The sequence below is a fragment of the Cupressus sempervirens genome, chromosome 7 (genome assembly GCF_028749045.1).
Source record: "Cupressus sempervirens isolate cs-2001-9-10 chromosome 7, ASM2874904v1, whole genome shotgun sequence".
Classification (NCBI taxonomy): domain Eukaryota; kingdom Viridiplantae; phylum Streptophyta; class Pinopsida; order Cupressales; family Cupressaceae; genus Cupressus; species Cupressus sempervirens.
Genome location: NC_143124.1, coordinates 791,071,823 through 791,143,911, shown reverse-complemented (window position 1 = coordinate 791,143,911; position 72,089 = coordinate 791,071,823). Strand labels below are relative to the sequence as shown.

General features: G+C 34.2%; 1 protein-coding gene across 11 annotated transcripts; it reads left to right on the top strand.

Annotated features, from left to right (window-relative positions):
* The first annotated feature begins 22,612 nt into the window (after nt 1–22,612).
* Nucleotides 22,613–58,686, top strand: LOC149549717 (S-type anion channel SLAH2-like). 11 transcript variants are annotated; one of them, XM_089793006.1, is made up of 7 exons: nt 22,613–22,817; nt 22,920–23,004; nt 54,025–54,262; nt 54,357–54,920; nt 57,068–57,838; nt 57,930–57,961; nt 58,067–58,686. In XM_089793006.1, exons 3-7 carry the CDS (start codon nt 54,074–54,076, stop codon nt 58,356–58,358), a joined length of 1,848 nt encoding a protein of 615 aa, XP_089649132.1. In that variant the 5' UTR covers nt 22,613–22,817; nt 22,920–23,004; nt 54,025–54,073; the 3' UTR covers nt 58,359–58,686. The 11 variants fall into 11 exon arrangements, with proteins under 11 accessions (XP_089649132.1, XP_089649133.1, XP_089649138.1 ...); XM_089793007.1 differs by having other exon boundaries at nt 22,615–22,817; nt 22,934–23,004; XM_089793012.1 differs by having other exon boundaries at nt 22,692–22,817; nt 22,950–23,004.
* The last annotated feature ends 13,403 nt before the right edge of the window (nt 58,687–72,089 follow it).

Below are 72,089 nucleotides of genomic sequence, written 5' to 3'. Positions count from 1 at the left end.
GAGGTACTTGGTTTTGATGGTTTGAAAAATTGGTATGAAACTAATCCTGATTTTGTAGAACCTTGGAAGGCTTGTAAGAATCACATGACAAGTAAACAAGATAAGTGGGCAGATTATTTCATCAAGGAAGATAGGATGTTTAAAGGAATTTAATTGTGCATACCTAAAGGATCTATGAGGGATAACATCATGAAAGAAAAATAAAATGGAGGACTAGCATGACATTTTGGAAGTGAAAAAATAACAAAGATGATCTCTGATAGATATTACTAGCCTCAGATATACAAAAATGTGTAGAAGATGGTTAAGAGTTGGTGAATTTGTCAAACAAAAAAGGGAACAAGTTAGAATTTGGGTTTGTATTCACCATTGCCTGTACCAAATAAACCTTGGGAAGATATCGGTATAGACTTTGTGCTTGGCCTACCTAGAATTTAGAGAGGTAATGTTTATATTCTGGTAGAGGTGGACAATTTTTTAAAAATGGCTCATTTCATACCTTGTAAGAAGACATCTGATGTAGTATATGTGGCTAAATTGTTCTTCAAAGAAGCGGTAAGATTGCATTGGTTGCTTAAGACTATTGTTTTAGATAGGGATACTAAGTTTACTGGTTATTTCTGGAGCATACTATGGAAGAAATTAGATAGTGAGCTTAAGTTTAGTTCTACATTTCGTTTGTAGATAAATGGAAAAAATTAAAGTTGTGAACAAGAGTTCAGGTAACTTGCTAAGATGCTTGGTTGGAAATAATCCTACTAATTGGGACTTGGTTTTGGCACAAGTTGAGTTTGTATATAATAATTTTGTAAATAGAAGTGCTAAGAAGACACCATTTGAGATAGTAAATGGAAGGCATTCTAAAGAAACTACTAAGTTGAGAGATTTAAGTACTGAGATGAAGAGGAGTGTTGAATCAGGGGAATTTGTGGATTTCATGAAAACTTTGCATGAAGAAGTAAAGAATAATCTGAAGACTAGTAATCAATAGTATAAATCTAGAGAGTAGATAAAGGAAGAAGACATAAATCTTTTGAAGTTGGAGATGAAGTTATGGCTCACTTGAAGAAGAACATATTTCTATTTGGCACTTATAGTAAGATGAAGATGAAGAAATTTGGTCCTTGTTAGGTCTAGAAGAAATTCGACAGTGGAAATGCTTTGAAGTTGAATTACCAGAAGATATGGATATTTCACCAATGTTAAATATTACAAGTATCTTTCAATATTTTGAAAAGATGAGGACTTAAAAGATAACCTAGATTATCCCAAGAAGAAGGCTAACAACATTGAAAAGGTTTTTGATAATAGAATAGTTAAGAACACCAGAGGAAAAGACTACGTGGAGTACCTTGTTCAATGGAAAGATAAACTAGTTGAAGATAGTTCATGGATAACACAAGATGAGTTGGATATTTATGATTTAGGTCAGAGTATCAGGGTTTCCTGATATGGACATCAGTTCTTTATTTACCCTAGATGTCTGATGTAGGAGCATCTTGGATCAATAAGCAATCTTACAACCAAAAAAATAAATTGCTTTGTTTTCTGTACCATTTTGTTGTTCGAGGAGTGTCCTTTATTGTTGTTGGTTTCAAGTTGTACATAGTTGGCATCTTATTGTGGATCCATTGGTGGTCCTTAACCGAAGTGCACAAAATCTAATGTTCCTTGTACTTGGAGTTTTGTGCATCTTTCTTTGCTTGCTTATTTCATCCCATGTACCATGAAATTTCTTTTAGTATAATTTTCTATGATGACATGCCATCTTGTGTAGTTGACAAACATCTCTTAGATTATGTGTGGAACTATCCTTAAGAATGAAAATTCTATTTTTATCATTAGATAGTTCTTTTTTTTTCTCCTCCAAGGCAAGGCCTATGTTGTAATTAAATGTTTGACAGGTTGACTTGTGGTCTTGTTGGTTATATAAGAACTAGGATTTGATGTAGGAAAGAAAGAAAAGAGTAACAAGAAATTATTGGGTAGAAGATCTCAAGATTACAAACTCTAAGCTTTGATGTTCCTTTGTACTAGCCTCAACTTAGAAGGCCTTATAGCCTAACATGTTAGATGCTGATAATATTTTTTTATCATGTATGTTATCTAATCAATTAGTACTTGATTCATACATAAGTTGGTTCATGTTGTTGAATATGTGTTTTCTTCTGTGTACTCTTGGTAGGTTGTTAGGAGATTGGAAGTGGCTTCCTTCCCCTATATGTCCCATGTTAATCATCTTCATTATCTTCAAGCTCAAAAGATGAAGGAGAAAATTCTTTGAGAAAGATGCAGATACAAAAGAAGAAAAGAAGACACTAGATGTCATCATTGCAGAAAAGAAACCAATGATAAAAGACATGGATCTAGATGAGATAAATAAGTATAAATAATTTTTGAAGAGGTGCAAGAAACTCAATAATGAGAGAAAAAAGTAGAAAAGGGCCAAAACACTATTAGTTACTAGTGATATAATTACAAAATTAGTCTAATGCAACATATGATCTCGATACAAATTTAATTAGTCAACTTATTATCTTAGTTGACAACATCAAAGATGAACTAGGCAATATTGAAGATCTAGTTGACAAAATGTTGGAAGCTAAAAGAATAGAGTAATTGGTAAATCTAGTAAAGTTCAAGAAGGCCACTCTATAGGAAGCAAATTATAATATGGTAGAGACATTGAAGGCCACCAGTCCTACACAAGGTTTTTTCTCCAAGTTCAGTAACATCAGACTCAGAGTAAAATTTACAACAAATCCAAAAGGAGCTCTAGTCATTGAAGAGTACATACAATACAATCACCGGCTCTGCGGTTGACTATATGCCCAAGACATAAGGGAAACTCCATCTTATTCATCAGATCAATGCATAATAGGAGAAAATAATCATACTACTAATGGAATTATAGTGTATATTGTCACCCCTAACATGTGTCATACAAGGACACATTACTGATATAGAAGCATTAATCAACAGAGCACCGGTCAATATATTTGACAAGATTGAAGAACTCTTGGAAAATATAAGAAGTGATACGATTACGCTCACAAAACTCAAGGCATCATTGGAAGCCCATCCTTCCAACATACAAAGTCAATACAAGGATGTATTTGACAACTTATCATTGATAACAAAAGGGGGAGATAAAAGTGAAACAAAAGAAAAAGGGGCAGATGAATTATAGAATCAAAGAAAGAGAGAGAGACAACCACCAAGAGAATAAGGGGGAGATAAAAGAAAAAGGGTGAGAATGAATATAATGATAAATAAGGGAGATGGAAGATGAAAAGAAGGTGATTCCACCAAAGAGGGAGAAAATGAGGAGAACAAAGAAGCAAGCCAAATTAGAACAATGTGAAGATAACCCGAGTAGAGGGAGAATAAAGTGGTAACACAAAGGCCAAAAACAAAAAGGGAAAAGTTTAAGGTTCAAGAGAAACAAACACAATACAAACAAGTCAACATACCTTTAGGGGGAGATAGAGAAGTAACAAGTCCAAATACCAAAGAAATGTCTTCTATCGATACAGATGGATGAATTTTGACATAATGCAATTTGATATAAAAAAAACAAGCATGTCTTACATGTTGATGGTATAGAAAACATTTTTCCATCAATGCCAAATGGAGAGATTGTTAACCCCATAAGTCTTAATAAATTAATATTTGTATAATTATGTTGTCATTGACTGAGAATTGATCAAAGGAAATAGATGTTACAAGGTAACATGGTGATCAATAGAAGAGTAAAATTGTATACATACATGTGAGTATTAAGACTAAGCTACCATTGGAAAATAGAAATAAAGGTTAGTTGATCATCGATCATCAACGAGGTGAGTCACCAAAAATTTGGCACGACATAAGAATATTTAGAATGGATGTGACAAAAGTAAGAGTAAAGTGGCATATACAAGAAAGGACTAGTAGGGCTACTAGTCTAGACCCTAGGAGTAGGGGTCACAATTTTTTTTTGAATGGGTTGAACATGTGAGGGAGATTCTTGTCATCAATAACCATGCCCAAATACTATAGAGTGCATAAAGGTGCTCAGATTTTATTTTAAAAATTTGGGAGAATAAAGAGATACTATTGTGAACATAGTTGTGTAAGATTAGTGATTACCAAAAGCGTAATAGTGGAGAGTTATTGAAGTGCAAGATAGAAAAAGAGTGTAGTTGTGGAGAGAGTGATACAATAGACAATTTTTTCTTTTAAAAAAGGCAAAAAGTGAGACTGAAGTTCTCACAAAGTAAATTGGGAGATTAGAGAATTTTCAAGGATATGAAATAGAGATCTATAAGTCAATACAATGCCATCTTTAGATCACACACTTAGATTTTTTTAAACCATTGTGTTTATTTTTAGCTCTTAACAGGGAAAGCTTCATTAGTATGCTTTTGTAAATCCTCTAACAAGGTATCTCTAAGAAGGAGATTTGTAAATCTCTTAACCAGGTTTCTCTCATAGGCTTTTGTAACCCTAATAGGCTATATACATTCTTGACAAGATGTGTTTCTAGAAGAAACACTTGTAGCTCTTAACCAGACAACCCTTTACATGCATTATAAGGGCTAATGGGTATATTATCCTCATCATAGTTTTCATCCTCTCATTGAGGGTTTCCACATACAAATATTTGTGTCACTTGATGAATGCTTTTGTGTTTCAATTTTCATGCTTTTATCTTACCATATTTATCATAGTGTTAGAAATTAAGTGGTTGTTATTTAGCTTGGTTAAAATGGTAATAATAAAACTAGTTTGATTGTTTGTACTGATTCACCCCCCTCTTTGTACTAGTTTGTACTAACATAAAATGTGTCATATTTGAAAATGTGTTAACCACCAAAAAAATTGAATCATTCCCTCACTAAGTTCTTGAAAAATCATTCCTCTTCTATGTTACTCCAATTGCATCTCTCACCACCAAATCTTCACATGACCCTTCAATTTGGCCTTTGCATACTTGACCTTATTAAGATCTTCGATATAATCATACTCAAAATATTATTCTAATTCATTGATATAGTCGATCAATTTACCTAGGTTAAGATTTCCCAAAAATGTGGTCGGGAATTCAATCTTTAGTCTCTTCCTAATCTTAGAAATGGCCCTGAAAAGCCTTTCTTCCTCATTTCGCCACATTCCCTTTAGGAGGCATTTTGTGTTTATCACTAAAACCCTAAACCACAGTTTTGGTACAAATTTCTTTAGTTAGCAATTTGTCTACACACTTAGGAACTCTCACTCTAATACCACTTGATGAAGGGTGCTCCCCATAATATGACAAATTCATAACAAAAATAGAGAACCAACATCAATTTGCAAGAACCAAAAATGGGTTTCTTATTATCTCCAAAAGTATGGAATTAGAAAATTTTAGAAATACATGTGAAGTCACATGGGTGTTTCCTTACAATATTTTGTTAGCCAGAGCCATGAACAACCACCCAGAACTACCCCAGAGAACTTATATATGAAAATTTCCATTACTCAATAAGGTTCTAGAATTTATCCCTAACCATTCAGGCTGACCAACCCTAAATTATTTTATTTTTCACATTTATTACATTAGAGTCAACTTAAAACTATTTCAAATTATAATTTCAGGTAGCCCAACTTTTGGATGCCATGACTTTTTAATCATAGCTCTATTTATGTATTATAACTACTTTAAAAAAATGGATGCTTCTAATCTACGTCTTGATTGCATATGTGGTGGTAGTTAGGGGTCAACCTCATTTTGAAGTCTCTAAGGCCTTCAAAATTGAGCTCAAAGATTTTGTATAGAAAATTCTCAATAAATTTTCCATTGTAAATGGCATGGCAATGAAGTTCAACTAGGAGGGTGATATAAATATGATGAACCTCAATGTATGAAATCATAACATTTTGAGCTTGTATGACCAACTTACTAAAAATAATAAGTTTTCATTACTAACAACTCTACACTAAAACATTTTTGTATGCTTTGAGTGTTTTTAAGATCCCTAGAAAGTTTGCCTTGGTAATTGAAAAAATTCAGATGCTTTTCTTATGGACGGGTATGGAAAAAAAAGAAAAGATTGGCCTTGATTGCAAGGGAGAAAGTTTGCATGCCTTTCAATATAGGGTGGCCTTGGTCTAAGAAGATTTGCCTCTATGAATGATTCTTTGCTTGCCAAGTTGATATGGAGATGGCATAAAGAGAAAGGAGAATGGTGAGATATTTGGAATGATAAGCATAATAGAGAGAATCAAGATCTTAAACTCTTCCTTAATAATGAGACTTTACAAGGGGGTTCAATGATTTGGAAACATGCACACAAATAAAGCAGTTTATTAATAAAGGGGTCAAATGGAAGGTGGGAAATGAGAGGACTATTCTTTTTTGGGATGATATTTGGATTCTTGATCACCCCCTCAGTTCTGATCAAAGGTGGAATGACTTTATGGAGTAGTGCAAGAATCTCTTTGGGATTTTTGTAGAAGACTATTGGAGGAGAATAATTGGTTTAACCTCAATAGAGTGGATAAAAACCTTAATGATCTCAACAAGATTCTGAATGCTATCTTCTTAAGCCAAGAGGAGGATGCTTTGATATGGAAATATAATCCTAATGGATTATTTTCTATATCTTTAGTGTATGCTAATGCTTTTGAAGAGTATCAAGTGCCTTGTTGGGCTAAAGCTTGGTTTAAAGGTATGACTCCCAAAGTTAACATATTTTTTTGGATTCTTCTGTAGGATAAAATTCTGACAAAAGATAATTTGTTGAAGAGAGAGTTTAACATTATAAACATATGTTATCTCTGTAAGGAAGCTGATGAATTGGTTAATCATATGATTATTCATTGTTCTTATGCTAGAAGATTATGGGAGAAGGTTTGTGGGTTGTTGAATATTACCTGGGTTTTTCCCTCTACAATTCAAGATTTTTTCAATTGTTGGAAGTCTCCCTTTACTAATGCTTTGGTTATGAGGTTGTGGGATTTTATACTCCCATTCCTTTGCTAGGGCATTTGGAAGGAACACAATGATAGGGTGTTTAGGGGTAAGGAAACTAATCCAGGTTAGCTGTTCTATAAGATTAAGAATATGGTGCCTAAGAATATTAGATCATGTGGAAAAGGGCACCAACCTCAGAATTCTTGGGAAGAATTAGTGTTTTAGAATTGGAATTTGAATGGTCTTAGTTTGGCGTAAAATGGTCCTAACCTTAGGGATCTAGCAAGATGGAATTGTCCTCCAAATGATTGGTATAAGATTATCTTTGGTGGTGCCTCAAAGGGCAACCCAAGAACAATTGACTATGGTATCATCATTAGGAATATGATGGGTATAGAATGGGTGGAATGGCCATTCCTATTGGGGTTCAAACTAACCATGTGGTAGAAGCAAGTGTGACCCTCTATGGTCTTAGCCATGCAAAAATTCCAAATTTGAAAAAGATATGGCTTAAGGGGGACTCCCTTAATATAATTAATTGTCTTAATATAAGTTACTAATCCTTCTTGGACTATTAATAATATTATAGGTAAGGCCATAAATCTTATCAATTCATTTGAAAATTGTGTTTTCACTCACAACTATAGAAAAACTAATCAAGTTGCTGACTAGGCAACTAATGTGGCATGCAAGAGTGATGAAAAGCTGATTTGGAATCAAAATGATATCATCCCTATCAAGGGGTTTTTATTGATCGAGAATGAAAAAGCTAGAAGTAAACAAAAAAGTTTCATTAATGATGAATATGCCAGCAAGGAGTAATAATGATATGGCTAGGATTGAGAAGCAGTGGGTTATTATGAGAAGCACAATGTATTATCATTCAATACCACACAAATTGTGGGTCTTTTCTCCCACAAAAATCCTGGCTGCAATTTTGACTCTGGTTTTCTTTTGCAACGAGTTTTTTTGAGATGTGAGAGTCATCATTTTAGTGATAAGAAGATGTGAGGAATGAGAAAGAGAATTGAATCAACAAGATGTAAAGAGTGGAAGAATAAAAGTGAGATTTGGGACATACTGGAGCAAGGGAATTTTATAGGTTATATGGAGAAATTGAGAGGCAATAACCCTACCATTACCCAAAAATTTATCAAAACATGGAAATACGAGACTATTTTGGTAGTGAATCAAAAGATGGAGGTTTCTAAAGATATCATTGTTAAAGTAATGGGGCTTAGTGCGGAGGGTATTAACTTCTACCGAGACAAGAAGCTCTCAGATCGGGTGGTTGAAGATTTTGCGGACTCGGCTAAGAAACACAATAGGCTGGTAAAAATAGGTAATTCTTACTTTTATCCCTAGCTCCATTTGTCACCCTTGGTGATTTTTTATGTTTGTGGTGATAAAGTATCTTAACTTAGATGGCCACTTCACTAAAATATATATGGTCACCATTTCATGTTGGTTAAACATTTTAGGCACAGGGTTAGGATAAATTTACCATTTTATCTCAGATAATCTTTGGATAATTCTATTTTAGCCATTCAAAATGATCTTGAGGGTGATCACACCTGTCATGAGGGGTTAATGGTTTTATAATGAACCTTTTGAAATCCAAAAAGGTGGATAGGCCCCCAACAGAGCAAGAAATCTTTAGATTGTGAGATGGAGGGTAGTGAAACTAAGGAGGAATTTGATGAGAATATAGAGGATGAAATGGTTGAGGTTGAAATAAAGAAGAGGAAGAAAGGTGATCCTAGGAGCTCTTCTAGGAAGAAAAGGAAGGAAAAGGAGATCGAATCAGAACAAGATAGTGATTTTGAGGAGGACCAAGAAAAGGGTATTGAGAAGAGAGGACCTTTGGGCAAGGTTTCGAGAAACAAGGGGAAGAATGCTAATAGAGATTTTGTCCCCTTTGATGATGAACTCTTAATTAAGAGGGTGGAAAGAAAAAGGAAAAAGGTGTTTTCTCAAGATCCAGATATTGAGAATGAACTTAAGGAGACATAACTAGATAGGAACAAACAGGGGAAGCATAAGGACTTCTCTGATTATAATAGGGAAGAGTATGACCAGGGGTTTCTAAAGGGAATCATTAGTAACTCGGGGATAATGATGAAGGATATTGGCACCCTAAAACAAAAAATGCAGGACATATCAAGGGATTTTGATAAGCTCAGCAAGATGAGAAGGGGGGAGAGAACACTGGGTCAACACATTGATAGACTCTCTAAGGTTATAGGCAACAGGGAAGAGGTAAAGAATTTGATGAAGCATGTGCAACCACTTGAAGCCAAGAATAGGAATTTAGATCAGCCAGGAAAAGATGTTCAAAAAAGGATGGATGGTCTAGATACTAGAGTGGGTAAGTTGGAGAGAACAATCAAGAAACTGGCAGATCAAAACTACACTATTTTGAAGACCATGGCTGACAACTTCAACACCCTATTGAAGAAGCTAGAATAGAGTAAAGGCCAAGACTCATATGCTATGAAAGAGGACTAGGGCTCGAGTAAGTGCACAAGGGATAATTTCAAGAAGATTAAAGGTGCGTAAGAAAAAAAGTTGGATGACATGAAAGCATCTGTAGAAAATATGAACATCCTGGCAGACCAAGTAGCGAACCTTTTGAAGACTCTGTAGTTGTTTGGGGTCTCTTCATGCATAGTTGTATTCTAGCCTCTCTCTCTTTTTTGGCTTCTTTTTTCTATTCTCTTTTGGCTTTGAGGCCTTCTGTTATCTGAGCTTATATGCTCTTGTTTCTATGATACTTTGTATTAGGTTTTGGGTCCTTTAAAACTTGTTTTTACGTAATTAAAACTCTACACTAAACAACCTTTTATTGAAAAAGATAGAAACATAAATATTTTTGGGTGATGCTAGATTGACCTTACACCCAAGATGCTCCTACATTAGTTATTATAAACATAAATGGAACCCAAGTTATCTATAAAACTAACTTTGTACACAACATCTGAAATGTCATAATGTTAAAACAAATGTGTAGACAATACACACTTTCTTCAATTCTTGTGGTTACCCCACTTACACAAACTAAAAGAAAGATGGAAAGTAAAAATAATCATACCTTTCAAACATACTAGATTAGAGAAAGAAAAGTAGTATTCGATACTTGAATTTAACATAATCACACATCAAAATTCTTGATATTCCCTTTACTACATTTGTGTAAAAAAGATAACTAAGGAAAACACCCTTTTCTCTAATCCTCTCATTTTTCATAGTTAATCAAATATTTAGCTATTAAGATCCACTTTGCATATAAAATTTCTCATTGGAAGTTATCTTCCATATCAAATATCCAAGCCATTAATTGAAGATCCCTCTATATGGGACCATGTATTTTTATATTCCCACCTCCCTACACAATTTGTTTCTTTTTGAAAATTCACGACTTATCAATTTATTTTTCCCCATAACTAATCATCCCTTAAAAATTATTATCAGTATTTTAATGTTTAGTCAAAAGCAATTAATTTCTATTTTAGTGATCTAAAAGAGATATTTTATTAATATTTTCCTATTGCATAATAAAATTATGAAATAATGATTTATATGAGAAATACCTTGTGTAACAGGCCCAAAGAATGTGAAACTATAAAATGAAAGAGCAAAAATATAAAATGTTGAAACTATTGATTCAGATCATTCGATACAAACAGAATTGAAACTAATAATGATATTGAATAATATACTGGAATGATATGAATTGATATTGAATCGATACTAAATAGTACACTGATGTCTGAGCATCTTTATATAGTTTTATTTTCCCTTACAACAAATACTTACATGATACTTAAATAACTCCCCAGAAACTATATATTGAACTGATTTTATTAATCTAATCTAAACACAAAAAATAACCTAATTAATGTAATAAATCTAACATTCCCCCCTTATTACATTAATTCAATAATCATTCTCGTTTATTAGAAACTAACCTAATTAATGTAATAAGTCCAACATTCCCCCCTTATTACATTAATCCAATAAAATTTAAAAGCCTTCACCAATATTATAAAATTTGATGAAGCTCCTTCACCAAAATTTGAAAGTAGTCTGCAACTTCAGATTGCAAATCCTAATCCTGAAGTTGAGCTCCTTCACCAATCTTTGAAAGTAGCCTGCAACTTCAGATTGCAAATCTTAATCATGAACTTGAGCTCTTTCACCAATCTTTGAAAATAGTCTGCAATTTCAGATTGCAAATCTTAATCCTGAAGTTGCCCTCATATCCCAACTTTAGATTGCAAATCCTGAAGTTGGCCTTATAAAACCATTGTTTCTACCTCTTTCACACAACAAGACATAGTTTCCTCCAAAATTTCACATCGTCATGGAGTGTGCCTGATGCCTCCTTTGGTGCTACACATGAGACACCTTTCCTCTGAAAGTCCACATCTCCTTCGAGTGTATCTAACGCCTCCTCAAGTGCCGTAGAAACAATCACCACTAATATGTCTGGATGTCTTTCCTTTGAAAGTCGACATCTCCTCTGAGTGTCTCAAATGCCATTGTTGAAATCATGCCCCCCCCCCCCCCCCCCCCCCCCCCCCCCTCCCCTCATTCAATAGAAGGACAATCATGTAGCTAAGCCCCCTCTTTTCTTTAGGGACACAAATCTATCAATTCCCCTCTTATCTTTAGGGAGGAATTGGCCAAGCCCCAACTTTATAGGGACACAAATAGTTGCTTCCCATGCAACAATCATCTCTGAGAAGAAGCTAGCTCGATATGATAAGAATCCTCCAACCTCCATTGCCTCCAGCCTCCAATTTACTTATTTGAAATTCTTTAATGTACAAATCTTGTATCAATTTCAAGTGGATTATCACAATCATTAGTATTTGAATGTATTGTGAAATCACAAAAGTTTGTCTCACCTTCAACTGCAACAAAGGTTGTATTTTTCTTCAACTTCCCATCAATAAGATCTTTGGCCCATTGAAAAAAATTCATTTGTACATGTCCACTTTTCTGACAATAAAAACATTTTATTTCTCTTCTGCCAGGAACACTAGATTTCTTTCTAGCAAATAAAACACAATCCTCAGTAAAATTATGACTCTTATGAGCTCTATCTCCTTCATCAATTAAAGAAGAAATAATAGTTTCTAGGCTAGGATTCATTTCGTTCAAAGTGAAAACAATATGATCAAAGCTTGAAGGCATGCTACTAAGTAGGATTGCTTTGGCATCATCATCATCATCAATTTTAGAGTTCACACCTGCAAGTTGATTAAGAAGTGAATGAAAAGTACTTATATGTTGAACAATGTTATCACCTTCATTCATCTTCAACCTAAACAACTTTTGTTTTATAAACATTTTTGCACTAGAAGCCTGTGAACCAAACAAGGTGTTAAGCCCATCCCATATTTCATTTGAAGTCTTTGAAAGATCAATATGGTGCAAATATGCATCTGATAGACCAAGTCCAATCAATGCAGAGGCTCTATGATCTTTGGCTGTCCGCTTTGTTATTTCATCTACATCTTGGGGTTTCTAAACAGTTCCATTAACAATGTCCCATAAATCTTTTTCAATCAAAAGTAATTGTATCTTTATTTCCCATGTGTGAAACTCAGGCCCTTCAAATTTAGGAATTGTAGATAATTTATCCATTGTTTAGAAAATAATATTGCAGAATAAATAATGTAATTGAAAAACTAAGAAGAATAATGATCACACCATATTCATGACAATATAAAATTGTAATATCTGCATAATATATCTCAAACCTCTCTCCAATAAATCCACAGAAGTTAGGGTCCTCTTGATCCAAAATCCATTTGCACTCTTCTTCCCATTGATCAAACCCACTCTGATACCACTATAACAGGCCCAAAGAATGTGAAACTATAAAATGAAAGAGCAAAAATATAAAATGTTGAAACTATTGATTCAGATCATTTGATACAAACAGAATTGAAACTAACAATGATATTGAATAATATACTGGAATGATATGAATTGATACTGGGATTATTCATTGCTTTTGTTTATGCAAATGAGTGTTGCCATAGGTAATAGCCTTGTAAGTATTTAGGCAAAACATTGGCATACACAAGGCATGAGAGATGCTTGACAAAATCCCTTAACTTTTGTTGAACATATAATTTATTAACTTTCAATCAAAGGTAAATAGAAGGTGTTAAGAAAGAAATCTTTGCGAGCATCCTTTCTATTTGTGACAAATTGGAGCTTTGGAACAAGCTAGAATATCTGTTGTAGGTTAAAGGAAGTGATTAGAAAATGTATAATGTGAGCTTTCTACATGCGTTCCCCAGTAGACATTTATCAATTAACAAGTATAATATCTACAAGTTCAATCTCAAAATAGTGAGTGTGCAAAATTCTATACAAATAACTTGTGTAAACTCGAAGTCATTTCTTTGAAATATCAATACACATTATAATTTTATAGTTTGTGTTGATGACAATTTTCTATACAAGTAAATTAATTTAACTTAATATTTGAGATTCTTTTGATAGTTATGGTTGTTAGGCATAAATGAGAACACAAATTATTTAGGTGGTGTTTATTATATGTAAATTTTTGGAGTCAAATTTTGTAGTGAAATTTAATTATTTAATTTAGTTTGTTAGTTTTGCTTATAAAATTATATTTTAGGTTTAAGTTTGCTCTTGTTTAGGGTGCATTTTTATTTCTTTATGTATATGATTATCTTTGTTCTACCTATTTTATGGATGATTCATATGTATTGTTTTAAGTAAAAGTTAGTTTTGCAAATAATAATTTTACATAAGATTATAAGTGAGTGCAAGTTCATGATGAAATAAATAATGATAACAACAATAAAAATGTGTGATATATAAAAGTATCGATAAAAAAACCTCACTTCTTCATCCTATTCTAACAATTTTTTAAAACCAAAATTAATTAAAAATAGTAGTTCATTCCAATGATTCTAAAATCTAATTTGTTGCTCTTCAATTTAAAAAAAATAAAAATTTTAAACTCATAACAATGATTCATTAAACTTAAATCTAATTTTTTTACTTTATAAGTTTTCATGAATATAAGGATGATTGAAATAATAATTTATAATATCTTTTACCAAATTTAAAATTGCTAAAGAACATTCATTTGTATGATTTTTTTAAAAAATGTGGTAAATTTGCTCACACATTATTCTTTTAATCTATTTCATATTATTTATTTAAGATCAAACAATATTTGAATTTTGCCACATCATTCTAAAATAAATCACTGTTTTATCATAAATTTGATTTACTATAATTTGTATTATTTCTTTTTGGATTTTGGAGACAAGTTCTTTAATTTCTTACAATTTTTTGCTTGATTATATTTTTCATATTTTAATGCTACTTAAAGGTGTTGTCCTATGTTGTCATGATTTCAACTAGCATAAAAGTGTATGTAAATTGTAAAATGAGTGTGCATCTCAAAGTATTAGCACTCCTATTATTTCTTTTTGAATTCTCGAGACAAGTTCTTTAATTTATTACAATTTTTTCCTTGATTATATTTTTAGTAGTTTAATGCTACTTAAAGGTGTTGTCCTATGTCGTCACGATTTTAAACTAGCATAAAAGTGTATTTGAATTCTGAAATGATTGTGCATCTCAAAGTATTAGCAATCCAAAATATAATTGCAAAGTAATTATTTAGAGTCCAAATTATACAAAGAGGGTTAATATATTTCCATGAAATGTTTGGGTTGCATAATTATTTAAATAGGCCCTATGGTTGACAAACTAGAGCTTCAATCCTCTAAAATGTGCAAGAAGAGGTTCATCATATTTAATCAAACTAGAAAAAAAATATTATCATTTTTCATCCAACTTATGTACTAGTTTTCTACTAATTTTCCCAACACTAGCAATACCAATGGTTTGAATGCTATGATAAGTAAAAAATAATTTATTTGGAAAATAGTATCTACATGTCTTTCAAATTAATGGGGAGCTAAATAGTTTTCATACAAAGAACTTGTGGCCTCAACCAATTCTCATTTGCAAAGATAATATAATTGGTTTAGATCCAATGATCCTCAATGAGGGTCAATTTGGATGTTCTATTGCAAAAGAAATTGAAATGGATGTTTTATTGTAAAAGAAATTGAAAGCCACATGAGTTGTATTGGATCAATTCAAGGTTTGTATAGCCATTTTCATGAATATAGTAGATTTTTATTATGATGACAAGGAGGAGGCTAGCATCCAAAACACTCCATGTGAAGTAGCTATGAAAAATGAGTTGACCTATATTGAAGATTATATATGTGTCAGCAATGGTTTCCCTAGAAAGAGGAGATGATGTAGAACAAGAGTTTGACTTTGTACCTATTTCTATTTAAGAAAGAACTTCATCCAAACTCAACAAATCTTACTAGTATTCACCCAATGTGTATCAATTTGTGGTCTTAGTTTCTCTTATATATGTGTTTGAAAATACACCATTTTCTAATGTGTTGAAATTAATTTGAATAGTACAAGTCACCATTCCATAATGTTACAGTTTTCTAAATATTGTTGTCATAACTACAAACTATCAGTGTACCCCTTGCACCTTCTTCATATTTAATCGATTCACAATAACACATGCAACGTCTACCTATGTTTGGTATTTGGCACATGTAGGAACCCACTCACAACAACTTATCATTTTCTAGAAAACATATCTCAATCCTTGTTCGGTGCAGGTACACCTTCTTATATTTCTATTTCTTTGTTTGATTGCAACTTACTTTAATTGACCGCATTTTGTAATCCAAGATATATATTTCATTTGCTTTGCTACAAACATGTTTCATATAGTGTCCACAATAAATAAATTATCATCTTTCATTGCCATCTTATAGATATGTTATATGTGCTTGCACACTATCCTTCATACATCAACCATGTCCACCTTGCAATGTAGTTATCCGGCATTTATTTAATGTTTTAGATAGTGTAATCCTTAATGCACCTTACTACTAATTTTACCATTAATTACGCTTTATGTTTGACACGTTTAACTTTATAGGGAACTCACCTCTCACTTTAGCCATGTCTCACTCTTTGACAACTTTAATACAAAATAAATCTAATTGTAATTAGATTCCTGCTTCTGGGTAAGATTGTGTGAGAATTTTTGCATCAACGTTTCAAATCATACTCAATCCGAAACATTGATGCAAAAATTCTCACACAATCTTACCCAAAAGCAAGAATCTAATTATCATGGATTGTGGAAATATGTTATCTTTAATCTAATTGTAATTATCTGGATGATCTCACAAGCGAGGAAAAAGAGTTATTTAAATTAAGTGTTATGTCCTTCATTCTTAATCTTTTATTTATGAATCTATATACATTAATACAACCATTCATCAACAATTCCACTTGCCACTTATAAAGTTCATAGGAGAGCTTGTAAATTCATTATATGTATGCACGTGCGCGCGCACACACACACACACACACACACACACACACACACACACACTTTTATCGATGTTGGTACATGCATGCATATTTTCCAATATAAATATATTAATGAGACTTAAAAGTTTGTGATGATAAAATATTGATGATAGAATATAATTTAGTAGATAAAATTAAAATAGAGAATGTTGAATAGATTAAAAGTAAAATACAAATTGGAACTAACCATTAATTAGAAAAGATGAGAGTTTACTAAAAATAATATGTTCCCTAAAAAAAACTCCTAAAATATAATTCAATCACTTTTTTGTAACCAACATCCATATAGTTTAACAATTTTTTCATCTCTTCACATCAATGATAAAATTATTGAACCCTTTACGAAGTGTAGTCTTTACAAACTAGAACAAAAGGAAACCAATTCTAATTTTTTTTTGGCATTGTGAGAGGGATAGTTACACTTGTAGGATAATAAGATATATAGTTTGATTTAATGTTTTGACAACATCATACTTTGTTTCATGCCTATGAGGCACTTTTAATATAGGAATAATTTAATTATTTAATTTAAAATTTATTGGCTTTCTTTAGCTAATAATACACATCTCTATAATGTTGCATGTTCTTTTTGCATTTTAAAAGTTGTTTTCCAAATTTACCAACCAATCAACAACTAAGAAAAAAATTTAGTAGAGGTATTCCTCTTTTCTTTAAGAAAATAAAGCTCTATATTCTTTGTCTTTCATATGTAATCATTTTTGGATTCCTTCCATTCAATATATTTGTTAAAGGTACATAATTTATTTGAAAGTGCAGGTTCAAAAGTAATCTTTCAAACACACATGTATTTTACACATTTCAAATGAAGAGTATCATGTCTACATTCTAAGACAAAATTTTAATAATAAATAAATAATAGAATATTATTAAATAGATAATCATGATTAAATCATATGATATAATAATAATTAAATAAAATATAAAATAAATAACAATAATTTGATATAATCTATTATCAATATAATAAGATAAATAATATTAAAATTATATTGAATGAATGAATAGGTCAAATTAACTACAAGTAACAATATTGTAGAAATCATTTTACATTTCTAAATATGATTTAGTAATAAATAATAAATAATAAATATAAATAATATTAATTGACTAAATCTAAAGAAAGATAAATAGACATGTAATAAAGAGATGTGACTCCTTCAAATATAGATATAAGAGGGAGTAAAGTTCATTTGAAAAAGAAAGGAGGAAGAAGAGAACAAAGAGAGGAGTTAGAGAAAGATTAATAGAAGACGAAAGAAAATAAAGGAGTGAATTTTTCAAATAGCAACAATGATGAAAGGATGTGACTCTTTGAAATGGTTGCAATTATGAAGGGTTGTGACTTTTTGAATAAAATGTAATTATGAAAGGTTGAGACATTGTGAAAGGGTTGTATATATAAAGGTTGTGAACTTTTTAATGGATTGTAATTATGAAGGGTGATGACTTACTAGAAAGGTTGTGACTTTTCAAATGGACTGTAACTATAAAGATTTATAAGTGGTGCTTGTTTACTAGGGTTTTGTCACTTGGTAGGACTGCTACTTTTTTTAACCATGATGCTTGTTTACTAGGTTTCCGCCAAGCCACCTTTCTTGATTTTTGATTTTTTGATTTTGATATTTTAATATTTTGAGCTTTTCAATTTTTTTGGATGCATGAAAGCATTTGTTTGTCAGTTTTTTCACTAATATGATAATTTTGTTCAGGACTTTATGTAAATATTTAAGATTTTTTTTGAATAGCTATGTATGAGAACCTTAGACTATAAAATATCGTGCATAAAAATTCTTCACATGAATGGTATTGATATGGGTTTGAGTTCCCCCTTTGGTGTTGAGCGTTGATAAGCACCTAAATCAAAAGAAGTCACAATGATGTAGGAACCCAACCAGTTGGGTTCAAATTTCCCTTTTCGTACATGATTCTACTAATTCTTTAGATTCTCTCTGAAGACCATATCACCAACCTTGAAAGATCAATTATATACCTTCTTGTTATAGCCTTTAGACATTATCTTCTGGAACACTCTAAGGTGATTGAACACAACTTGTTTTGTATTCATCTAGTAGTTTAAGCTCTTAGATGCAAGATATTTTAGTTTTCATCCTTTATAAGCCCTTTGAGGGAGACTCTCAGCGAAGGTGTTTCTATCTCAAGTGATAGGACTGCCTCATCCTTATAGATAAGGGAAAAAGGAGATAATGCTAGTTTTGTAAGCCTATAGAGACAGGTTGAGTTGGAGATACCAACCTCTATTAGGCTTACTGACAGTTCTATGCAAGATCTTTAGACTAGTCTTATTTTATGCTTCAACTTGTCTATTATCTTGAGGATAGTATACAGATGACCAATGCTATTTGATGTTGAACTTTTTGCACAATTGCTTCAGATCCTTATTGTTACACTATCCCCCATTATTAGTAGCAATGGAGGATGACACACCATAGCAAAACGTGATGTAATTTAAGATAAACATGGACACTTTCTTTCCTATAGTTGTAGAGAGTGGGAAAACTTCAAACCACTTTGTAAAGTATCCAATTGTTGTGATAATGCATTTGTGTCCATCGAAGGAGTTTGTAGAGATTTGACCTACAAGGTCAAATGAGTATTGTTGGAAGTTTCAATGAGTAATGAAAGGAAACAACTCTCTAGCTAGAGTGTGTACCATATTTATATGCATCTTGTAAGTTTTAGCATATCTGATAGCATCTATCTATATAGTGGGCCAATAATAGCCAACTCTAAGTAGTTTTTGAGCGAGTGCAAGACCATTTGAATGAGACCCACACACACCCTCATGAACTTCTTCTAATATACACTCGGACTCCTCTCATTTGAGATATTTAAGTAGAGTACTGTCTATACCTCTCCTAAATAGGCCACCAAAAATGATAGTGTAGTGGGAGGTGTAGTTGATAAGTTGGCATTTTTTGTTCTTGCTTATATTATTAGGAACTACTTGGTCAAGAGGAAAGGAATAGATTTTAGCATGGAAAGATTAAAGTCATGACCAAGAATAGTGTAGATAATATGGGAGTCTAGTGAATCATAGGTTGGGTGTTCTTGCACCATGAATTCATAGCGAGATTCATGCTCTTGTAGTTGTAGCACATAAGATAGGGAATCTATTGCATTGACTACCTTGTTTTCAAATCTTAGAATTTGTTGGAACATGTCACAAAGAAAATATATTATTTTAGATCATCAACCATTATTTTATAGGCCATGAGTTTATCATCCTTAGTTTGACAATCACTGTTTCTTTGGTTGATAATTAACTGAGAGTCACAAAAAATATGGAGCTCTATGATTCTCCATTCAATAGCCATCTTTATTCCATTAGCCAATGCTTCATACTCAAAAATGTTGTTTTTACAAGGGAACAACAACTTGTAAAACTTTGCAATAGTATACTCACGGGGTGTGACAAATATACCTCCCACACCTGAACTGTGTTGTGTGTAGGATCCATTGAAGAAGAGTTTTGAGGTATGCTCTATTAAATACATGTTAGATGAATTTGGGAACTCAATCTGGATTGGGGTTCCATCTTAAAAAGGAAAAGCATTCAATTGATCAATAATAGCCTAGCCTTTTATAGCCTTACAATCAACATGCTCAATGTCAAATTCCATGAGGATCATCACCCTTTTAGCCAATCGACTTGTTAGAGTAGCTTTGTTCAACAAGTATTTCAATGGATCAATCTTGGCTACAAGTTGTGTTGTATGTGCCAACATATAATGTCAAAGCTTTTGGGAAGCAAACACTACTACTAGGCATGCCTTTTCAATGTTACTGTGATTGTTTCATAGGAAATCAATGTTCTATTTATGTACTAAATAACTCATTCCTTTTTCTGTTTGTCTTGCTAAGCCAAGATTACCCCTAGGGAAGTGATATTAACTCATATGTAGAGAATCAATAGTTTTCCAAGAATATGTGGCATCAAAATCAGAGGGTTGTCTAGCTATTCCCGGATCTAGTTCAAGCTCTTCTCGCAGTCTACATTCTAAATACACTTAGCTCCCTTGTGGAGCATCTTAGTGAAGGGTTATGCCATGTCAACTAGCTAGGGTATGAATTCTTGAATAGATTGGAGACACCCTTGCAGGTTCCTCATTTGAATGATAATCTTTGAAAGTGGCATTTCTGTTATTACCTGGACCTTTTCAGGATCCACCTTGATTCCTTTTGCCAATATGATATACTTGATAAATTTTCTATAAGTGACCTCAAATGTTCATTTCTTATGATTTAGCCTCAGCTTAAATTGTTCCATGCGATCCATGATCAATCCTAGGTTTGTAAGATGAGTTGCTCTCTTTCTAGACTTTTTCAACATATCATTCACATAGTCTTCCATAGTTTTGTGCATCATATCATGGAGGTAGTGGTCATTTCCCTCTGATAGGTGACACTTGCAATCTTTAGACCAAATGACATGATGTTCCAAAAAAATGTTTCGTAAGCTCAAGTGAAAGCAATCTTTTCCTAGTCTTTAGGGGTGCTCTTGATTTGATTGTAGCCCAAGAAGCCATCCATGTCGGAATACATTTCATAACCCATAGTCATGTGTCCAATATCATGTTGATGTTGGGAAGTGGAAAATCATCCTTTAGGCATGCTTTGTTCAAGTTTCTAAAACTTGTGCAAACTCAGACAAACTTGTCATGTTTTGATACAAGAATGATGTTTGAGATCCATTCAGCATATGTAGTCTATAGCTCTAATAAAACCTTCTTGTAGGAGCTTTTGTAGTTCATAAAGCCACATGTGGATGCATCTTTCTGAGTTTTTATTTGACAAGTTTGACACCTCGAGCTATAGATAAGTGGTGCATTATTAGATCAATGTCTAAATTTGGCATATCCAAATTGTTCCAGGCAAAGTTGATCTTCTTTTCAATGAAGAACTCTGTAAATTCCCTTTTTTCCTCTTTTGACATTGATTAAGCCAAGTGTATGATATGAGACACTTTTGTTGTTCCAATGTTGACCGCTTGGGTTGGCTCTATTAGTACTAATGACCTATCATGAAAGTGACTGGGAAAACTACTAAGCATCTCATTCATAGGCGCCTTAGGGAGGTTTTCACCTTCAGATATGTTTTTTCTTTTTACTTTTACTACCACTATATGGTTTTCTCAATCAGAGTGCTTTTTCTTTTTCGTTTCTTTCTTTTGACTAAGATACTCAATATCTTCTTCAATCATGTTTGTAGTTGGTTTACTGGTGGTCAAGAGCGTTCAAATAACAGGTTATTTCATAGTCATTTTGGAAAGAAGGGATCTCATTTAGTTGATATTGTTGTGTCTAGTCTATGATTTCAGGATGCATGAGTAATAGGGAGGCATAAAGTTTTAGGGAATTGATAGTATGTTCATCAAATAGGTTGATTGGTAATTCGAGGTCTATAAGGTCCTTATTAGAGACGCCTGCCTCGATAAGAAGCCTAGCATGGTTAGTTTGGTTTGCAAAAGCAATGTACAAGCCCGACTCATTTGACCTAGCGTGAGACTCGTCGACTTCCTCGAGTTCGTTGACATATCTATGTACTACATCAATGTCTAAATGTCTAGCTCTATAGATGTTGTGGAACCCGACATTGATAATAGATCACAAATGTGATTGAAAACTTTAATTAAAAAAATTATTAACACAATCAAATGAAAAACGATTTACAATTCATATATGAAATTTTTTTAACATGTACAAATATTAAGGACTACGCATTTGCGTTCCTATTCATTACAAGCTGTAATCCATAATTGGCGGATCCAAGCGCAGATAAAACAATTCAGAATTCTGTGTCCGCATGACTTGCGGACAATACAATGCGCTCAGCACTGGAAATAGCTAGCTGGCCACCAACAAAGATTTCTTTGGATGCGACTGCCACGTCACACTTCGCCTGAAAACAAAACCCGCCGGTTTTAGGCAATTTCCCGGCAACACAACGCGGCCGGCTAACCGATCGGCTGCTCAACTCCCGGGTTGACTAAGAGGATGATTTCTTTGTGAAGTGACATTAGACCCACCTTTTCTGGACCAAAGGGAAAACAGCGTGTTGCGTAAACGAAAAATAGAATAATTGTCGACAACTGGCAGCTCTAATCTTAAGAAGAGGTGTGTATATATGTTGCAATGTGAATGGTTGTCTTCCAGAATCTTCGTTATTTGTCAATTCCCCTCTCTGTCGCCCACGCAAAGTCCTACAATACGAAAATATAGTACCTAGTAAGAAACTAGTTGTTTTGTGGTTTCGACGAGAAGTACTTTATTATATGGAAAATTTAATATGATGTTTGGGTAGAAATTGCGGTGGTTGATGCGACATTGGTGGCGAACCGAAAATTATCTGATCTCGAGTGAGTCATGATGTAGATCAAAGGATTTCTGAATTTCATTCAAACGTTTAATAGGAATTCTGTTTTGAATTTGGATGGTTATGGTAAAGTTCATGTCTCCAGGATTTGATCTGCAGATATTGCTTCGTGCAGCTTCTTGTGAATTTTAGAGGTTCTTGAGATCGACTTGACGGAATCGTGATTCCAGGTATTTTTATTTCCGCATATCGCAATTTTCAAGCATCTCATGAGTATATTTATGTCAAATTCTCAGATATTTGGTATTATTTGTAGTCTTTTTTCTGCTCGGTTAAATTTGAGTCCTCCGGTTTTGTCCGTGTTCTGATCTTCGCACTTAGTGTTGAAATTTGGCGTGATTGAACTTGTAGCTCCAAATAATTGAATTTAGATCCTGGAAAATGCATATATTTGATCTATTTTGAACTATTTGTTTGTGTATTTGCCGTTGAGTTTATAAAATGGCGGAAATTACTGACATTTTGAGCTTTCAACATCGACTATAAGATCTTCAGAAGTTATCTTGTTCGAAGTTATAGATATTCGATTATTTCAAAAGATCTCAGCGTCACCTCTAATGCGTCACAGTTCGAACCTTTTCCCCATTCTTGAGAAGCTTTCCTAAGTTGTAGGGGCCTTTGGTTCTCATAAATCAATCAATTTTCTGTTATCGGTAAGCAATTGTGATTTCGCGAAATTAGAAGTCTTTGCCGCTATTCAGTTCAAGCTATTTCATTTAATCCTGGGAAAGGCATATAGTTGATTTATTTTGACCGCTTTGTTTGATTATTTACTGTTGATTAAAATGGCGGAAATTGTTGATATTTTGACCTTTCAACATCGACGATAAGATCTTTAGAAGTTAATTTTTTTTTAGCAGCTATAGATGTTAATTTTAAGGATCTCAGCGTCAGCTTGTAATGCGTCAGAGTTTCGAGCCCTTTCCCTATTGTTAAATAGCTTTCCGTGGTTCTAGAGGCCTTTGATTCTCATAAATTACACAATATTCTGCTATTGCAATGCAATTGTGATTTCGTGAAATTAGAAGTCTTTGCCGCTATTCAGCTCAAGCTAAGCTACGGGACAATGAACAGAGACGGAAACGTTTCCTTTTTTGACACGACGTGCGCTGTAATCTCACAATATATGTACTGTAACTCATTTAAATATCAGACAGGTTTTCATATTAAATATGAATTGACTGCATACTAGTCTAAAATGATAAATATAATCGTCGCTACTCATAAATCTTATTTTCTCGCCGTTTAAAAAAAGTTATTCATGGTTATTTGAAATAAATTTGTCTTGTTACCGTAAACCTGTATGATTTTAACCTCAGACACTAACTATTATCTTTGGATCATTATTAACCCAGCGGCAACCATGCCATGGCGGTAAAAAGGAAGTAAAACAATCTAGCTAAAAATAGGGACGAGGAATGCCTCTGTTCGATGTCTGAAGAGAAATCTCCCTCCCGCAATGGGAAAAAGGAGGTTAGGAATAGGAGAACTTCTCTTCCGAATATGTATAGTTTCGACACAATTTATTCCCAACTCTAAATTTGAGGGCCAAGAAGAATATTCTTCCATCTATGAATCATGTCAAAGATGGATTTGCAGCTGGAATGGTCAGTAGAGGGTGATAGCTTGTATTTAAATTCAAATAAGAAAGGAAGGATATACGGTCGAAAACTCATGCACTACGTTTGCCTAGACAGTTTTTGGAAAGACTACCTTGCAAAACTAATGCCACATCAACACTCTTTATAAAAAGCAAAAAATTCAATGAGAGTCAAGGTCATTTGAATATTGACCAGTCAATATTTTTTAATTAACGTTAGTTTAAAAGAATTACAATGAACTTAATATATATCGGATAAACCATAAGTCATACACCAAAATACTAAGAAATACCAAACATGTCAACCATTCTAACAGAGGCTTCGGAACCTGCTCAAGAAACATAAGGGCAAGAATATTGTAGGAGTGCTTTACCACTCTACCACAAAGCTGTTAAGCTTCTATTGAATCTTTCCTAACATGAAAGATACCTAGCTCAGCTATGAGATAGTCTAAACAAGTAAACTACAAACAATAATGAAATTTTGTGTAACAAGTATAATATATCTTTTCTCTCGTATAATTGAAACTTACTCATCATTACATAACATCCAAAGTATATCATCATATCTTGAGCTCACCTTATAAGACATGGGTATACAAAGAATCATTCTTTCAATTCCCAAGAATATATCAAAATTCATATTCTAACTCATATAAGGAAAAACAACATATTACTCACCATAAATTGAAATGAAGTATACAGGATACATTCATCATCATTATTTGTTTTGAGAAAGGACTACCACCACATGTCATAATGGAACCCAAACAAACACAGTAAGTACCAAGATTATATTTCCTAAACTCAATAATAAGTAGATAGGAAAATAATACCTATCCTTCCATCTGTGTGCAACCATCATGCAACATTATAAACTTCTTACTAAACAAGTATGAATAAGGATGGAAATTAACAATTTCTCACATTCACCCTAATAGATTTTGAGATGCTTCCTATTACAATAAATTTGACATCTCAGAGTATGGGTAAGACATCAATATTTCACATTCACCCTAACAGATTTTGAGATGCTTCCTATTACAATAAATTTGGCATCTCAGAGTATGGGTAAGACATCAATATTAATAAGTATAACAACAATATATTTCCCACCCAGAATCACAACTTTCTCAAGAATCTGGAGTACTATACATTGATTATCAAAAACTATTGTCAGACACATCATTATGAATTCCAAGATATTAATCATGTGAAACACATATCCATAAGGAAGATACACACTTATGGTAGCAAAACAAGGATTCAATGAATGTAGTAATTCCAAAACTAACTACGAAGTCCTCATGTACTGTCAACACATGGGCATACAATAATCTTATGCTTATTGAAGGATGCGAACATTACTTAAATATTTTATAATGCATTCAAGATCATTTGCATTTAATCAATACATGCCTACACATAGGCATACAATAAGCTACATTTCACTTATTGTGTTACCTTGAACATAATTAAATAACAATTTACTTAGCAGAGATTTCAAACAACATCATGTTTCCTTATTACCAACTTAAAAGAGTATAGATGTAGAAGTGACATTATTGAAGATGTTCTCCATGTCACATTCTTATTAAATTGTTTATCGTTAATAGCCATTCCAAGGTGTTAGATATGACTCCATAACCGTGACTAAGTTCAATATATACATAACACTTAAGTATATAATTGGAAATAGTAACATGTGTTTCAAATTGATAATGAAAGTACCCAACGTGGAAAGTGCTTTTCCGACTTGATGCATGTTACAATATTTGTGTTGATTTGCAAGAGTTATAAGGGTTAACAATGCTAATTACAATAATGTCCATTTAAGGAGAGCATCACTACACAATTAAATTCAACTAGCAACCATGTTCAACAAATAAGTTATGGGCTATAGGTGGTACGATGTGATGACCACCTATATATTTTTTGATAAACTGTTAAACTTTGTTGTTTCTAAGGGTTGGATCACTAGTACTTTTAATTATCGTTATTCTATTACTTCTATTTTTGATGTAAATTGTTAAGGGTGTTGTGTATGGTTTTCTGTTGGTTGTTGGCTAGCTTTTTGCCGGTTGTGCCACCACTGTTGTAAAGGACCAACCCCCTAGTTTTGGCTGCTTTTATATAAAAAAAAGAGTTCTTGGCATATAAGACTAAATCTTTAATGGTTTGATGGTCTTACTAGACAGTTGGATACCAAAACTATTGACTATTGATTACACAAAAGTACATGTAGTTGAACAAACTAGATGTTGGAATTTCTCCTAGAGCATATGAGAGGTATCATTTTCCAAGGAACAGTTAGTACAAAATCATTTCTCCCCCACAATTTGGTGTGGCAAGTTTCTAGTTCTAACAAGCCATAGTATATATAGCCAAAAGCATTCAAGCTTTCCTACAGTCAGTACCTATCTTCATTGGATCATGAAAAAAATGGTTTCTGGCAACAAGGCAAGCATACAATGTGTAATATGGTCTAGCCCAATCTGTAGGCAGTGTCAACTAAGTAACCTACCATGATGACATGCTTGACAGTGTGATTGTCTATTCATTAATTTATCTAGACCCAAGGCTAAGATTTCTTGTTAAATTAGAGAGGGAAATTGTCAAAACTTATAATGGAATGTCATTAAACATTTGTATTTCCTTTTGAGACTACAAGGATCAATTCTTCAAAGGAATTGATTAGAATTCACACCGAGTGAAGGGAATACAACAACATTTTATTCAGAATTAATAAATAGAGTTAGGTTGTACTAGAAAGACCATTATAAACACACAAAAAAATTGCAACAAGTAGGCTTGTTACAATATTCAAGTAACTAAGGAAAATTTTACAATTCTTAACAAGATTTCTTTTTGCATTCTACTATAGTCTCAAATTTGAAAACACAAGAATAAATATTTATAAGTGATGTGAACATGGTAAAGCTAAACAAGGATGCCTTCCAACTATCCCCACTATAACTCTTTCCAAATCTCCCTTCCCATGTTTCACAGCTATCATGCTATGTCTAAGTTTCCCACCATTGGATTATTGGTAGATGATCAGAATGTGCACCCGAAGGTCACGTGGGTTGAGTCTCCTCTAGACTTCTTTCCAAAAGCCATATTTCCTTTCCATTGGATGATTGAGTGCCTAAACACCTAGTAGGAGTGGTAAGGATTAATAAGTGTATTATGTTGGCGACCTCTAAAACTTTTAGTTCAATCCTCAATTTCCTCTTTGATGTGCTTCCAATTTCTTTCTTGTATTTTTGTCTTGTTTTTCCTTCTCTTTGTGTTAACTAAAAGTTATCTCTTCCTTTTTGTGTGCCATCTCTCACTTCCCTCCCCACCCACATGCAATGAAACCAATAAATGGAAGGTAAACAAAATTGATTCTTTTGTTCCCAATGACCACATTAACTAAATAATTTCATTTTAATTAAATAAAAGACATTTTTTTTGAAATAATTCTAATTGGAATAACAATAGCAGTTTATTTGGTTTAAGAGAAAATGGGTTATGATAGTTTCTCTATGTAAGATTCATTTTTCAAGAGACAGACCCAAAATTGTGGTCCATTTGCAATTGCTTGGTGGTAGGCAAGAAGAATTTTGAGTTACATCTAATGTTATAGTGAGAGTTGCACATCAACAACATGCAATATATGAAAGCAAATCATTCAAGGCTGTTCAACAAACCAAAAAATAATAATAGCTGCAAACAACAAGGTCTAAGGTAGATGAGCAAGGAAGAATAAATCAAACTTTGAAAAGTAAAAGTCATTTATCTATATTGAAAGATAGACGTCAATGTCAAATTTGAGAAACAACAAATACTTGGTATTTCTATCATACAAGTCATTAGATATATCTAAAGATAAGTGTGGCATACAAATTTATCTAAAGCAGAACAACAAATCCAAATTTTAATAATAATATTTCTATCATAACATGTCAACATGTGTAACACACAATGTAAAAACTTAAAAACCATTAGGTACATTTTAAGATAGATGTATCATAGTTTTAAAAATGTAAGAACACATCAAAATCTTAATAGTAAAACTTGTTAGGTATTCCATGGGAAAATGTATCATATTTAATATGAAAAAAATAACAAATTAAATTTGAAATGAGTTAATGACATTCACTTAAGAAACAAACCTTAAAAATGTTATAATAATAAGACCATCACAAGAAAAGAGTATAATTTATATTTAACTCTTAAACAATAATATAATGATAGAGGTGAAATTCAAATGCAACACATTTTTTTTAAGGTAGTAGATGCCATAACAAGTGAGGAATGTATTTATATTCTAGTCTAATGTACATTTACAAGGTTATAGACTATGTTGGTTGTTTGCAAGAAGTAGAATTTGTGGTTAACTTGATTTGTATAAGCAAAGAAGTGCTACTGTCAAATCATTTCAATTTTTGAATCCTAATAGGCTTTCCACTTAATAAATCCTTTAATTAGGTTGCTCCTAATAGAGTGACATCCTAATAGGCTTGAAGTTAAATACCATAATTGAGTCACTCATTAATTTAAGTTTTGTATCCTTTCACAAGTTTACCCCTAATAGGTATATCCCCTAATAGACCTAGAGGAAAATACCTTAACTAAGTGACTTCTAATAGGGTATTCTCTAAATGGAGCATTATTGCAAGCTCCTACAATGTTTACACCTTTAATTAGGCATACTTCAAAAGAGTGCAAATATTTTTGTGTAGTATTTTCCACCATAGTTTTTAGCTTTGGTAAAGGTTTAACATATGAGTTTTTTTGGTATTCTTGTATTAATTTTGTGGAATTTTTTATGTGTCTCATTGTTGAGTGGTTCACAAGTTAAATTTGAATGCATGTGATTGAATGGCTTGCACACATATGATTTGGGTTGAATAGTTGATAAACATTTGAACAAGTTGGTAGATTATTGGTTTACCTCCCACTTAGTAATCTTGTACTTTATAATACTTACAATTGGTATTAGCGTCATGGCTCTTGATGCTAAGCTCAATATCTTGAGGAAAAGATCCAATGATGAATAAGGAAGGTCCAAATTTCACAAAGGAAAAATAACTCATATGGTATAATTGAATGAGGATCTATCTCAAAGGAATGGGGCCACAATTATGGAGTCATGTTGAGAATAAATATATTGCACCTACCAAGATGCCTAGTGTAGACAATTTAAAGGAGTTGTAGAAGAACATGCAAGCCTTGAAAGCCGTTGTAAGTAATCTATCTGATACTAAGCATATTGATATTAATGAGATTGAAAATCTTATGAAGTTTGATAAAATATTAAATTAGTCTATGGTGGAGATAAACATATGCAAAGAGATAGGGTTGATATCTTGAAGGGAAAGTTTTGTAATATGAAGATGGTAGAAGGAGAGAACGTTGATCACTATGGACAAAGAATCAAAGAAGTTGTTGGTGCTATTAGAAGTACTAGTGGTACTATTGAAGATGAATAATTTATAAGTAAAATGTTGTGAACTTTTCCACCTTCTTATAACATTAGAGTTTTTGTTTTTTGTGATCTAAGAAGTATAAAAAATGTCTCTATTCATGGATTAATTGGAAAACTTACTACTTTTGAATTAAGTAGTTATGCTAATAGTGTTCCTAAAGTTGGAGCAACATTTAAGGCCTCTTTATCTTTGGCTCCAGGAGAGAAGGATAAAGAGACAAGTCATTACTAGGTTCACTTGAATTAATCTTGATGATAAAAGAAAGCAAGATGAACTTGAAGCCGTACTTGTAAGAAGAATTTGTAGAGGTATCAGTAAGAACAAAGGAAAATTACCACATAAATGTTTTTCATGCAATAAACTATGGGTTATTTCTTTTAGTTGTCCTAATAGTGAAGAAAATGTTAAGAAATGCTATGCTATAATAGATGTTTAGGTGTAACAAACGAGGAATCAAAGGATAATGAATAATGGGAGGTAGTGGTTGTGATAGTTAAGGAAAAGACCAAAAAAGGTGAAAATGCACCAGTCTCAAACTAGGAACACAATAATAATTGAGGTATTAATAGTGGATATTCACATCACATGATCAGTGATATAAGAAAATTCATTAAGCTAGAAGAATTTGATCGCAACGAGGCCAGATTCAGAAATAACTCATCTTATATGGTAAAAGATAAAGGTTTCATTTCTTTGACTAGAAAGAGTGATATTGGGGATGTTTATCTCGCAAAAGCTCTAAAACATAATTTATTGAATCTTCTTGGTTAGTTAAATGATAAAGGATATCATCTAAAGTTCAAAGGAAGTGTGTGCAAGATACTAGGAAGCTCAAGAGATTTGATTACTACTAGGAGACAAACTAAATATAATTTATTCCATCTTAAAACTACTATTATCATTTTTTTGGTTGCTAGACTTGAAAATATTTGGTTGTGATGCGTAGAAGATGTTGTCATATGCTTTTTTTTATAGTTTAATCAAAGCGAGTAAGTTAAATGTAGCTATCGGATTTCCATAACTAGTCAAGAAAGATAATGTTAAGTGGAAGGAATGTAAGTTGGGAAGTTAACTAGTTCTAATTTCAGTAGTAAGTCATACTCATCTAAGAATATATGGATTTGGTGCACATTGATTTGTGTGGCCCTATAAGGACGTGAAGTTATCATGATGATAGTTACTTCATGTTATTTTTTGTTAATTACTTGAGAATGATGTGGGTCACCTTCTTGAAGGATAAATCTAAAGTATACTATATGTTTATAGTATTAAATGTATTTGTTGAAAAGGAAACTGGTAAGAATTTGAAGTGTCTAAGATCTGATAAATGTGAAGAGTATACTTCTTAAGAGTTTGTTGAGAACTCTAATAAAAATGAAATTAAGAAATAAATGTTGACACAAAGGACTACACAAAAAATGAGATTACAAAAAGAAGGAATAGAACCATATAATCAATGTTTCCAGGACTATGATGATCCAAGGAGATGTAGCCAATACATATTGGAGAGAAATAATCAATACTGAAGTTCACACCATGAACTAGGTACAAGTGAAGAAATGAACTGATAAGATGCCCTCTGAATTATAGTATGGACATACTCCTAGTGTTAAGCATTTAATTTTTTTTCAAGTAGAAGATGTTATATTAAGAGGATCTCGCAAGAAAATTTGATCCCAAGAGCGATTGTTGGCCATTTTTGTCCCCTATTCAACCCATCATTGATATTTGATCAGAGAAGTCTTTTATGGGTTGGATTCTTTGTAGACAAGATTTGATGGATCTTGTATTTTTGTGAGCTATCTACCCATTTTCCCGAAAGTGTGAGATGTTTCCATGCATCACCATTCTGATGTTACCTCACACTGTGGTGCTTCCTCAAGGCTCCAAAATTTTGAATTGTGCCACGCGGTGCAGGGTCCCACTTCCTGCATTATCTTTATTGTGTCTATGATTTTTGCATGGGTGGTTGGCTCGATACGTCATCTGATGTGATGCTGCCACGTGTCATCATTCTAGTGCTTCCTCCTTCCACAATACCTCTATGAGACTCAGAAGCTCAAAATCGCATAGGATGCTACCATGTGTCGCCATTCTGATGTTTCTTCATCTAGCAGAGTCTCCGTAAGGTTCTGAGGTCCAGAATTGCACCACGTGGTGGGGGTCCCCCCTCTAGCTTATGTCTTCCCAATATGCACATAACAGATCGATGATGGAGATTCCATGAAGGGTTAAAGGATCATCATTCATTATGTTAAACAAAATTACATGAGATGTTGCCACATGTTTCCATTTCAAAGTTTCTTCACGTTGCAATGCTTCTTCGATGCTCCAAAATTAAGAATTATGCCACATTGCAGAGGAGATTTACATCGATGACTACAACTTAATATCTCATTGGGGAGATTTTCTGCGACATCTGGACCATTCGTTCAAAGAGGAGACCTTCATCGATAGTTAACATTCAATTTTGAAAAAAATAGATTTACTCCCACTGTCAATCCTGCATGTTGTGGGCAGATAACATGTCTTGTTATCCCTTCCCACATTTTTTGGCCATTTCACACCATCAGGGCCAGTTCTTCAATGACCAACTACTTCTTGGGCCTTGATTAGCATAACACCATTGCAGTCCATGCCACTTTAATGCATGAAATGATAAGATTTCAGTGATTTGATCTCTTGTGGCTGGGGGCATAGGTTTTGGTCTCATCCTGTCACTTTCAGTATCAGATTGCACTCCATGATCATATTTCTTCTGATACTTAGTTATTGCTCTCCTCTGCAACTCAACTCTACCTGGTTGGGGTTTGAACTCAATCTAAACATCAGAGTTATGCCCAAAATCTTTAAAAAGGTAGTTGTAAATATTTGTTAAGGGTTCTTCTCTGTTTGTATTTTACAGCAGCATTATGCTGTGCATTTTTTGCCTTCCATTAATGCAAAAACCTTGTTCTTAACTATTCTAGCCATTCCTTAATTTGTGCATGTTTATTGCCTTATTTTGAATGCTTCTTTTCCATTTTCTTAGATCTACATTTTGTGTCAAGTTTGTTAGCAGTTGCTGCATAGTGAAATATATCTTCTTTTCAACATTTCAATTAGTTCCAAACCTACATGTGTTTCTTTTGAAGAGAGATTAGAGTCCAATTAGTATATTTTGGTTATTTCATTGATGCATGGTGCATTCATAGGTAGGGTTGTAACTATTATTTCTATCTCAATGCATCACCCCCCTTTCCCTTTCTGCATTTTCTTTCAATTCTCCTTCCCCTTTTTCTTCTCAAGTGGTAGTGTAAGTGCATCCTGATAGTAAGGAAGCTGGCCTTCTCTAGAGATTCAACCTTAGAGTGCAAGTCCCACACTTGGAGGTTGTTTCCATGTTACATAAGGTTGCTTGAGGATCATGCCTCAAGCAAGGATGCAGACTTTTGTGTCAACAATTTTTGGCATGCCCGATGGGACAGTCATTTTTAGCTACACAAGTCCGCTGGAAGCCATTTCAAAATCCATTCACTAAGAACTTAGGTGTTTTTCTTGGTGCCATCAGCCTTTAGAGGCATTGTATCAAACACCATGGTGACTCTAGTGTACTTCTACTGGTTTCAAACAGGCCCAGTGTTGGTATGTAAAGACCAACTTTGATCTTTTGTGATCTCCAAAGCTTTCTATGAAATTGCAGCTTTTATGAAGCTCTAACCATGCAGCCATTTCATAGAAACAACTAATATTCTCCCCCATATCATGAAAATGCTATTCCTTAGCCCTCTTTCTATCAATATTAGTCCTAGCCTCAAGTTCATTATGCCCAAAATTTCTATCATCCTCCCACACCTACTCTTCCAACCCCAACATCCCCATATAAAAGGCTTGAAGATATGATGTTGGAGCTCCAAAAGTGTATTGATATGACACTTCATGAGTGGACTGAGCAATCAATGGCTTCCAAAAGCCAGGTGGATGAACACACTGAGCAACTTTTGGCCTATGGACCTAATATTAGGACTATACAGATGCAACAAGAGTTTTCTTTGCAACAGATGGAGGTCCAACAGGGGCCGTATAGACAGGAAATTTCTTGTCAAGCCTCTCCTCAACAACCAAAACTAGATAATCAGACTCTCTTCCATTCTCAGGAGTGGGAGGTGAGAAAAGCCTAGTTTGAGGAGGACCTTGCAAGAAGATTAGCTATTGTAGAAGAGGAGATAAGGCTCAAGCTTGCTCAAGTGCAAGCAGTTGAAGCACAAGAGCCTCCAAGGAGAAAACTTGCTAGCTTCAGACAGAGCAACCCTTCTATTCTTCAAAATAATACACAAGAGCCGAAGGCCCACTCATAAGAAACATTTCCAAATCCATTTGAAGAAGAGCCACCCAAATGCAAGTTTGCTAGCTTCAAAAGGAGTGAGCCTCCTCAGATTTCCATTCCTTGCTACAATAATGAAGAGCCTACACTTCCTTAGCTTGATGTTGAGCAACTGCCTAAGGAGAGGAAGGAGATAGGAGAGGATGAGGTGGTTCCTGCCCTTGAGAAAGCAAAGATAGCTTATCAAGATTCAAATGGGGAAGAAAGATCAGACCTGCTACAAGGAGAAGAAGAATAATACCATCGGTTGCAGTAGGAAGACAAGCACGAGCAAGAAGAAGAAGAAAAGATAAATGCAGGTTATGATCTGGAGGATGATTTTTCCAACATCATAACAAACTTTTTCTCAAGGCTTGACACCATACCAATAGCTCCCAAGGAGGTGGCTCATGAGCATCACGAGGAAGAGGTGGAGATTGTTTCTTCACAAGAAGAGGAGCCACTTCCAAACTAGTTGGATGCTATCATTATAGAGCATAACATGGTCAAGGCAGATTGCCTAGACCTAAAGCCATCAAGATGATGCCCCATCAGGCATCTACCTCTGTAACAAATCAACATGTTTCCCTCGGTCATGCTTACTCTAGAGCATGAGGCAAAGTTCTACAAGGAAGAGAAAGTAAGTCTTGCTCAACAAGATAACACACCAATGCTGGAAAGCTTCATTATTTTGCAGCATTGCGAAGAAGGTCTTCCATGCAGTAGTATGCTTGTTATGCTTGGTAATCTATCTAACTACCCACATGCATGGAAAAAAAATTAGCTTGTGTAGGAGGGCAACTACTTCAACAAAATAGTCAATGGATTTGTTTGATTTTTTAAATTGTAAATACTTGTATATAGTAGAGTAGGTTTTTGCTTTCCAAGAAGTGCATGTGCACAACATTTTGGAGCTCCCCAAAGTTTTTATTTTTTGCTAGTTGTAGATTTTTGTGAAGTTGCAGGTGGGATCATGTGTCATTCTCTTTGATGACTATGTGCTCAATGGATTTCTCAAGGCCACTAATCTATGCTTAGCAGGCAAGCATCCCCTCTAAGTCACTAAGAATGTTGGCCATTTTTGTCCCCCATTCAGCCCATCATTGATATCTGATCAAAGAAGTCTTCTATGGGTTAGATTCTTTGTAGATGAGATTTGACGACTCTCATGGTTTTGTGAGCTATCTGCCCATTTTCCTAAAAGCGCAAGATGTTTCCATGCATCACCATTCTGGTGTTACCTGATGTTGCGATGATTCCTCAAGGCTCCAGAATCTGAAATTGTGCCACATGGTGGAGAGTCCCACTTGCCACGTTATCTTTGTCATGTCTATGTTTTTTGCATGGATATTTGGCTCAACGCATCATCCGATGTGATGCTTCCACATGTCACCATTTTGGCACTTTCTCCTACCAAAATGCTTGCGTAAGACCCATAAGCTCGAAAGTGCATAGGATGTTGCCATGTTGTTTCTTCATGTAGCAAACTCTCCTCAAGGTTTCGAGGTCCAGAATTGCGCCATGTGGTGGGGGGTCCCATCTCTGGCTTAAGTTTGCCCAATATGCACATAACAAATTAATAGTGGAGATTCCATGAAGGGTTAAAGGATTGTTGTCTATTCTATCAAACAAAAATACATGAGATGTTTCCATGCATTTCCATTTCAGAGTTTCTTCATGTTGCAATGCTTCTTTGATGCTCCAAAATCTGGAATCATGCCACGTGGTGTAGGATATCTACATTGACAACTATGACTTAATATCTCATTGGGTAGATTTCCCTCGAGATTTGGACTATCTGTTTCAAAGAGGAGACCTTCATCGATGGTCAACGTTCAATTTTAAGAAAATCAGATTTATTCCTTGCGGTTAACCTTGCATGTTGTGGGCGGATAAAACGTCTTGTTATCCCTCCCCACATTCTTTGACCATTTCATGCCATTAGGGCTAGTTCTTCAATGCCCAACTACTTCTTGAGCCTTTATTGGCACAACACCATTGCACTCTATGCCTCTTTAATGCATGAAATGATTAGATTTTAGTGATTTGATCTCTTGCGGCTAGGTGCACAAGTTTTGGTCTCATCCTGTCACTTCCATAATCGGATTGCACTCCATGATCAGATTTCTTTTGATACTCAATTATTTCTCTCCTCTGCAACTCAACTCCACCTGGTTGGGGTTTGAACTCAATGTAAACATCAGAATAATGCTTGAACTCTTTAAAAAGGTAGTTATAAATATTTGCTAGGGGTTCTTCTCTGTTTGTATTTTGCAACAACATTATGCTCTACATTTTTTGCCTTCCATTAATGGAAAAGCCTTGTTCTTACCTATTCTATCCATTCCTTAATTTGTGCATGTTTATTGCCTTATTTTGAATACTTCTTTTCCATTTTCTCATATCTACATGTTGTGTCAAGTTTGTTAACAGTTGCTGGATAGTGAAATATCTTTTCCTTTCAACACTCCAATCAGTTCCAATCCTGCATGTGTTTCCTTTGAAGATAGATTAGAGTCCAATTAGTGTATTATGGTTGTTTCATTGATGTGTAGTGCATTCATAAGCAGGGTTGTAGCCATTATTTTTATCTTGGTGCATCACCCCCCTTTCCCATTCTGCATCTTCTTTAAGTTCTCCTTCCCCCTTTTCTTCTCAAGTGGTAGTGTAGGTGCATCCTGATAGTAAGGAAGTTGGCCTTCTCCGGAGATTTAGCCTCAGGGCACAAGTCCCACACTTGGAGGTTGTTTCTATGTTACACAAGGTCGCTTGAGGGTCATACCTCAAGCAACGGTGCAAACTTTTATGTCAACAATGATGAAGGTATTTTTTTAGGGTAATCATCCACTTGAGTAAGGAATACATGTGTTTTAATAAAAGAACAAACAAGATAATTGAGAGTGCAAATGTAAATGTTGATAAATATCCAAAAAGATCTGTTAAACTTGATGAATTTAAAAAAGAAAGAAATTGAAGATGTTTAGGAGATAGTGTATGTACATCCAAAAAATACAAGAAACTATTTAGCCAAACAATGAGGAATAAATAGCTCAATCGATAGAAGAAGAAGTTCCTACACCTGAATTGGTAATTTTAAGGTATGTAAGTTTGAATTAGCTTGTTGACAAAATCATAGGAGATAAGAATGTTAGTGTACAAACAAAAAGAAAAATCATAGAAAGTACTTGCTTGATTTATAAATTTGAGTGTAGGACTATTAATGAAGCATTAAATAGTGATGACTAGATTAAGGCTATGGAAAAAGATCTTGAGCAAATTAGAGAAGAATGATACATGGACATTAGTTCCTAGACCAACATACAAGAATGAAGTCAATGCAAAGTGAGTTTTTAGGAATGAGTTTAATGAAGACGGAGAAGTGATCAGGAACCAGGCAAGACTTGTGTGCATGGGATAACATGGAGAGACTTTTGCACCCATAACAAGACTTGAAGGGGGTAAGGGTTTTTCTTGCTTATGTAGCTTATAAAAGATTTATTTATTTTTAAATAGATGCCAAGTCTGCATTTTTGGATGGTAAGGTTTACATAGAATAATGGATGAGTTTACATTATCAAAAGATGATGAAATGGTGTGCAAATTGTAAAAATAATTTATTGGACTGAAGCAGGCACCAATGACACAGTATGGAAGATTACATTCTTATTTGGTCAAGATTAGTTTCAAAAGACCTAGTGAGGATATCATTGTCTACTTGAAGATTGATGGTGATAAGTTGTTGCTAGCTAAGGTATTTGTAGATGACATAATCTTTGGTGGTGATGATGAAATGAGCCTGACATTTATAGAGAAGATGAAGAATAAATTTGAAATGTCAAATTTTTAATGGTGAGATTAAGTTCTTCATTGGATTGCAAGTTATACAACTAAAATATGATTTTTTTATTAGTGAGTCTAAGTATGTGAAAGAAGTGCTCAAGACATTTAGAATGGAAGATTCCATATCGGTTAGAACTTGCATAGTGAGTAGATGCAAATGATCAAATAATGACCAATCAAGTGTAGTGAATGGAACAATTTGTAGGTCTATGATTGTTAATTTGGATTATGTAGCTCATAGAAAAGTGAATATTGCTTAGGTAGTTCGTATAATGGCAAGATTTTAGTTAAAATGTAAGGAACCCACATGGTGGTAGTGAAAAGGATATTTAGGTGCTTGAAAGGAACTATAGAATATGGTCTACAGTGTCCACATGAAATCGATTTTTCTCTAAGTGTATTCAATAATGCAGATTGGGTAGTAAAGATGGATGATAGGAAAAGTACAGGTGGTGGTGCATTCTTCTTAGGTGGATGACTTGTTTCGTGGCTAAGCAAGAAACGAAGTTGCATTTCTCAATCCCTTACAAAAGCTAAGTATATGGAAGCTTCTAATAATTGATCACTTTCCATATGAATGAAGCAATCATTAGAAGGAATTCATGAGAAGGTAACTAAATCAGTCACTATCTTCTATGATAATACCAATGCAATCAACATTTCCAAAAACCCGGTTATGCATTCAAAGACTTAACATATTGCTTTTAAGTATCATTTGCCAAGAAAGAAGGTGTAGGCGAAGGAAGTAAAGATGGAATATCTACCATCCAAGGAATAAGTACCATGTATATTTGCCAAACCATTACCTAAGAATACTTTGAGTATCTAAGAGGTAAGTTATGGGTTGTACCCCTACCAAAACAAAGTTGAGATGATGTTGCAACATCAATCCAACCAACTTAAACTGCATATATTTCATATTGGATTGGTGTTAAGAAGACTACTTCTTGGGGGGATGGCGGTGAAGAAGTTGGTTATAACAAAAGATGACTTATATTGTGAAGAAGCCTATCGGGGAAAAGATCTTCAAATTATTAGAAGAAGGTTCAAGGTGTCAAAGCACGTTGATAATGTATCATCTAAGGGGGAGCACTTGTCATCATCTATAATTTATGATATTTTCATTTATATTATGGTGTTGCTATAAGTGCCAAAAGGGGAGATTGTTGGTATAACTTATATAGATTATATTGATGAGTATTTTATAATGTCAGTTTGGGGCCCAAGAGATCAGATATTGCGTTGTCATTGATGTCAACTAGGTTTGTATTAGCTAACAATTAGTGCAGATACACGTGAATCCAATGTTGTGACAGTTTTGAAGATTAAATTGGAGCATGCGACTCAAATGGGAGACAATGTGACATCTCTAGATGTTGTGTGTTTGATCACACAGGCTAGAAATAAGTCTAGAGAGAGCTATGATTGATTGAAGCATGCCATTACAACCAAAGGAACAATTAGTGACAATTGATAAATGATTTGATAGGTTTATCAAATATATGTGGATTTAGGTGTTTTATTTTAGGGTGTATTATTTATACTAAACTTTGTGATTTCTATTGTAACTGCATGATGATTGGTCTACCAAAAGACATAATTTCAATGGATTGAAAAATGTTTCATAAAGGACTAATAGATTTTTAGAACAATTGATGTTAAATTCTAATTGGAAATGTTGTGGCCGACTCTAATGAAACTTTTAGTGATCAAGGTGGTGTGGTGGTGTGGAAGTATGGCATGTGATAATGATATGACCTCACATAGATCATGATGATCAAATTTCTTAAAGGTGTGCAAGTATGCTAAAAAAAATACAAAAGTCTAGTTGAGTAGAATTGGAAAATGATGAATTGGGGTTTTGGTAATAGGTATTAGCATATTAGAGGTGAAATTTAAATGTAATACTTTTTTATTAAGGAGGTGGCCACCCTAACAAGTGAGTTATGTATTTATATTTCAATTTGATGTAATTGCAAGGTTGTAGATTGTGAATGTGTGGTGCAATTGAGCAGTGCATTGATTGTCTACAAGAAGACACAATTTGTGCTTAACTAGGTATGTAGAAGATATAGAGAAGTTCTACTCTTAAATCATTTCCGTTGTTGACTCCTAATAGGTTCTCCAAGATAAATTCCTTAATTGAGTCACTTCTACTAGGGTGAGCAGGATCCTAACACGTTTAAAATTAAATCTGTTAATCGGGTGACTCATCATTTTGAGTTAAAATCCTTTTACAAGGTTACTCCTGGGAGGATAAAGCTCCTAATAGGGCTAGGGGCAAATCCCTTAACTAGGTGCCTCTTAAGAGGGTCCGTTCTTAATTGAACATTATTGTAAGCTTCTAAAAGGGCTAGAACTTTTAACCCAACCAACTTCAAAAGAGTGCAAATATTTGTAGGTACTATTTCCTACCGTACTTTTTCCCTCTACCCAAGAGTTTCCACGTTGAAAAAACATGGTATTCTTGTATTACTTTTGTAGATGATTTTATGAATCTTATTGTTTAGTGGTTCACAAATTAAATTTAAAAACATGTAATTAAGTAGTTAATGAATAGATCTAGTTTAAATTAAATAGTTTATAAATACCACATTAAACCAACAAGTATTTTAACAATTATAAACATGCTAAACCACTAAATCCTTTTCCTATAACAACAAGAACTCTTGTTGAGTTGGAGTCCCTACCTTATGAAGGGTTGGGAAGAGGGGGCTAATATAGGGAGAAACAAAGATAGTTGTAGTGCAATATTGTATGCTAGAGACGGAGGAGTAAATATTTGTATGAAGGTTGAAAATTACTTAGATGTTTAGCATTCTACTTGGTGTGAAGTACTCTGAACAATAACAAAATATTTAGAAGGTTAAACAAAATGTGCGGTAACAAAGTTTTTGTCATATTAGCCATAAATATATAAAATTGAAGTGATTACATAATTATTTGTACTTTCTATTTTAACTTAAATATACTAAGAGATTTTTTTTTCAAAATTTGAATTCAAATCCATACAATACTAATACAATTAATTATCTATATTTTTAAAAATAAAAATAATTAAAATTTATATATACATATATATAGAAACTGATTTATTTAAAATAATATATGAAATGAAAAGAAATTTAGAATTTCTACATGTTCTAATACTCAAATTATTTTTAGCGTGGATGTTCCTTAGTCCTTGGTTCTTAGTCGAAGAGGCACGTGTGGGCCCGTATCGAGTACCTAAAACTTGTTTGTGGATGACCTCCATCAATTTTTTTTTTATTACTTATGATTTTGTATAAAAGATATAAATCGAAAACTTAATTTTATTAAAAATAATTAGAATAATTTTTTAATTTGATATTGATGAATATTAAATTGAAATACAATATTTACATATTTTAGTTCCACCATGAAATATTGTTTTATAGGGATCAATTATAATTTAAGTATTATTCTTAAATAAAATATATAATAATAGAATGATATTTCTTTTAAAAAAATCATTTCATAATATTAGAAAAGTATTGGAGAAATAATTTTATCCAATTCCATTAATAAGATGGAGTTCGAAAAATGCCTTATTTTTTTTTATTTTAAATTTCTTGCGATGAGGTGTTAAAATGAAATACGCTGTTGAAAATGAACTATTTATTTCTGAGTGCAAAGAATGGTGATTGCAATAAGAACTTAAGCTTTTGCAAACTAAGTTAAGATGAGACCATGTGGCAAATGTGGGCATGATATGAGAGTGTATGGAAGAAATGAACTATGTTGATCTTAGCTCAACCATCACTATTTTGAACCCCAAGAAATACGATAGCACATATTAACTGCACATATTAACTAGTTTGGTGAGCTTAAGTACCTACACATGCCATTAATGATTTGTGATTTATGATTATTTTTATTAATCAAACTATGTCATTGTTTTTAAGAGGGGTAAACGCTTTGACTTGGAGCTATGAACCAGTGAGGCCACAAACGGGGGACCTCATCCCCATGAGATTTGAACCTTGATGGCAAGGATAACAACATAACAACTTAACCATCACAACATGCCACTATTGGCAAAAGGGTTTGTGGGAAACCTAGTGTGACTCGAACCGGAGTTGATGCGTAGCACCGGGATCATTAGCCTAACACTACGCCTCACGACTCGCAATCAAACTCTGTGTAGAGTAAATGACATCTGACTATTCTGACAATGCAATAAATTATTGTGTACTTTTTTTTGAATTTTTTCATTTAAAATTATAAATAACCCCAAGAAAAATATAGTCTACTAGTAAGAAAAATGGAATTGTGTTTCAGAAATTGATTTAAAAAATATTATCATTCAAACATTAATTCAAACATAAGATTCTATGATTTTTGCTTGTTGCAATTAATATGAAGGGAGTCTAATCAAATCATTACAATTAATATGAAGGGAGTCTAACGAAATCAGTAAGTAGGGACTAATTTTTAGGAGAGACCAGCGAAAATCCTTTCCCTAACTTATACATTGTTACAAAGTCAAATCAAAAACGAAAATTAAAACAGAAAAATATCAATAACTGTACGGAACCCTATATGTGCATTCCAAATTTGTCGTTGCGCACGCCGTACTAGGGGCTGTAGCTTTCTCATTTCTCGTATAATTGATAGATGACCCCGCGGGTCCCATGACTTGCAGGCGCTCTCAAGTAGAGCAGGCTAGCTAATCAAAACATTAAATTTGGTAGCAGCTATTTTGTCGTACATTATAGTTAATTAAGATTAAAAAGTTGTGTCAAATGATGGAAAAGATCTAGTAGATTCTCTGTAGATTATCTGATGGACCTTAATTAGATGTTTGCATCCTAACTTAAAAAGAAAAAAATCCTTCCTTGACATCAGTCAATATCGACTAAACTTTCCGTATTATTTCGTAGAGAGAGAAGGAGTGTTGCGCCTATCGATGACAATGGTTTTTAGGTGTAAGCTTTAAATAATTGATAGTGTGATCGTGTCAAATTTAATCCTTACATTGACCTCGACAGAATAGAGCTGTACTGATGACAGCTTTGTCTGGAAACACTTGACCACTAAAATATTATTATAACAATAAAAAATTGCGAATTTGCTCAAGTCCAACAAAACGACGTGGGAGTGGCTGCCACTGACCATTGAAAACTGTGCTGTCCGTCATATCGCTCTTTTTATGGCCCGCGTGAATTGTCGGATTCAAGCAGGTGCTCTTAATTTTTAATGGACGAAATTTTGTTCTATGGAAAATTATATAGGCTGGAAATTGTGTTGATGTGACCGGAGAGGCGGATCGAACATTATCTGATCTAGAGTGAGTCATAAGATAATTTAATGAAATTAATCATCCTATTCAAGAAGATCCCTCCAAAGAAATTTTACTTTAGATGTGGGGGATTATCTTACGTTTTCTGCTGTGAAGCACTTGCATCTTGATCGGCTCATGTATGGTGCTTGGAAATTGCTTAGAATTTCGTGTTCAAGCTTTCCGATTCGAGTGTTCTGCAGGTATTTTGTCTGTAGCATATCATGACTTTTAATTTCTAATCCTTTTGGATCAATTGACGCATGCGCTTCTGCGTGTTAATCACTGTGATTGTTTCCTTCTTTTGACTGCGTTGGAAACTGCAGCGTGCTGCTTTAACCCGTGCTTAAGCTTTTGCAAACTATTTTAGAATAACGATTCTTGACACTTTTAGCTTCAATTGATAAGTAGGAGACAGTTTTCACAATAAGTCAAATTGTGATATTGCTATCAGGATTTAATTGTGTGATTTTGAGTCAAACTCATTGACCCATGTCTCATGAGTAGTGATTCAACGTAAATCCATCTCTTTTGAAAATAAATGGAACACTTGGCACTCATTGGATCTAGGTGATGCTCACAAGGGTGAATCACAGTTTGACTTGCTGTGGAAATTATCTTGATGAGCTTAAGGGGCTTTTTAATGATTGGTTCATAAGGCACAACACTTGGTGAAGGTTTTGCAAATGGGGTTGCAAGCTTTGGGTTTAACCATGGAGGAAACTCCGTAGTTAAGTGCTCAGGGGGAGTAGTACTGGGATGAGTGACCTCTCAGGAAGTCCCGAGTGTTTCACTCTTGTGAGCATCACCTAGACCCAATGAGTTCTACGTGTTCCATTTATTCTCATGAGAGATGGATTCATGTTGAATCACTACTCATGAAACATGGTCAATGAGTTTGACTCAGAATCACACAGTGAAACCCGGATAGCAATATCACACTTTAGCTTTGATTTGTGTTTGTGAACATTGGAAAGTGCAGCTACACAATTCATACAACTGAAGTGATAAGTGGGCTCTCTTGATATCTCTAGCACTTGATTTATATTCCAAAGCTTTTTCCATTCAATTTATTTCTACAATTATAAAATATAAAAGAAGCATATTATTTATCACTTTTGCATGCAACTCAACTGATAACTGGGCTCTAATGAAATATCTAGGGCTGTATTCATAAACAATCTGTCAAACTGTCTAGATTACATCCTTCTCGGTCAAAATCTATGTAAACCGATTCAATGACAGTCGAGGATTAGCAAGCATGTAAAGAACCTGGAAACATATACTGATAAGAATACTCTTCTTTCATAATACTAGTATGATCTCTCAAAAATGTTAATGTTTTGACAATTCTTTTGTCAATCAAAAGATTACCTTCACTAGAAAATATTCATGAGTTCGTAATGGAATCATCACATGAATCGAATGAAGTACAATAAATTAGTGGCCAGTGAATGCCTTCCTAGGTTCAATTCACAGGATAAAATCTGACGAATAAATGACATCCACATATTTTGGGTCCTCCACTGGGAATGCCTTTTGGAGTCGTTTGTCGTTTATCCAAGCGTGAAATATGTACATCGGTCCGCCATTTAATAGCCAGCTCACGAATGCCACCAAAAGAGTGGTGAACTCCACAAAGGACAAACTTCTGTCAATTTACGGTCTCGGGCGTGGACACAAGTCACTATTTCCCGTTATCTCACTGAAGTTCCGGCCGCCTTAAATCATGCCGAAAATGAGGGAGAGTCGTATAATCCACCAAACAATTTTAGTCTAATTGTCCTTCGCCGTTGTGGCACGAACGGAAATATATTTATTAAAGAGAAGTCTTTTTCTATTGCTGTCATTTGAAGACCAGATATTTGTCCGGACTATGATGTTAGGTGTAAACGTGGCGAGTGGACTGGCCCTCCACATGTGAAATTATGCTAGATGGTCCATCTTATTTGGAAAAATTACACTATAAATGAACAGACCGTTTTAAAATATCTGCTACAGGGACTTCTTGATCCCCAAACTCACGGTTCCCTGAGCTTGTCGAAGCAAGCTTTGCCTGGATAATTTTCATCATCGACTGGTAAAACGCTACATTTTCATGCCTAATTTTTGCTCAGTTACGGAGCTTTTTTTTGTAATCTCTTCTGCTTTTAATGTCTGCATGTTTTATTGTTTGGCCAAGCATGGGCAATTATTCTGCGCATTTACCGTGGAGATATTTCAAATCGTTCTTGATTTTTAGCCAGGACTGTGATTCCGTGATATTTGCTTTGCTGTGTTTTATTAGTGTTCCAGTCCCGTCCTTGCATCTCACAGTTAGCTTTGAAACTTGTTTCTGCGAGTCGTTATATGCATTTGTTGATATCGCGCGTATTTAGTTTTGTTCAGATTATTTGGCTTAGGATTTATGATTTATGTAATCGATGGAAAAATTGAATTGCTTAAAAGATAGCAGAATCCCTTCATTATTTCAGTACGAAATCTTTCCACTTCCACTACTGTTTTTCAGATCTATAGGTAAGCAATAGAAGCAATGTATAGATTAATTAAGCGAGTTGTGTAGATCTAACTTGTCATCTTTTACCTCGCTTGTGGCATGCTCGACATTTTCACAGACCATAAATTCCGTTATTTTCACAGAATACATGTATCATGCGTATGATGACTTTAACTATTATTGAGTTCTCCGTTGAGAAAAAGTTCCGCTGTTTCACAGTTTCCGCCATGCTGATCAGCGATGGTTGTTTTCTTAAACTATCATATGCGAAGAAAATGTGGGGCACAGTACAGTTTCAAAATTCCTAGTTGTTCTAGCGTTCTCTGAGTGAATTTAAATAGAAAAGTAGATTTCTAAAGCTTAAATGCCAGTTAACGATGTTATATATGATTGCAAGGCAAACCCTCCAGAATCCGAGATGCTGGCAGGCCAAACAGCTTTTCATGTATTGACTTATATTCCTTCACGCGCAATTCAAATTTAAAAATACTGGGGGCTATTTATGGTCTACAGGCTGGCGTTCTTCAGACATTGAGAATGTTTTGGAGTTTTTATAAAAATGTTTCTAAAATTTATTGGCGGGTCTTCAAAAAGAGATGATTAGAGATGCTATATTTATAGAGGCTAAAAAAGTGTATAAGTCTGTGATAAGACAATTTATTTGCATTAAAAATGATAATATAATTTCATTTTTAAATTTAATTTAATTATAAAATACAAATCAATTATGTTATCACAGACTTTTTGTTAAAAGTATACGCAAGAAAGTGCTTACCCTACTGTGGGTTGTCCTAAGAGCACAATATTTTCAGTTCTCCAGGACAAGCCTGAGATTAGGGGAAAAAAAGTTTCAGGAATGGTTCAGGTTAAGTTGGTCCACTTAGTTTTCTTAAATCTTATATTACCTTTGATTTATGTCTTTTTTTTGTGCACCTCTCTATTTTCAATGTACTTCTATAAATGACTGAAGAAAATAAAGTTCAGGTTTATTGGTATTGGTGCAAGATCAATGCACCGACGATGGTCAAGTTCACACAGAACTTAAATGTCGCTCAAAGATCTACGGCTAGGAATTTCCCTCAGGTCTCAACTGACGGCTTAGATTCTTGGCCCTTCTGCTACGGTCGAAAACTTTCCGCGGACGGCATCGGCGTTTCTCTTCGCTTTTATTGCTTGCCCACAGGCAAAGTAGTACGATGTTTGAAGAGGCGCGGAAGCCTCCTTGTAAACCTGACGAATGAGGCATATTTATTATTAAGTCCTAGCCGCAACTTCCTGCATATGGTACTTCTGTTTTCTTTTGTAGCGCAGCGTATAATTACATGTCTGCGTTTGAATTTGTGGGAACTTCGAAAAACAAATCTTCTACAATGGATTTACGTTCTTACTTGAAAGGTTTGACTAGTATGAGAGGATTTGATCTTCGAGTTTCGCAAATTCTTAAAAGAACAATCTTGACTTCAAATGAAATGCTCTGAGGAAATTCTCTTTTATTCTGGTAAAGCGGGCAGATTTTTGTATTGGCAGGTGTCATCTACATTTACGCTAATACAAATTTATTTTCCTAAAATTTAGGTGAGCTTTGGTGTTGGACAAATTTTTTGTGCACAAAATGCAAATTTTCGCTTTCGAAGCTGGAGAAATGAAATTTACCAGACAACTCTCCTATGATTCTCTAAGCTATCTTGGCCTGATTGGTATGGAGGAGTTAAAGACTCTAAGGGTCCGTTTGGTTCGTGGAATTTAAGAAATCCGGATTTCTACAAACTTTGGTTTAGCCAAATCAAGGTTTTGTATATCTTCATTCCGATTTTTGAGATTTTACTGAAACCGTTTGTTTCACTCTGAAGATGCGTGTGAAGACACATTTTTATGCGTAAGCTTGGAGTTGAAGGTAATTTCAAAAAGTAGTCCAATCTATTGTTTTTACACTCCTTAAAAAACAAAACCAAGTTCTGATTTTCAAATCCTACTTTTTTTAAGAAGTCACAAAACTTGGTTTTGAGGCAAAATTGGAAGTTGCGTATGCTAATTCCATTTTGCAAATTTTGAAACAAATGCACAAATTTTCAAATCCGAGTTTTGAAAAAGCCAATTCTTGTCATCTTCCAGGAACCAAACGGACCCTAAATTCAGTTCAGAAAGCACGCCTGTCAATAAAGCACGCCTGTCAATATTGAAATATTACTGTTTGGCATGTATTAGGAAGTAAATATTCATTAAGATTACACAAATATTTAAATATTTTAATAAACATTATAATATAATATCTATAATAAGTTATTTATAATAATTTTTACTATATTTTAATTTGATATTATATGATAGTTTTATTAATTTTCCATCTAATTAAATTATGTATTGTTTTTATTTATTTATTTTTGGCATTCATTATTTTTTGTTCTCCTTGATTTTCTTGCACCCTGATGATGGATCATGTAGTACAATCCGAAACGTTGATGAGAAAAAAGCTCACACAATCATGCCCAAAAATCAAATATGACATTCTTAGTTTTTTCATAGATTATTGAATATGATTTCAAATGTTGATTTTGATAAATTTGTTTTTTCATAGATCATTGAATATGATTTCAAATGTTGATGTTGATAAATTTATACACAATCTTACTCAAAGACATAAATATAGTATCATCAATTGTAAAAATCTATTATAGTTCACTGTATTAATCTATTGTATTATTCTTTTCATTAAAAACTTATGATGCACCTCACCATAGAAGACAAAACCTAAATTGACATCGAAGTCATGTCTATCTGTAAGGACAACTAAGGGGCACTTTGTTATAAAAGATTAAAGCTAAAGTGACCCTAAAGCGAGATATACATCGGATTGAAAGGTTGACTTAATGACAAGAACTATTTCTGAAGTTCGATGTAGATAAAGTAAGAGAAACGAGCACAGAGACCTCAAAAAGTTCCGATTTGATAAGCGCAGCCTCAATACAAGATTAGTATGGCGGATGTACGGGCTATATCTGGATCCTTCAATAGTAGAAATCTATAATTATGTGCTGGCAGCTTGGCACCTATGTCTGCCCGATTCCCTGTTTATGCTGATCGAGTCCCCTTCTTGATCTGTCGCTCAGCATACGAGGGAAGAACAGCTGGAAAAAGAGAATTGTCATTAGGAAGATAGATGAGATTTTTAACGTCCACTAGGCTGGCAATAAATTCATTTTTGTTGGCGTGCGTAGCACTAATGTACCTGCGAGCGTTGACGTTTTAAACTCGCAATTGCCAGCTAACGACTAGCAAATATCCCTCTCTGCCTGCGAGGTCACGGGCTCAATCAGCGACCGAATACCTTCTGAAAAGATTCCGCCCACTAGATCTACAACAAGTCAGAGGCTAAATCGCATCGGCGGCTACTGACAAGCCAGGTTGCTTCGCTCCCATTCAGTTTGATTTTATTAGGCAGATGTTGTCGCTCTTGGCATTACGACTGATCCCTTTTGTCGCAATGGTGGCTGCATGTAAACACTGGCACCCCTGGCTTTGGGGCAACCAAAATGTACCCATTGCATTTTTGTTTGTCTATTACATTTACACACAACAATGTTGCATTCTAGTTTCACCATATACATATGTCCGGCCTTCCAGATCCTTCTTTTAGAATCAATGAGCGTTCTTGCAGCCTCAAGTGAAGTTCACATAATTTATTATAATGATAGCGCGCGCTATTGCTTGTTATGGAGGACAATCTATTTGTTCGGGAAATGTGTGCTATTAGTTTTGCAACTCCACGTGGCTTGGAAGGCGATTTTTTATGATTTTTGAGTTGAGAAATATTTGAACTCTATTTGAAGAAACACCTTAAAACTAAAAATGAAAAAACGAAGAAAATTTTGAAAAGTTTTTTAATTTGTAAGATTTTGCGAAGGTTTCTGCTAAATGCAAAGAAAGTTTGTAATTTTTAATAATCTAGTGGGCGCATTCCTGGATACTACAGGTACTTACTTTAGGGATTAATGTAATCTTGTTTCAGGTATTTTGTTTTGTTATGCATGAAATGTGTGGTCTGGAACTTGAATCCGCGGACCAATTTCTGGATACAGTAACATGCTTTTAACCTAAATTATATGGATATTTGGGGAAATGATCTTTTAGTCTCTGCAAAACATGTATGCGGGCTAAAACGGATCATTAAACGTAGGCAATATTTAGATTATGACGAGGTGTATTGCATCGACTCATGTAGTTACCAAGGAAGTAGAGGGGCAGTTGGCGTGACTGCTTCACCCACAGTACTTCTAGGCCTTGCAGTTCAGATGTGACCTAATAAGTCCTAGTCCCGTCGAAAGCTGCCTTATTTTTCTTAGCAGATGGCGCCAACAAGAATTTAGAGTGATTTTCGTTGAAATTGCCCTGTCGTAATTGATATCTATATTCTTCCCTGACTATCTATTAGGTCTCTTAAGAATTGGAAAAACAATCAGATGACGAATCTTTGTGCATATTCCATCATTGGATCAAGAATCCCACCAACTTGACTACAATTTTCATCATAAAGAAAGGTTGTTTGTAGCTTTAAGAAAAAAAATCTTCCTTGTTCCGTTTCCTGTTTCAGAGGATTGATGGGTGCACTCATAATGGAAGTTCACAGCAGCGACCCTTTCCATGGGACCGCATCCAATCCCAACTGTCTCGTAGATTTCCATCTTAAATCCCAGTATATTTTTAAGGGTTTCATTGGATAAAATGTTTAACCATTTCAACTTAATGCGGTTTTTTCTGTAGCGAGCATGAACTCTGGATTTAATTTGTGTCTGTTAGAAAAGATGATGTTAATATGCACAATAAAAAGTATTGGCAAAGGTGTGACGATCACAATTGTCCTACATCTTCGAGGACTATATGTCAACCCAACTTTCTTATAGGACTAATAATGTGTTTTGACGCGTCAGAGAGGAGACCTGAGCAAAGTATTTGCAAAGAGATCATCTAGTGGTGTAGGCATGACAGACCTCAGTCTTCCATCTCTGTCCTTCAGTAGCTTTGATACCACACTACTTGGATGCCTTACTATTGTAAGCTGATGCCTTTTAAAAGCTAATCCTTTGGCAAGACTTCACACATTTTTAATCTTACACGTGAAAGCTTATGATGCCAATGTTTTTTTATTTACCAAATTTTTTAAAGCCTCCATGATTGTGACTCATTAGCTATGTAAGTTCTGCATTTTCATCATCTATAGCTCTCTGCATTTCCATCATATATATAACTGCATTATATATGACAAATCATCTTCTCTCGTATGTTCTATTTCCAGCCTCCAGCTAGCTGCACTTTTTAAAACTAAAAAGTGTAGTATTGTGGCTCCTTTACTGAACCAACTATTTTGGTTTGTACGAAATTGAGATACCTTAAAATTTTTTTTTCTTAATGATTTCAAGTTTCAACAATATTTATTCTCTTCATACATTCTTTGTTGTGATGTCTTTTAACACCAGAATGCAAATGCTTGTAGCTTTAACGTTTTCTTCATGTCCCTTATTATGTCCTTTGGCATTACTGGTAAGAATTACAGTCGTTCTTCTTCCTAACTTCAGTCATAACTTGTGTGACAAAGTTATTTGCAGCTATCTCTACTACAATTCCTGCATATACCCTTCATCACACTGTTACATTTCTTTTTCTTTTATAATTTTAAATCAAACCAAGTTCAACTGCTAAAATTAGTGTACAATTCAATCAAGGCTTGAAGAAGTGTCATTACAAAACTTTTAATTGAAACCTACAGTTCTCATTCTGCTTGCTTATTTTTGAGACATCAATTTTATAATGTGTTGTTCTGCCCTGGGTTTTATGTCTTTTTAACTAAAAGTAAAAGCATCCCATTCCAGATGTGGCAATCAATTGATTGAAAGTCTCCTATGAAGTGTTTCCATCAGGCACGTGTAAACAATCAAAGTGTAATACCATTTAATTTAAAAATATACAGGCAAGAGCTAAACTTTGCCCAGCTGCTCACTTGCTCGTTCTAATCGTCCTTGTTTTCTTATTCTCCATTCCTTCTGTGAATAAACATATCTCAGCCCAGCAACATTATCTTGATTTGAGTATCTCAAGGTGTAACCCAATACCATCAAACCATCAAAAGCATTGCACATGCCTATGAAATTTGTCTGTGATAGTTGTGGTTATACCTTTACCTTCGATCTTCTTAGAAGCATTCCTTTTACTTTATCAGACTCTAATTATTGTCTCTGATACATATGGCATATGTGGGTGCAAGTGGGTGGATAAACAGTACAATGAAAAAAATCGTTACACACGAAATAACCAGAACATAAGGCACTTGAAGATTATTTTTCATTTATAACGTCATTGTTTTATGTGAAAATTAATTTGCATGAAGAGTAGTTTCACAATCTTTCCATTGTCTGGTTTCTTTGCTTTTTGGTTTTGTTTCCTTGCTACCTTTTTAAACATAAACTCCTATGAATGTACTGGATGGAAATTTCTCAATGTTGTGTTTTACAGCCATCTATGTCATCTCTAGGTCCTTTAATGACCCAAAACCAATGATAGTTCTCTTATCTTTTTCCTTTTTGCAACTTCAATGAACCCATGCATGATATTGTTGAGCTCTTCCATTGGTAGAATCTGCACATTTTGGACCTTCCATTCAGAAACATCCAAGTCAATTATACATGTTGCAAATATCATTTCCCAATCAGGTGTATTATCTCTATAAGTAGTCATGAAAGTCTTGAAGGATGCAGCTTCCTTAAATGGTTTCCCCTTGATGGAGTTGGATGCTTCGTAAGACTTATATCTTTTCCTCCAATATTTCCATTTTCAATGTTCATGTTTTCCTCATTATACTCATCTAACTTGAATGCCTCCCTTACTGCTTTGAAAATTTCATCCTGGATTGTTTGAATTACTGGACAGATGTCACCACTGACTGCAATTGAGCTTCTGGAATACCAATCAAAGTTCCATGTCCACAAAATGTCTGGAACTCTATGGAAAGCCTATTCTTCAACTAACAGCTCCAAGTTCTCAACTCACTATCAAACTTCCAAGGTGCCTATCCACCAATGGCATGCAACTTACAAAGCATTCAATTTCCTTTGTTTTGTATATTACAAGCTTCAAATTAATAGATTTTTACCAAACACATGGAAGTGTAAGAGAAAATGTCTGCTGCTGTTACTCAGTCCCCACAAGACAAAGTGATGAAATGGCCCCTCCCTACAGAGTGACCGTTAGGTAATCAGTGGGGCAGTTATGAATCATCTATTGTTTGAACTAGATCTTGCAAAACTATCAGAGTGATTATGTAACTGCTTTGCTACAAATGACAGTTTTGTTGCCAACTGTAAAATTACTGATGTCTTCATGTATTCCCCTGTTTTGTAACTTCCCTAAGATGTTCTGGATAACCCTAAGGTCCTCTTCATCATTGATGACGGTTGACTTCCAAATCATCATGACAAGGTAATTTGAGTCTTCGACAACTTTTAATTGAAAGATGGCTTCCCTAAGACACTCTGAATAATCCCAAGATTATTTTCATCATTGGGAACTGTTTGTTGACTTCCAAACCATCATGTCAAGAATTTTTTTGTCTTCAACAACTTTTTAACTAAACTAGATAGATTATAAAATAGACACCATTTATTTAGGTAATTGGATTGACACTATTGAATCCGGCTTTTAGTAACTTGCTAATTGTTTCTTGGATGCAAAATGTTTTCCATCTCATTGGTTAGGGGCACCTTTTAAAACAACTCCCATTTTATCTTTTTCAAAATAAGCAAACTAAGTGTGGTTTTTTTGTACATTAGATGGGGAAGAAACTAAAGCTTTCTTAATCATGTTCACCTTTCCTATGCCTCAGTTGTAGTACTGCTGCTATGGGGTTACAGGGCATAAAAATGTTAATATAAGATTTTTTGATTTTTTTAATCCTGACAAATTGTTGAACATAAAGGAAGTCCCTAGAGTTATGGATGAGATTGTGAAAATCGGTAGTTTTAATGTGACTTACAGTCTTCCCATAACTTTTCCAGTATTTAAATTATTGAAATTTTTTAGTTTCTTGAGTACTTGTTTTGGATTTTGATTCCCATTAACTTGTGGATTTGTTTCTGTATGGATAGGTATAGTTTGAGGTGACACAACGTGAATTTTCCAGATTTCAGAATACACATGAACATGGAGCAGTTCACATTTGGCACTTCAGCAGAAGCAGCTTCCCCAGAAAATCTGCCACAATTATTGCAGGGTATATCAACTGAAAAAAGTTTGTCATTTGATAAATATGATGGTGATATTGAAAACCAATGGCAAGCCACCGCCAAGGCAACCTCAGGATCACCACTCGAACAAAGTCCTATGGTAAAGAAGTCTTGTAAATACATTTTTTATGTTTAAAATGTCTAGCAACTTATTCACATAGTGATGTGTATTAATATATTGCCTTGATGTCCAGAGAACTTTCAATGCTACAGCAACTATTCCAGCCAAGAATAAATCTGATCGTCCTTCTCATCAACCAAGGTCTTCTGTTGGATCAGGGAGTCCTCTTCCATCTCATGTAATTTCCATTAGCATGCCCTCTTCACCTGCCAAATTTCAGATGGAGCAAGCTAAGAAGGTCTCTTTTCATACTCAGAAAGCTGAAGAGGATGCAGAGATGTCAAAATTACGGAACCCTTCAAATGTATCCTTAAACTTTGCTAAAATAAAGCCCCGCAAACAAGTAAAGGCGTATTCACAACCCATACCAACAGGAAATGCATATGCTGAAGCAATGGCAAAGGGAACCATTCCAAACTTTTCAGTTGACAGACATAACTTCGACAACAGAACAAAAGCCAACAGCTATGCCTATTTTAAGACAAGATCTGGAAAGATTGAACACCAGCTCTCTCGTCTTCGTGGCAAGCCAGTAGAAGGAGATGGTGGTGTTCGCCCAGGAGATTGTGAGATAGAATCTTTGCCTGTTGGTCGCTACTTTGATGCTCTGCAAGGACCCGAGCTGGAGATACTTAGGGTAAGGAAAACTACAGTGTACACTTGAGTTTTCTTGTTAAGTTCTTTCTGTACTTTTAATATAATAAAACTGATTTTATTTGCTATGATATATTTCTTGAAGGCTTTTCTTGAGGTAAGACATGGTTTCCAAAGATCAATTGGCAAAGCTCATAATTACAATTCTAAAATGCGCAGATGGATAATGGCTTGAAAAATTCAAACATTTATATCATTACTTGGTCTGGTGGGAGATAGAGAGTAGAGAGGAATGCCTTTATTACTATTCTGTAGGTGTTAAAATACGTATTGGTACCCAAATAACACGTTTCCTTTCTTTTTGAAAAATACAATTCCAATTTCTGGCTTTTCAGCTATTATTAGTGTTTGCTATTGTTACCTCTAGTTAATTGAACTCTATGATAATGCATACTCTGTTACAAGGTCACCTGCAGCTATGAAATGCATCCTTAAAGAAAAGTCAGCGGTTGGTGATATGAAGATAATTATTTATATGTGCACAGAGAAGTTTTTGTTATCCATTTTTGACATCTTAATTCTTTTTTCTGGTACATAATTCTATTTGGTTTTGTTACTTAATCCTTTTCTGAATGTTATGATTACTTTATTTCACTTCAGGCAGTTAAGTTCTGAGCTTTTTTTTTCTGCTTCACTTTGGAGGCTCTTGTTTTTGTTTTCTTGTCTCTAGTAAATTTGGTTCATGGTAGCCTTATCATATGAGAATTGATTCCCTTTTGACTAACTTGATGCTTACTAAAAATAATTTTCCAGATAAGATGCAAAACCGCAAAGAGTTGTAAATGAGTACTAAATTGTTTGAATTGTTGGGATTATAGTTGAGTTTATAGTTTTGAACAGGACAAACCTTAATATCAGATATTTTGGACCGGATCAGATTTTCTGAATAATAAGGACAACTTTTACAAGGTGTGAACAAGTTGAGCATCCAATTATAGGTTTCTGTAACTAGCTGGAATATAGGCATATCTCTTTGTAATCTGTTCATGGAGATATCTCGTCATTTGTTTTTGATTATTTTAGTTTAATGCAAACAAATAATTGACATAATGGACAGGCATCTAGTCAAATCAATGCAAGTTTATTTTCTATTTTAAAGGTAAATGTAAAGGTTATCTTTAGATCCTGGCCAAGCCATATCCAAATTTGGCATGGGAAACATATTTGTTTCCTTTTATCCTCTACATTGTTGAACTTCCAAAACTCCTAAGGTTTCATCTTGCACCTGTTGTGAAATCCCATAAGGGCATTTCTTTCCATCAACCTTTTTTTTTTGAAAATTTCATATTCCACAGTTTTCCCCTGATGAGTAGGCTAAAGAGTAAACTGATTCTAGGGATTGGAAACATTACTGGTCTAGATGACATTTTCTAAGAGGTGGGAGGTGGAGATTTTAGGCTTATTAAAGGTTTAAGCATAAAAATAGGCTCAGGAATTTCCACTAGACATATATGGTGTTTCAAACTTCCAAGGAATGTTTTTCCCAGTATTAAACCCTAAACACCATCTAAAAGGTGCAATATTCTCTAATCAGTATCTGATTTTCCACTATCTTAGTATTGTTATAACCTAAGAAACAATAATAAATGGAATGAAGCATTTGTAGTCATTGAAGTGACAGCAGTAAGACTTTTTTGGACCCTAACGCGTAGGTCAAAGTTGGAACATGAGCTCTTTTGCTGGCCACAAGCCACATAAGCAACTTACCATGAGGTTAAAGGGATTCTATTATCATAGTTTTCCCAGCTTCCCTCAAATGATTCTTTGAAGTTGAAAAATATGCTAGCGATCAATAATATAAATTTATTACACAGTGAAATACTGAAGATAAACAAAAAATGTATCAAACATTACATATACACAAGTGTACTGGTTGTGCTCATATAAAAACATCAAACTATTTTAGGCACACTGAAAAACAAATAATTATTCCACAAGCTCAAATGAATCCTGTGGTTTTTCTTATCTGGACTTTCTGCAAGTTAGAGTAGTGATTTTGCTTCTGGTGATAGTTCCATTTCTATATGAATTGTTACAAACATTTGCCATTACTACTGTGAACTTCCAAGTGCTATTAAGTTTCTCTGTGTTTCTGAATATTTATTTGCTATTATTTTTGTCCATAATCAGGAGTCAGAGGAGTTGGTTGTCCCAAGTAATAACACATGGCCATTTCTTCTACGATTTCCAGTATCGTTCTTTGGTGTCTCTCTCGGAGTTGGAAGTCAAGCCATTCTATGGAAAACACTTTCTGCAACACCATCAATGGAATTTTTGCACATTCCTGAAATTATTAATTTGGTATTGTGGTGTGTGGCACTTTTGACATTTATTATAATTTTGGCAGTATATGTATCCAAGTGCATTTATTACTTTGAAGCTGTTCGACGTGAATATTATCATCCTGTTCGGGTGAACTTCTTCTTTGCACCATGGATAGCTTGTATGTTCTTGGCGATTGGGCTGCCACCATACATGGCAAGATCAGTACATCCTGTTGTTTGGTGTGTTTTTATGACTCCTCTTCTTTGTTTGGAACTAAAGATATATGGGCAGTGGATGTCAGGAGGTAATAGGAGATTATCCAAAGTTGCTAATCCTTCAAATCATTTGTCAATTGTGGGAAATTTTGTGGGAGCACTACTTGGAGCAATAACTGGATGGAAAGAGGGAGCTTTATTTTTCTTTGCTGTGGGCTTGGCTCATTACATTGTGCTCTTTGTGACGCTTTATCAAAGACTACCCACAAATGAGACTCTCCCGCAGGATCTTCATCCTGTTTTCTTCTTGTTTGTTGCCGCTCCTAGTGTGGCATCTGTGGCATGGGAAAGAATTCAAGGAGACTTTGACAGTGTTTCAAAGATTGCCTATTTTATTGCACTCTTTCTGTATGCATCTCTTGTATGTATTACTGCTTTTCTCTGTAAAAATTTGCTCACTTTTCAACAAGAAAATCTTATTTCTGCAAACTAAAATTTGTGTTGATATACAGGCAGTGAGGCTCAATTTCTTTCGTGGATTCAGGTATTGCAATTTGCTTTGTCGGAAAATTGCGTTGTTTCATAGTTTCTTTTCTGATGAATGTTATGATGCCAAGTGCCTAACATGGCTTTTTGCCATTTCGTATAGATTTTCTATTGCTTGGTGGGCCTATACATTTCCAACAACTGGAGCTGCTATTGCAACAATTAAATATTCAAACAAGATCAGACACCCATTTACCCAATCTTTAGCCGTCATATTGGCTGTTATTTCATCTCTAACAGTGTTTAGCATGCTGGTGTCTACCTTGTTACACGCCTTCGTATGGGGCACACTTTTTCCTAATGACATCGCCATTGCAATTACAGACAAGGGAAAGGCAAGGAAGAAGAACAAGAAATCTTTATTACAGAAGAAGGAAACCATCATCAATAAATAAGTATACAGGTGAAATTATTTAAAATGGAGGTCACAAGAGAGTTTTCTTCTTCAAGCTCAAGGATCTTACCCGGATTATAAACTCCTAACCCTGTTAGGCTGTTCTCATTGGAGGGGTGAAGAATGTCAGGTTAAAACATGTGCTTTAAAGTAGTGTCTATTCTCCATCACATGAGTTAGTTTAGTCTGAGCTTAATTTTCAACGACCAAATGACATTATGCAGTTTTCTTTGAAACTAGAGTGCACCAGTCATGAGCAGACACTATTTATGGGATTGTTAAGATGCCAATTTTGATATAAGTATCGAATACAATTGTTGAGAAATAAATTCCGTTGTTCATAAGCTAAATAAGTGCAATTAACAAGCATTAATCTAATCTTTAGATTAGATCAAAGTTGGAACAGGTAATTGTAATAAATAAATAAATGAAAATTAAGTTGCATGGAAGAATTATGTTGTAAAATTTAAATTGTTGAATTTGGAAATATATTTTTGGTGTTTACAAAGAATTCTCAGACACCATTCTCTTCATTGATTTCTGGTGTAAGTAAAGACTCAATTAGAAGCTGATTCATTTTGTTGAACACTATAATGTAGTTGATGAATTTGATTTTGGAGTGATCCACCTAAGTCCCATTTTTTTTTCATATAGAACAAACCAAATTACTTCTCATTCACTTTGAATGGATGCGGAATAGGAAAATGAGCTTCAAAAGCTTTGGATAGATCTGTCTGTTACATAACCACGTATTCACCAACAATTTTTTTAACAGGAGACTGAGTTTATTAGTACAGTACGGGTTTCAGTTTTTGATATTATCATCCAACTCAAGAATCAGCTAGGTTGTAACCAACTATATCTATCAATCACAGCCATGACCTCTTTTGAAAAAATGCATCAATAGGTGTCACTCTTGAAAGAGATTCAACAAATCCTCTGTATGAGGAGACTTCGCTAACTTCTTTTCCACCTGTTTTTGAACAATGGAGAGATGATTTATAAAGCGGATTTCAGTGAGCAGCTTTCACCAGAACAAACTAGAGCAAACTAAACAGATAAATGTCAATGCATGTTCCATTTCCATGAGTCAAATTCTTAGAACAGTATTGCTAACCATTACTATATGACCTACCTGAAAACAGTTACTTCACTAACATATAAAATCTTCCAAATGCTATTGTTCACTTGAAACTCAACCTTATTTGATACTAATTTTGTAGTTGGGTTAGAGTATGTATATCAAGGCCTTTTAAGCTGGACATTCGTATGCCAAAACCACAGACCTTTACCTAATATGAAACCTAATCTTCCACAGATTTGTGTAACAAAACGAGAAATCCATGGGTGCTACGATAAATTTTGGTTAGACCTTGAGATACATTCCATTTTAAGTTCATACATGCAGTTTAACTAAACTCGAACAAAAAGAGTTAATTTACAATTCAGAGCATATTTGGAATGCCTTTCTTCTCCAGATAACAAATCTTTACCCTAAAAAGATGCTTACAACAAAAACGTATCTTCCTATGCTCTGTAACGAGTAAACATTCACTCGAATTGAAATTGTCATTTGGAATTCTTTAGCCAAATCCAACATATTTCTTCGAGACCAGCAGGCAGGAGCTATTGTACCAAATGAGATAATATAATAGAGTCATTAGGGGCATGATTTCGTGTGGACGTTTTATTCATCTTGGTTCAGAGTGATTATTCAATCTAGGAAGGGAAGATTGGAGCCAAATGTTAAAAAAGAAAGGAATAAAGTTGTGCATGTTAATCACATTAAAAAAAAAAGTATTCATAGTGAATTTGCAGTTTCTGTATATAGTTTTTCATATTAATTAACAATAAAATAATGTGTTGTGGCTTACAAAACCATACCTCAAAAGTACTACCAACATACTAATACTAAATCAATAGAATAAAATATTACTAGAGAAAATCAGTAGAATGTAAGTTATAACTCAGTCTAACAACTCATTCACAAAAGAACTAATAGTAAATAATAAGTAAACAAAACGTTCACATTAGAACCAAAGTTCGATAGGCTAGAGTAATGCCTAAAAAACTATAAAGTAATAAGATGTTCATGTTGGAATTATAGTTCACTTTGCTAATAAACACAAAAATAAGAAGAGTTTTGCTAAAAGCCCCTACAAGTAAAGAATTTAACATTAACAACAAAATGGATCTAGAGAGAGCTATGCATGACTAACATTTATCAGTCATCCATAAGGAACTTGAATTGCTCCTTATAGTTTCTTTTATTTTCAGTGTCCTTTCCCAACACCTTTTGTTTTTTGAAATATGGGAGTTGTTGAGCTATGCATTATATAGAAGCTATATCTTAAGTTACTCCCCATCTTCCTTTCCACATCATAATTATTGCTTCACAACCCTCCTAATTCAATCCATTGTGTGATAAATTTAGTGGCCATATTTTGACAACCACTATATTTTCCTCCTCTGACATTATTGTTGTGATGGGGAGCCTAATCAAGCTTAGGGGTTTATTTGGTGTAGTTTTCTTCCAAATTATTTCTACGGGGGTTTAGGGGCAGCGCTCCTGCGGGGTCCTGGGGCATCGCCCCAAGTGCGCTCCTTGTTGTAGTACAGTGTGGGGTCGAGGGGCAATGCCCTTGCAGGGGTTTTTGAGGACAGCGCCCTCGAAGCCAAAAATGACCTTATATTGTAAATGGCATCGGCTACTAATTTTATATTATTCTAGCCCTAATTTTGTAAGTGGCAAAAAGCTTGTATAAAAAGGCTTAGGGTTAGTGCTTTTTATAATGTGTGATGCAAAAATTGGTTCTTGCGACGGTATTGAGCTATAAGGGATTGCAGATTGTAATCAATTGTAATCATTGGGTCATAATAATATTGAACTTCTTGTTGGTGGACGTAGCCCGAGGATTGGATAAACCACGTTAAATCTTGGTGTCTTGTGTTATCTTTTATGCGATCTACTATTTTCAAGTATTGGTTATGTTCGTATGTAATTGTTATTTCTGTCTAAGGTTAATCCTAACAAGTGGTATGAAAGCTAGATGGTTGTCGTTTTTTTTAAGCTAGACTATCGTCATTTTTTTTGGCGATCCTCTGCAGGAAGGTCTCACGGTTTGTATTCAAGTTGTAATCACTGGATTATAATAATATTGGACTTGCTGTTGGTGGACGTAGCCCAGGGATTGGGTGAACCACATTAAATCTTGGTGTCTTGTGTTCTCTTTTATGCGATCTACTATTTTCTAGTATTGGTTATATTTGCATGTAACTGTTATTTCTGTTTGAGGTTAATCCTACCAAGTGGTATCAGAGCCAGACGGTCATTTTTTTTAGCTAGACCATTGTCAATTTTCTTTTTTTTGCAATCCTTTGCAGGAAGGTCTCATGGTTGAGTGGGAGCTATGACAAACGAGGGTAAGCTAAAGGTGGAGAAGTTTAATGGGCAAAAATTTTAGATATGGAAGATGCAAATGGAAGACTATCTTTATTAGAAGGATTTATGGAAGCTATTGGAAGGAAAATCCAAGAAATAAGGAACTATGTCAGATGAGGACTGAGAGATTTTAGACAGAAAGACACCTGAAAGCATTCGATTATGCTTGACACCATCAATGACATTTAACATTACAAAAGCAAAGAAGATGGAATAGTTGATGGAAACCCTAGCAAAATTGTATGAAATGCCCTCCAATTCAAATAAAGTATTTCTCATGAAGCGTTTGTTGAATATGAAAATGACATAAGGTGGATCTATTGTAGATCATTTAAATGAGTTTAATACTGTTACTAGTCAGTTATCTTCTGTGGGTATTAATTCTGATGAAGAAATTAGGGCTCTCTTGATTTTGTGTTCTTTGCTTGAAAGCTATAATGGTTTGGTAATGGCTGAGTAATTTTGTTTCTGGATCTAATACCCTAAAATTTGATGATGTGATTGGTGTTATTTTGAGTGAGGAAACTTGTAGGAAATCCTCAAGTGGATCTTTATCAAGAAGTGCTTTGAGTGAACAACGCAGAGGCAGAATGACTGGGAGAGGAAATAATTTTGGAAATTGTGAGAAATCAAGAGGAAAGTCAAAGGGGAAGAGGTCTCAATCTAGAGAACCGAGAGATTGCTCGTACTGTGGCAAAACAGGGCATAAGAAGAAAGATTGTTGGACTCAAAAGAACAATGAAGGAGATAAACCAGAAGGGAATAAAGAGGCAAATGTGGTAAGTAACAAATTCGAAGAGGATGCTTTGCTTCTGTCTTTAGAAAGTGTTGATGATTCATGAGTTTTAGATTCTGGTGCTTCATTTCATGCTACACCTCATAGAGGTTATTTTGTTGATTATGTCGAAAGGGATTTTGGGCTTGTTTATTTCGGGGATAATAAACCCTATTAGATTGTTGGAAAATGAAAAGTTAAGATTAAGTTGCAGAATGGAAATCATTGGCTACTACATGAGGTAAGACATGTTTCAAGACTGAGTAGAAATTCAATTTCAACAGGGCAACTTGATGGTGAGGGTTGTGTAGTTACTTTTAATGATAAAAATTGGGAGGTTTCAAAAGGTTCCCTTGTAGTAGCAAAAGGTGTGAAAATAGGCACCTTATATCTTTATACAAGTTATATTGTTCTTTCTACTTTGATTGTTTTAGAGAAAAATGAATATTCAGGAATAGTTGCTATAGTTGAGTAGGGAGAACAAATAGCCACTATAGATTCTGACACAGCGCTGTGGCACAATAGACTTGGGCACAGGAGTGATAAGGGTATGAAAGTACTTCATTCAAAGCAAGTTTTACCAGGTTTGAAATGTGTCAATATGGATTTCTGTGGAAGTTGTGTATGAAAAATAAAAGAGAGAGAGTTTTGTGAAGACTGTGAAGGAAAAGAGAAGTGAGAGATTAGAGCTTGTGCATACAGATGTATGGGAACTGGCTTAGATATCTTCCCTTGGTGGCTCTCATTAGTATGTTACATTTATTAATGATGCAACTAGAAAAGTATGGGTTTATTTCTCTGATGAATTTTAAACTTTTAACAAATGAAAATGCTTGGTTGAAAATGAGACTAGAAAGAATTAAAATGTCTCAGATTTGATAATGGTGGTGAGTATTGCACTCGTGAAATTGAAGATTATTGCTTCACTAATGGTATTCGTAGACAGAAAATTGTTCCAAGGACTCCATAGGAAAATGGAGTGGTTGAACGCATGAACAGGACTATAATGGAGCATGCAAGGTTGCCCTTAAACATGTGGGTAGAGGCTATCAATACTGCTATATATTTGATTATTAGAGGTCCCTCTACTCCTTTGGGTTGTGGTATTCCAGAGGAAGCATGGACTGGTAAGAAGGTGAGTTATTCTTTTCCCAAAACCTTTGGTTGTGAAGCATTTGCTCATATAGATTCTGAAAATAGAATCAAGCTGGAAGCTAAGTCAAAAGAATATGCATTTATTGGATATGACATTAATGAATTTGGTTATAGGCTTTGGGATTTTGAAAATCATAAAATTGTAAGAAGCAAGGATGTCACATTCAATGAGAAAGTGTTGTACAAAGATTTGTTGTAGTAACATGAGAAGAAAGAAAATGATTATGCAGTGTTGAATGATACTCCAAAAAGGTTGATGTTCCAGTAGTACCTCATGATCTGCAACAACCGCAATAACAAATACCACACACCCTAGTGAATGTTAGACGATCAACAAGGATAAGTAGACCACCAGAAAGATTATCTCCTTCCTTGTATTCTATTTTACTCACTGATGCTGGTCAAGCTGAATGTTGTGATGGAGTTGTGCAGGTGGATACTGAGATTCAGTGGGAGTCTGCAATGAAATATGAAATGGACACTTTGTTGAAAATAAGACATGAGATTTATGCAAGTTTCCTGTGGGTAAAAAGACTTTGTAGAATAAATGGGTTTACAAGTTAAAAGAAGAGGATGGATGTAAGAAAAGATTTAAAGCTAGGTTAGTTGTAAAAGGATTTGCACAGAAAAAAGACATTGATTTTGATGAGATATTCTCTCCTGTTGTTAAAATGACTTCTATTCGCACTGTTTTAAGTATTGTGGCTAGTGAAGATTTGCATATAGAGCATCTTGATGTTAAAACAACCTTCCTTCATGATGATTTGGATGAAGAGATATATATGACACAATCATAGGGATTTGAGGTCAAAGGTAAGGTGAACTTAGTGTGCAGATTGAAGAAAATTTTATATGGCTTGAAACAAGCACCTTGACAATGGTATCTGAAATTTGACAAGTTTATGCATGAGCATGGATATAACAGGTGTCATTCAAATCATTGTTTTTATTTTAAGAGGTTGGATGATGACAACTACATTATTTTATGTTTATATGTTGATGATATGCTTGTAGCTGGGTTTAACATGGATCATATTAAGGGGTTAAAATGCCAGTTAGTACATGCATTTTCTATGACGAATTTGGGGGCAGCAAAATAAATCCTTGGTATGAAAATTTATAGAGATAGGAAGAATAGAAAATGGACATTATCTCAAGTTGATTATATTGAGAAGGTGTTGCAACATTTCTCCATGGAGAATGCAAAAGCTATCAGCACACCTTTACTTGGTCATTTGAAGTTGACTAAGGAGATGTCCCAAGACACAAGAAGAGGAGGACAAGATGTCTAAGGTACCCTATGCTTCAGCTATAGGAAGCTTGATATATGCTATGGTATGCACTAGGCCATATATTGCACATCCAATGGGAGTTGTTAGCAAGTATATGAGTCATCCAGGAATTGAGCATTGGAATGTAGTTAAATGGATTCTCAGATATTTGAGAGACACATTCAGTAAGTGTTTACATCATGGGGGCTCTACTATTGGTTTATAGGGATATGCTGACTCAGATTTGGCAAGGGATATTGATACCAAGTAGAGTACTACAAGTTATGTATTTACTGTTGGTGGGGTAACAGTGAGTTGGGTTTGTCGATTACAGCTAGTTAATGCTTTATCTACTATAGAGGCAGATTATGTTGCTGCTACAGAGGCAACCAATGAGACGATACGGCTTTAGTTCTTCATGGAAGAATTGGGACACCCACAAAGGGATAATTATTTGTTCACAAATAGCCAGAGTGCCATTCATCTTGCAAATAATTCAGCTTTGCATTCGAAGACAAAACACAATAGTTGCAGTACCATTTTATTCGATTAGTTTTGGATGATGGATAGTTAAAGTTGGAGAAGATAAACACAAATGCCAATCCAACATATATGTTTACAAAGGTAGTGACAAGGGAGAAGCTGAACTCCTCTTCAATTTTGGTTGGCCTTCTAGACTGAACAGACTAAAAGAACAATAGAGTCCGGGTGGTTTAATATTCCAATGGGAGCTACAAGTTTAGTAGTGCTATGATCAGTCTCCAAGTGGGAGGTTGTTATTGTGGAGTTTGATCAATCTCCAAGTGAAATATTGTTGTGATGTGGAGCCTAATTAGACTTAGAGGTTTATTCTGCGCATTTTTCCTCCATATTATTTCTACAGGGGTTTGGGGGTAGCTCCCCCAAGACAGGGTGAAGAGACAGCACCCTTGTGGGGTCCTGGGGTAGCGCCCTTGATGTGCTCCTTATCGTAGTATAGGGTGGGGTTGAGAGGCAATGCCCTTGTGGGGGTTTTCAAAGGTAGCACCCCTGAAGCCAAAAATGACCTTATATTGTAAAAGGCACCGGCTACTATTTTTGTAGTATTCTAGCCCTAATTTTGTAAGCGGCAAAAAACTTGTATAAAAAGGCTTAGGGTTAGGGATTTTTATAATGTGTGATGTGAAAATTGGTTCTTGTGGTGGTATTGAGCTATAAGGGATTACAGATTGTAATCAGGTTGAAATCACTGGATCATAATAATATTGGACTTGTTGTTGGTGGATGTAGCCCAGGGATTGGGTGAACCATGTTAAATCTTGGTGTCTTGTGTTCTCTTTTATGTGATCTACTATTTTCTGGCATTGGCTATATTTGCATGTAACTGTTATTTCTATCTGAGGTTAATCCTAACAATTATGTCTCTCATTAAGTCTATAAAATTTGTTTTCATACTATAAAAAATGCGGGTGGTGATATTCGTTATAGATCTCTCTAAACTATCAATGGTTTTTGTTTCGCCTCTCACCATTAGCATTCTTCTCCTTACGATTCTCCATAGGTTTCCCACTCCCTTGATTCTCTCCCTCTTTGGAACTATAGTCTACCAACTGTGCTTTTTTACCCTTGAACAAATAGCAGGTCACAAACCTATGGGATCTTTGTGAATTGCTTTCAATTTAAATGTGTCTTCCTTAGTTTCATCTTTCTCCTCATATAACACATCTTGAATGGATAATTTAGGCTTTTTAGTTGGGGGATGGGTATTTCCCTTTCCTCTTACTCAGAATTGAAGGCTTAGAAGCTTTATTGTTCAAGCCACAGAGTTATGTAGAAATTACAGATGGTGCAGGGATTTTAGAATTCCTTGACCTAGCGGTTGATTTTGAGGAATCGAGGTGATGTATGGACATCTATTTAATTAGGCCAAGGGTATAAATGTTGTTAGGTATGAGGGAGCTCAAGTTGGAGGTTTCTTGGACAAAAATGGATTATGATGGACAAAGACCCAAGGGAAAGCATGCTTCCAATAAATTAGAACCTAGTATGGATGACTGAACATATTGACCTAATTTTTAGTAGCTTCTATTGCTTCCTTTAACAAAGCTCTCTAGAAATTTTAACAAGAAAAATGTGAATGAAATGAGGTTATGGTTCCTAAGGTGCTTTAGAGGTGGCATATGATTATAAGACACTCTAAATAGACTTTATAAGGTAAAGTATTTCATGATCATGAGACAAAATTGGCTCAATGACAGTGACAATTGCTCCCTTTCATGACCACCATGTATTTTGACCAAAGCTTCATTTCATTTGAAGAATCTCTACTACTTAGTGAGGTTTCTTTAAATTTTTGCACTTTGTGGATAACCAAGTAGCTTGTGTTGTCACTTCTATGTTGATTTTAAAATAAATTCCTCATACAGTGACTTGTATAACCTCCCAAGAGGTACAAAACATTGACATACCTCAATCGCAGCCATTAATGGACTCAATAAACTGAAAAAATCCTCCCTCTTAATAGACATGCCGCATATGACACTATTTTCAAAATCATCATGCTTGCTAGGCTAAATGTGAGCATAGTCCCCACCCATCCTAAGAAAAGTAAAGAAAATATTTGTAGAGAGGCCCACATAGGTTTTAAAATCATAGAATTGAACACAATTAGGGAAGCCTATTATAAAAAGCCAATGGTTGAAAGCTAATTCTAAGCCTTGCATGCCAAGTTGGGTCTAATTATTTCTCCATCCCCTCAAAATATTTTTTTCATGCAAACAAAAGCTTACAAGACACAAAGGCCTTCTTGTCACAAAATATGATATCCACACACTTTTAATAAATAAAAGGTATTTGTTAATTAAGAAACTACACATCATCATGAAATGATGTCATCACATCTTTACAAGACCCCCCTCAAGGTTCACATGTCTCCTAGAATACCACCCTTTCCACACACACAAATTAATATTCCTACATATTACTCGACCACTACTCCATTAAAAGGAGGTAGACTATAGATTATTATTTCTCATATTCAAAATTTTTTGAACCCTTTCGGCATTGTTGGATTTGTGTAAACACTCCAAAATAATATCAAATAATCCATCATTTTATGAGAAAGAATTTGCATAACATTATGATGGAAACTTTATGCTTATTAATTTTTATGAAACTCTTTACTCTTCTACGAGAATGAGAGACTCCAAGAGGTCATGTAGGGTATTTAAAATATCGATGTTCTCTCTCTATAATTAGGCAGTAGTTTGATTTATATTCTCACTTAATATAATGATAGTTATCATCATTGGATTATATATGTATATGTATATGTATACATGTATATATATAGGTATATGTGTATATATAGGTATATGTGTATATATATGTATATGTGTATATATACATATATGTATATGTGTATATATACATATATGTATATGTGTATATACATATACACACATATATTTGTATGTATATATACACACACACACACACATATATGTATATATCTACATATATGTATGTATGTATGGGTATGTATATATGTATACACATACATACATACATACATATGTATGATTGTATGTATGTGTATACATATATATATACACACACACACACACACATACATACATATGTATATATACATATATACACATACACATACACATACATACATACATATGTATGTATATATACAGATGTATACACATACATATGTATATATAGATATGTATACACATACATACATACATACATACATGCATGTATGTATGTATGCATGCATGCATGTGAATACACACACACACACACACACACACACACACACATACATATGTGTGTGTGTGTGTGTGTGTGTGTGTGTGTGTGTGTGTGTGTGTATCTTGATGTCAAAGATAGTGTTATTTTACATGGTGGGTGATACATGCAAAGTATCATCCCAAGATCTATGGGTACTAATTTCCATCATGAATTATCCCTTCTAACCAAGGGTTTCCATGAAAACCTTGGTGTTTTTGCATTGCATATATTTTTATGGATTCATTGATTTCATTATTTGTTACTTTTCAAGTTATAAGTCTATAGATGTAGTTGAATGGTTAATGAAAAATTTGTTTTGGTAGATTACTGATTTATACCTCCTCTTAGTAATCTTGGACCTTATAATAATAATAGATCTAAGAGATGAAAACTAGATCTAAAATCATTTGGTTTAATAATGGTGATAAAGGAAAAATAGTATTTGTTAGATACCTAAGAAAAAAAATGAGTGAGTATTTATAAGGTTTGTAATGATGGTACCACTGAGACTAATCAAAGTGATATCAAAAAATAATTTTATGAATATTATAAAACTTGTCCACATTAGAATGATGTTTGGACTATAATATTAAATCTAGGGAAGATATCAAGAATATGATATATAAAAAGACATGGAAAGAGGTGATATATTAAGGTGACAAATCATTAATTAAGATTTGAAGACCTATAACACTTCTCAATGTGTCCTATAGAAGCCTTTGCTAATATTTTGGCAATAAGACTCATTGAGATTATACCCAAGTTTTTTAATTGTACACACATGTTTTGTCAAAGGTAATATACTAGAAAACCTAGTCAGTAGTTAAGAGTTAATAGAATGGGCTATAGATTTTAGGAAAAATATTTCCATGCTTAACCTAGAATTTGAGAAGACACTTGTGAGGGTGGAGTTCTCATTCCTACACATGATATTAGAGGCCTTCGAGTTTCCAGACAAGTTCTATTGTATGGTCAACACTTTTTTAACAAATTGAATTGTACAAATTGATATCAATGGATCTCTTACTCATCCTTTCTCCTTGGAACGATCCATAAGGTAGGAAAGTATTTTGGCACCTTCCGTGTTTGTAATATCATCTAATGCTTTTTACTACCTTTTAAGGGATAACAATAACATCCCTACAATTAAAGGAATCTACTAATGAGAGATGCATCTTCAAAATTTTTTTTTTTGATAAAAAAACTATATTTAAGGAATTAGAAGAGGATAATATGGATGATTTAATTAAAAAATGTGGATTTTTTTTGTCTTTCATTAGGAGCCATAGTTTACAATGCTAACTCTACCTTACTGTGATGGTATGCTAATTCTCTTAGTTAGGTATTAAAATAAAATCTTGAGACGGAAGGGAAGGGGGATAAGATTTTAGGATACTTGGTCATCCTTTTTGTTGTTAGTTTGAACCTAAAAGAGATGTAACAATAAACCCGTTGATGACCAGAATTGCCTTCATCTCGAAGTTGTTTTTGGTGGGGCATAAAAAATTTATGAGACATAATAGTGGTGGTGGGCACCCGATTGTGTACAATTTGTAACCTTTAGAATTTTAGAAGTTGGCTCTTTGTGCTTGGGATGGTGGAGAAAGTAATGGAAAAGATGAAATTGCAAAAGATGATTCACTAGATTTAGAGACCCTCCAAGACTTTAAAGCACAAATGATTTCAGAGTGGAAATCACAAGGCCTATACAAACCATTCATCATGAACACCAATATATTCGTAAATAACTACTATGAGAACACAAAGAGAAGCATGTAATGGCAACTTCAAGAATAGAGAAGCAATCCAGACATAATCAACCTAGAAATTAGGCATTCCAGAAAATAAACTAAAGTTTTGGTGGCACATAAACTAGAAAAGTGAGTTGAAACATAAAATAAACCAAAGGGTCGAATGCATGATTAATCTTATTCATAATTCTAGGCCATAGTTATAACATAAGGTACAATAGTAGTCTTTATGATCTTGTTGGTTAATAGTTTGTTCTCCTGTTAGGGTTTATAACCTGACTCTTTTTAATGCCCAATATTTTGGAGAAACAAAAGGATGTCACCAACAAATGGGTTAGTGTATGTGTTATATCATTGCCCTCTGAATTACAAGGTACAACTCCCTTTGGTTTGAAATGATATACAATGAATTGATGTCTTTATTTGACCATGATTTTAAAAGATAAGCTCTTGACTTGAGAGTAGAAGAGGCTACTAACAAAATTGCTTGTAGACACAAACAATTTAGGCAAAATGGATTTGGATAATTCACAACCTCCAATGAAATGTTTGTTATAAGTTATCTTAAAGCTCTATTATCTAACTTCTAATTAGAAACTATTTTAATTTCTACAACCACAACTACTGATTCTAATGATGTAGATACAATAGGAAGGTACATAAAAAGAACTACACATGGATGATAAATGAAATTACCTATGCTGCAATCACCAGAATAGAATGAAATCCAAGAGAAAATCACAATACCAAATGTAATTTTCTTTAGCCCTCAATGCAAATCTAATCTAACCAATAATTAGAAAAATAAATGTGAAAGCCAAATCAAGGTAAATGGAATTACTAACTCTCTACTATCAAGTTTGCTGACCTTTTCATTATTAGAAGAAATTATATTTATAGTTTTTTTGTCATTCCTCAATTTTGGTAGTGCAACAGTCACACAATGGAAAGAAAATGTGAATAAAACATTAAAATATCTAATCTACAACATGGTATAGATGCATGGAATCATTCCCAATGATGATCTTGATCCCATGGCACCTCTGAGAACACCTGGTGATTGTTTATCTTCATGCAGCTTCAAAAACCCTATGATAATCTTCATTCCCTTCATATGCAAGTTTGAATTCTAGCCGTTGATCTTGAATCAATGATCACAATTAAAACCTAGCAATCCTCTTTGCTTTTTCCATTTATAACTTCCTTAGTTAGGTCCCACCATCTCTATACGTCATCACCTTGCTTTCCCGCTTTGGTTAAACATCACACAATTTCAGAAAGTGAGAAAGTGATAACCGTTGATCTTTATTTGATCAACGGTTAGGAACATGCATGATCTTACATTACTTAAAACCAAAAGGAAAGGGTACTTGTAGGGATTTGAGTGTGAAAACATGTCTTTATTGTGGAGATTTTTCACAGATGGACTTGTACTTGTAAGAAACTCTTCGAAATGAAGATGCATCGTTGATCTCATGCTTGATCAATGATCATGATCGTGCAAGCCCAACTAACAAGTAAGTAGTTGACTTTTCAATTGACTAATGGCATGCGT

Coding starts and splice junctions, on each gene's coding strand:
- LOC149549717 (XM_089793006.1), top strand. CDS start 54,074: ATGAACATGGAGCAGTTCACATTTGGCACTTCAGCAGAAGCAGCTTCC. Junction 54,263..54,356: donor CACTCGAACAAAGTCCTATG/GTAAAGAAGTCT, acceptor CTTGATGTCCAG/AGAACTTTCAATGCTACAGC. Junction 57,839..57,929: donor TCTTTCTGTATGCATCTCTT/GTATGTATTACT, acceptor GTTGATATACAG/GCAGTGAGGCTCAATTTCTT.